At 31.8% G+C, this 72,089-nt stretch overlaps 2 protein-coding genes, 1 long non-coding RNA gene and 1 pseudogene across 6 annotated transcripts in view; 1 reads left to right on the top strand and 3 right to left on the bottom strand.

Moving 5' to 3' along the window:
- Nucleotides 1-15,312: 15,312 nt before the first annotated feature.
- Nucleotides 15,313-44,426, bottom strand: LOC121129321 (uncharacterized). Of its 2 annotated transcripts, XM_040725030.2 has the most exons (4): nucleotides 42,425-44,423; nucleotides 26,319-26,657; nucleotides 18,270-18,321; nucleotides 15,313-16,430 (listed from the first exon to the last, which is right to left on the bottom strand). In XM_040725030.2, exons 1-4 carry the CDS (start codon nucleotides 43,780-43,782, stop codon nucleotides 16,122-16,124), a joined length of 2,058 nt encoding a protein of 685 aa, XP_040580964.1. In that variant the 5' UTR covers nucleotides 43,783-44,423; the 3' UTR covers nucleotides 15,313-16,121. The 2 variants fall into 2 exon arrangements, with proteins under 2 accessions (XP_040580964.1, XP_040580966.1); XM_040725032.2 differs by lacking the exon at nucleotides 26,319-26,657 and having other exon boundaries at nucleotides 42,425-44,426.
- Nucleotides 44,427-45,954: 1,528 nt separating this feature from the next.
- LOC139907163 (uncharacterized) lies at nucleotides 45,955-55,973 on the top strand. Of its 2 annotated transcripts, XR_011783581.1 has the most exons (3): nucleotides 45,955-48,204; nucleotides 48,262-48,770; nucleotides 55,476-55,973. It is a non-coding gene; the product is annotated as an uncharacterized lncRNA (long non-coding RNA). The 2 variants fall into 2 exon arrangements; XR_011783580.1 differs by having other exon boundaries at nucleotides 45,955-48,770.
- On the bottom strand, nucleotides 51,341-54,179 carry LOC121128822 (probable cytochrome P450 9f2; annotated as a pseudogene).
- Nucleotides 55,974-61,257: 5,284 nt separating the features above from the next.
- Nucleotides 61,258-72,089, bottom strand: part of LOC121129426 (neuropeptide receptor 22) — a 17,527-nt gene continuing 6,695 nt past the window's right edge. For both annotated transcript variants that reach the window (XM_040725148.2, XM_040725149.2), the window contains exons 2-3: nucleotides 62,460-63,026; nucleotides 61,258-62,391 (exon numbers count right to left, since the gene is read on the bottom strand). In XM_040725148.2, the coding sequence (XP_040581082.1) occupies nucleotides 61,732-62,391; nucleotides 62,460-63,026 (1,227 nt within the window). In that variant the 3' untranslated portion in view covers nucleotides 61,258-61,731. The remainder of the gene's footprint in view (nucleotides 62,392-62,459; nucleotides 63,027-72,089) is intronic.

Below are 72,089 nucleotides of genomic sequence, written 5' to 3'. Positions count from 1 at the left end.
TGCCGATGACCCTATTTGTTGAAGCAAACTCAGATAGGAAATGCATTGGTGGGGGAATAACTTTGTTGTCCACTATAATTCCTAAAATGTATCGAAAAGTATTTAATGATATAACTCATAAACAGGATATTGAATGGAGAGCAATTGTCTCAAATACTGCTCTTAACACATTCTTTATGATGGGAACTATTCTATCTAGTGATCTATTAGAAAAATATCCTGATCATGGGACCCTGCTCATCGTATCCTTTGGTCTGGAACACCTATACATATATGAGTCCAATACAACAATTGACATCGTTCATCAGAACGCATCAAAAAAAATATTTCTTGCAAAATACAGAGGGACCCCGTTTCCTGGAGGATTTAGCCTTACGCGATGATATTATAACAGTTTATGATCTGCATAAACAACCCTCCTTAGTATTTGTACGAGTTAAATTTAGTTTTACTCTGAAAAGATTTGCAAAGTACCATATTTCTCTGTCTCCCTGGCATTTGAAAATTTGTTATGAGCTACAGTTAGGTAGTAGTATTAATAAGCTATGCTACTATTTTATTAATCTTTTAGACTTACCGAAACCATGGCACAAGAAAATTCAAGGCTTGATGATCCACATTAACAATGACAAGGGGTTCACAGCCCCACTTCAAATATCGGCAAATCTTATTTTGCAAAGACTGTGGTTGAACTTTTAATTCTACTATTCATGCCTTTATTGATTGTCTTCATCTTCAGATTTTAAGGGAGCCATATCATTGAATGTTAACGGGTTAGAAAACATAGAATCTAATTGAACAAAAGCGATGATATTGTTTGGAGTATCAAATAGTAGAACTTATAATATTAAGGGATTGGATTTTCCTTTGTCTAATGCTAAAGCCCTTATTGCGAACAAGTTATGCACCTATCAACCACTGAAAGTGGAAGAATTAAGAACAATTTTTATATTTGCTGCTGCGCGATACTCAGCCTTCTCATTGAGGAGTCCAAATGTGTGGGGTAATAAATGGCAATATGGAGCGGATTTTGGTAAGATACCATCCAAAAATATCAACAAGATATTTCAACACTTTGAAAAAAACTAATAGATCTTATTAAACTTTTAGGAAGTAATTTGTCTTTAATGGGAATTTTATACTCTTGACTCGGTTATTTTTTAATGTTTTATTATTTATGCACGTTTTAGTTGTCATATTCTATTTTTATTTGCTTTACTACATCTAATTATGTTTTATTAATTGCCCAATTTTTTTTATTGCCGTGTATCAGTACGTACTTGAAGTTTTTTCGGGAGGGGAATAATTTTAAACTAAAATTTTTATTTAAGTTATATATATCTCAATTCCTCTACCTATATATTTTATATTATAATATAAGTGTTTATGAGCCTATATAAAATAAAAATGTAGACAAGTGGCTCTCAATCTGTGCTAAGCGAGCTTCCACTAATGCTACTTGGAGGAACGTTATACATTGCCTCCACAGTCCCTCATGATCAGTGATGCTAATCGTTAGCAATTCAAATAATATTATGGGTGAAAAAGTTTTAAAAATAAACGTGGTCACTCTGACAATTGGAAGAATGTTTGGAAGGAGAGTAGCTTAGCTGTCATGACGTTTCATTTCGTGTTTGCAGTAATTATTATATTGTAATTTCAACAATGTCGATCCTAAATTCTACTCCGAGTCCGATTATTACTTATAACTCTACAAGAAATCCTCAGAGTGATTCGTCGTTTTATACGCACTAGGAATTATTTTATACTGATTTTTCTCTCTTCAAGAATAATAATGACAGCTTTGATAAAGAAAAAACTATGATCAGGTAGCTATTAAAAACAAAGTACGGTTTTTTTTTTTTTTCACCTTTGCCAATCGTATGTATTTTTATCTTCCCCGTTTTTTTAGAATTGGCAACCTGAAAAGTGTTTTTTTTTCTTTTCCTAATCTGTTATCATTATTATTTAACTGCTGAGGAGTGAACTTCCTTTTCTACTACATACAACTGAATCCATATCATAGATTATTATTCAATAATTATTACTAGATTAAAAATTTGAGTGTGCTTAAAAGTAACTCTGAGGATTTATTGCGAAGGTATAATTGTAAGTCCTTTTTTAAGATGCTTTTACTTGAAGATTTTGATATTTTCTCAAGGAGTACATAATGAAAAACGTTTGACTGACTGATTAAGACTGTTCAAAACAAATGTGTGCAACTTTTTTCCCACAGGACTAGTAGTCAAGACACTGTTGTATAATAAGCCTTAGGCCGTTTTCTCAAACATTTTACAGTGTGTACTACCTGATAAATTATTTCAATATTTTTAGTAAAAATTGTTATATATAAAGCTATCGAGACCAGGCGGCATATTGCACACCCTTTGTTTAAAGTATGTATATAAAATATATATTTCTACAAATTACTTTTACATGGCCAATAGAATATTTCGCTTTTGTTTAAAATTGAGGAAGTTTTTATTTTATTTTCAAGGTAAAATTTCGAAATGATCTTCATATTTATTTTGTTCATAAATATATTATTCAAGGTGAAAATGCACTCGAGTTGAACATTGTTATGTACATATATACAAACCTAAATAGAAACATTTAAGCTTGAATACTCGAATAAATATGCGTTCATCAAAATCAACTTAATGATTTATTTTTATACGTTTTAAATCCTTATATAGAAAACTGGACTTTTCAAGATTTTCCTATTAATATTTTCATAAATAACTAGTAATCGCTAATAATTATCAGTGAATAAAATACTCCAAATAAGTAGCACAGTCAAATAGATGATATAAACAAATTCGTCAATTTTATGAATGACCTTCCATAGAAGCAACCTTTTTCTCTTTTTCCATTAATTTTCCTTCAAGTCTTTCTTTCTTTCTTTTTTCTTCTTTCTCGATTACTAGTAATACAATAAAACTTTTATCAATTCATACGACTGTTTTTCATCATGAGTGATAAGAGTTTGAGAGAAAAAAAAGTAATATGTTTAGATGATGGATGAGTACTTTCGTCTTATAAGTGCTTACTAATTTAAACAAACAAAATTCATTTTAACATCCTGGTGTTTATATTTTATTCAAATCTTAGCACATACCATACAAAATATTGTATAAATTATGATATACATAAGAGACAAAAACAAACAAAAATAGTGTTCTTGTAAAACATTCACGCTTGCAATATTTCATTAGTTCGACTTCATTATTATTTCTTTTTTCAAAAATATTTATATGATTTACAATATTTTCCCTACACTAATGCAATTTTATATGTTAAAGATTCTCCTCTCTGTACCAGTAATACATGTTCTCCCTCAAAAATTATAGACAACTAATTTAACAAGGTTTTAATTCAGTAATACTAAATGATTTGCTTTCAGAAATGTCCACTCCTTCATATTTATAGGAATGCCATTTTTGTAATGAAAAAACTATGTTTAGAAATTAGAAAAGAAAAAAAAGGTTGATGAGTGTGTAATTTCTTCTTTTTTGTTCATTATTTAATAACTGTGGGAGGGTTAACATCTCCCTCTAAAAGAAGAATTCTCTCCTATCTTTGGTGTAAATTGATTCAAAAAATGCATAATAAAATAACTATATTTGTATGAATTTAAATCAAATTATAATGTTTTCGCTACACTGATACAATTATATTAGAACGTAGAATGTTATCCTCTTTCAAGCAGTAATTTTCTTAAATCCCCTCCCAATAAAAAATAGTGATAATCATATAATTGGTAGCTAATAGTATCAAGGATTTTTAATATTATATGTCTCGCTCCAGCCTTCTCCTTGCCATCATTTTTTATTTACACAAATGACATACATACATATCAATTAAATATAATCCCTTCACTACGAGCTTCCGAGTATCGAACCCATTTACATTGGGTTCAAGAGAATAATTTCTCCCATGGGCGTAGTCCATTGAGCTACGTCCTCCATTAAGCAACTTTTTATTTAATAGCATACATTTTTTTAAAAAGACATCTACAAAGAAAATTCCACAAATCTACTGAAAAAGTATTGAAAAATATTTTTTTCAACATTTTTCCATCCTATATTTTCTCAGTACTAGCGAGCAATATTGATATTGAAATAAGGATATCCCTACCGAGGGTAATGAAGCAATATCGATGTTGAGAATAAAGCGATGTGCTACAGATATACTGGGACGGTGGTACATAAATTAGAGTACTATTAACTTTAACGTATTTAAATTAAGAGTAATTGTTACCCAAGTCAGATGTTATGTCTGAGATCGTATAGACATTCCCTCCCTAAACTGCAAATGAAGTGCCAAGACCCTTTCCCCTAGCTCTTAAACCCATTGACTTTTTAATTCAGGGTATGGTCAAGGAGAAGGTTCATGCAGCTTTCAGGCTTGATATAGACTGCCTGATGATAGCCGCGGAGGCTGCATTGACAAAATATTCAGAAAGACGTAATGTCTATTTGCTGCAACTCAGTGAGTGTGCATCTCCGCCAAGTAATGCAAGACAAGGACATACACATTGAATGTTATATTGGACAATTGTAGAACAAATATTAAACCTGTCAAAAAGTATTAATTTAACACATGGGCTGAAAAGTCCCGGCTTTATACATTGGCATATCTATTTTTATATTATTATGATTATTCAGCTCATTTTGTGTTAATATTATCCTTCAAAAGACAGCTGTCAAAATTTCATGACTATCTTTACTTAAGTTTGTAAGTTATTGTGCTAAATGTCACTGTGCTTCTGTGTGTCATTATGTTCTAAGCAATGGATCAAAAACAACTACGTGTTTTAATTTTACACTGACTCTTTACGGGGGGAAAAGTTTTATGGGTATTCCACTCCATACAATAAAACTAATAATAACCTTAAAAAAGTCAATTTTGGAACAAAAAACCTGTTTTCTTTTCAGTCCCGATCATTGGATTATCCAATATTTTTTTAGCATGCTGGTACAAATGCTCACAACGTTAGAATTGTTAGTTGTTGTTAGATGTCTTTGGGTATGCTCAATGATTTTTCTATTTTGAAAAAATGGAAAGAAAAAATCCATTTAAGGGCAAATTCTTTAAAATCTTTTGAAAGATTATTTATTCTTCAAAATTTAGTATTTTTATAAAAGTAATAATTTTAGAGAGTGATTATTTACATAACAAAATATTTATTTCACGATTTGCCAGCGATTATACATAAAAGCTTTAGAATGCTAAAAACTAAATGGTTTTCAATTCAAAACAATTTCAATCATTCGAAGTCTTCTGGTTTAAAAAAAATGAAATTCACGCTTAATGATTGTAGATGAATGATGTATCTGTAAGAAAAATTTTAATCCGATATTGATCTTATAAATTGCATATTTTTGAGTATTTAATTATTCAAATATGTGGTGAGTTAACACAAAAAGGAGAAATGCTCAATTCATTTTTGCATCATATACTGTGGAGGAAATTAGTATTTGATCCCTTGCCAATTTTGTTAGTTTCCCCATTGACAAAGAAAAAAACTTTTTACAATTTTAATAGTAGGTTTATTTTAACAGCAAGATACCTTTTATGAACAAAAAAGTGTTTGTAGGAAGAAAATGCTGAGTTTACCCCAAGAAACATTATTTTTTGGCGGATGTGTCGCTGCTAATGGGAAACAACGACTTCACCCGGATCGAAGAGAAGATGGACAGGACTATGCAACGGGAAATCTTGGGCGACAATCTCCTTCACTCAGGCCAGGGCAATAAGTATGCTTGTGGATGTGTCTTTCAGCACGATAATGGCCAAAGCAACAAAGGAGTGTTTCAAGAAGAAGCACACTTAACTTACAAAATCGGCGAGGGATTAAATACTTGTTTATATTATTTCATAGATATATTTCTATATTAAGAAGCATTGTATTCAAATTTTGGGATGAGTTGATAGGCACCTGAATATTAAATATAGATTGGAAACATCATTTGCACACCTAAGCAAGTGGAAGGACATAAGATCAACGTGCAATGTCTGTATGGAAAAATTGTAAAGTGCAGACTATCTCATCAATAGATGCCCGCCCTATCTTACGAGAGACATCAAGGAATGAATGAGGAAAACGAAGACATTTGTATTTTAAAATTTATGAAATGTAAAAAAATAAAAAATATTATTGAACAAAATTTTTTTGTAAACTAGGTTTTAGAATCTGCTGTAGTTTCACAAATACCCCGTTTTGTGGTGGTGTTTTTTTTTTTGCTTTATATTATTATGTACGTCAAGCAGTAATAAATATTTGACTCACTTACTAGACTCATCATTTAATTTATCAAACTTAATTTGGCCCCTTTCAAATAAAATCTATCAATTTCTAAGTATATTTTTGTGGTGTCTCTAATCAGAATAATTTTTTGTTAAAATTGACGATAACAATTTGTCGAAGAAATCAAATGTAATCCAGACTCAATTTAAAAAAATCTTTATGGCCTTGCTTTTGTGTTACAGGTCACATTAATACAAATAACTCATACACACAAAAAAAAACACTTTCAAAAATACCTTTATAAAAGTGAAAGAGTATTGTACTGCGCATTTGTAAAAAGTGTTTATCATAACTAACTTTATAAAAAGTATGACTCATCTCAAAAAAGAAAGACATACACTAATTATTATTTAATTTTATAATATAACAACAATGCATTCATTTAGCAATGTATATCGGTACGCTCTCTTTATTAATACATTCTAATAGGTAAACTATTAAAGTAAACATCTTACATGCGCATCTTTTATATAATATTATAGGTATTTTTAGTCTTAGATTTGACACAAATGTCTATGTTAATTTAAATAGTTCTTGGGTGTGGAGTCCTTGAAATACATTGTACATACTTAATTATATGCATATTTTGTAAACGTAAAGTACAAGCGACTTAATCAATCATGGCTAGAGTGATATGTTTGATATAGTACGCAATTATTAGTGTTGAGACTCGGTTCAGTACCGTATTTTTGTTTTGTTTTTTATTTTATTTTTTTTTTGGGTTTGGTTTTAAGTGATTTTTTCATATCTGGACTTATTTTTCGGTCTCACTTTATGGACTGATATTTTTAAGTCTCCTATACAAGGGGAAAACGAATTTCTTTTTTTTCTTTTCTAGATCAAAGGTAGATAGTGCAAAACTACTTGGGATTACAATTTTGAGGGAAGGATCTGTAGTGGGGATCTCTGGAAAAGCAAAGCGAATACTTTGCAATATGACCATCTTTTTATTAAAATATTGAACAAAATAAGAATTTTGAATAAATTAGTAATTCCCCGTATGGTTCATTTATTCAAATATATATACTCCACTTTACGGCCCGATATTTTTTAGTCTCATGAAAGACCGATTTTTTTTTTTCTAGTTCAACCGTCATTAATGTTTTCATTATATTAAACAAAGCTCTTGCATAGATTATAAATGTTTTGATTACCTTGAAAGTCTAAGAAGTAGACAATATTTCTAGAACAAATACTGTGTATATATATATATAATTCATAATAATTCAGAATCTATCCGTCCATATATCAAAATTTGAAATTATAATCATAAAACATAAATAATATAACAATTTTAAATTTACATATGTGTTTAACTTGACAATTGCTAAGGCCTATGATGATTCTTAATTCATTAAGAACGGATTAAGTGGACCTCTGTGTTCTCCAAGAATTAGACCCAAAGGAGGATAAAGGGAGTCAAAGGAATATACTTTTAACTTGATCATCCATCTCAAGAGATGTTCGAATTGGGAGGTCCGTATTCCAGGAAGGACAACGGGATGGAAAGCCTTCCGAGTTATCTCTGTTTAAACATCGTATGCCACCATTGTACAGTGTTGACATTTTCAAAACATATAAGACTCATAAACAATTTTTAAATCAAATCGGTCTAGACCGAATTTTAAATGAGACCGATTTTTGGAATAAACTAGACCGATTTTTTTCTTAAGACGGATTTTAAAAGGACCGAATTAGTTCGGTCCAACAAAAATCATCACGGTCTTAGACCGATCTAGGATTTCCAGACCGAAACAGAATACAAGTAATTATGTATGTTGACTAACAACTTCGAGATCGCAGTCAGACCGTTGTGAATTGAAAGCTAAACATGGACTTTGTAACCAAGGCTTTTACGATAATTGTATATTTCTTGATCTAATAGCTCAAAGATTTTGGGAAAAAATAATTTAAAGTCTTGAGCCATTGGTTCTTTGGGAGATTTTGATACCTTATGTACTTTTGGCTCTGCAGCACCAACCCTTAAGGCTTCCCTAAAATACGCATCTACAGCATAGTTGGCCTTTCATTCTCTTTTAGGAGAAGCAATCCAATTCATTCCGATTATATATCTCTGCTGAGATTTTAAACTTTTTTCTTCAAAATTATAAATAGTACCTGATTCTTCTTAAGTATCCAATGTAAAAACACGTAAAGATGACTCTCCCATTTGAGTCAACTTCTAATTCTCTTCTTCTGTTTTATTCTCTCCTCTATCCAATATTTGATCAATTTTCTACACCAGTGATGCCATTATCTGTCTTACTAAATACTTGCTTAGCTCCGTGGTGAATATTTATTATTTAATAAAATAATATTTTGTTTTTGATTAGATTACATCCTTGAGTGATAATCATGCGATCCAATCGAAGTTGAATAGCGGCCCTCTCAACAATTTTTTCATCTACAGTATTTTCGATTCCTAGTCAAAAGACTTTGACCTGGACCGTGGATTTAAGTTTAATTGTTTTCAAATTACAGTAATTTCCAGCTTAATTATTGTTTTAGTTATTTCTTTTGGGATAAATTACTTAGGCTTACAATCTCTGGTCCAGAAAAGAATTAAACTTTTATATCAAGATATAACTGCACATTATTTCATCTCTGGATATACTGTTGTGTTATAATTTCTATGTTAGCTAAAGGAAACAAGTTGTTGGTTAACTTTTTATCATACCACTAGAGTTGAATATCACTTCTCTAGTTGGAATTGCTAAAATCGTAACTTTATCTGTAATCCTGCTTTGAAAATAAAAAAATAACGTTTTGTATGACCTAGACTTTTCACAATTTAATAGGGTTGTACTGTTAACATATATAAACTCCCTAGTTTTGACTAAATCTATCCGCAACTTTTGCAAAAAATCGAGGTGAAAACATAACTTAGTTTGCGGATGTAAATATAGTCACCTTCAGTGCATACTAATCCAAAACACCTATATAGTTATTGGAGAGTATTTTAATAAACCTTGTTAGTAGAAAAACTGATTGAATGTCTATATATTATAGGGGGGGGTGTAACTCGAGCCACTCAAAAGCTTCTCTGTGGCCCTTTCTCCTAAAAATAAAAAAGCTGTGCTTTTTTGTCGTTGTTAGTAATATGAAATGCTAAGGTCGTGTGACCCCCCATTACCAACATTGTCGTAATTAAAGGTTCTTTTGGAAATAGTTGCACAACCTTGGTATAAAACAGTGGTTCTTAACTGGGGACTCGTATTAAACTACTTCTATATAAAAAAAAAGACTTCCTTTCTCCTTTTTTTTTAAAAAGAATAACAAAAGTAAATAAAAAATTTGGAATCATACATTTTTTTAAGTGATTAAAAAAATCTAGGGAGGAAGGTGTAATGGCTTTTTTGAGATTCTGAAATTGAGGAATGTCCAAAACCCTCATTTCGTCTTCAAAATAACTTAATAATGTATGTAGCCGATTTTTTTTGATTGTATTAGCTTTTGAACAAGCTGAAATTACAGGACGAGTCTGAGTCGGACTATAAATCAAGTTCAGAGTAGAACAGTAATTTCAAGTCCAAGTCCTGAATCTGGCAAGTTAGACACTTTGATACATATATGGATACGTATATTACAATCTGTCTATCAATCTTGATTAATACTACGATAAGAAGATGAGAAAATACTCTCATGCTCTGCAAAGCTGTCCATACACAAAAGTATATATGAGTAATAGAAATTTAAGTAATATACATAGTTTTGATTTTCATAAAAAAAGAAGGTAATCATTATCTTTAAAGCGTAACATTTTCTTTTCGACTATGTAAATATTTTGACAAATACTAAATAAAAGAAAACAACAAAGGAATGACTACATATCCCAGTTTGCTATTAAAAAAGGACTTCATTAAGAAGATCCTCCTCTGGTCCCTTAGAATGAATTTCATAGCTAAGAACAATCGTTTGACACTCACTTACGACAATGATATCGGCAATAAAGTGTGTGCAAGGGCACGGAATACGTTGAATTCAATGAAGGATATTTTGCTGTATTTTCTCGGAGTTGAAGTCCGTTCTCGAAATTGAGGATTCCATTCTTCAATGCTATTTTTCTTGAGCTAGGTCTGACATTTTTGGCGAGTTCTCTTACGCCAGATCGAGGGAGATTTAATAATATTTTATGAATAATACCCAAAAAAAAAGAAAAAAGGAAGGACTTGGGAATCGCACTAAATCCAGAGGAATCAAAGTCCTAAGAACCCCAGTAAACCCTCAAGTTAGAGTCCAGAGCTCTGGATTTCAGAAACACTAAAAATTGCATCATAATGGAAAGAGACACCATCTTGGAGGCTCAAAGTGGATATTTGTACTAAATAAAATGAACAAATTTTCAATGAATTTTGATTAAACTTCCTCAAATGACTTTATGTATAAAAAAAACTAACAACTGCATTGAATACTACTTTATACCAATGATAAACAGTAACATTTGAATATAACTTAAAATCCCTATAAAAGGTCTAATTTTGTTCTTTAATTTTTTGATTGATTAAGGCACAAAAAAAAGTATGATAATAAGAGAAAATTTACCATTCTTTCTATTGAAATTGTTAATATATTGTAATTCTTTACACTAGGCAAATAAAATTGTAGTTATAACGATTTATTAACATATTGTTATAGATTTTAAGGTAAGATATTTAATAAAACTAAGAAATACCATAGAGTGATATATTTTTGATAGACTGTAAAGTTAAAGTCATTATATTTGGTGGTCTCATCTTGACATTCAATATTTCACTATTCATATATATATATTAAGGAAAAAGGATTTTCATTCTTATAAAACTTGGCAGTTTAATGCCTCAAAATGGCCAACATCACCCATTCTGACGTCACATTGAAATGTTATATTACTCTCTGTATAATAGGAAACAAGGAAATACTCTTCCATGAATTTTGTTTCACAAATATATAAAGTATGTAAGTAAGTGAAAAAATGAGTCACATTTTTTTAAGTAAAACGCTTAGTTAGTTGTTTTACAGCCATCGTCGGTAAATACACACAAATAATACGCAATATATACAAACAGTTGCAAATTCAACTTTGGTCCTTTTATGGACTGTGAGAAATAATAGCTTTCATTATAACCTTACGTTTGCCATAGTATAAGAAACATTAAAATAGAGTTTTTCGCTGGAAAAAGATATAGTTTATGGCATGAGTCATATGTATTGTACATACTCTCACCCTTTCATTGTAATGCATGTAGGATGAACGGGCTTTCATGTTGGAATTCTTGATCCTTTTTCCTTATTCTACAAAGAAGCTTTCTTTTCTTTGCGAAATATACAATAAATATGATAATCCTTCGTTTACCCTTACCTACTTACTTAATATCCACGTTGGGGAACAATCTTGCATTTGTATGACTAGGCCAAGGACACTTCAAGTATTAGTAAGGAGGTATTCTGCATGAATATCTTCCCCATTGCATTATATTATATAAACTGCATATGTCTGTATTTGGGATTGTAGATAGAAACAGAACTATTTCACTTTCTTGCCTTACCTATTAGACTCCCAATCTATTGGCTGTCCATGCTATATACCAGGACAGCCAACTTTTTACGCCGCTGCTTTCAAGTCATAGTAAAATTAATGTCCTTTATATACAAACATACCAAAGCTTGTAGCATGAATAAATACTACATATCGCGTGTAAATTTAATTCTTACACACTTTAAAAAAATGATTTTATTTAGAGGTATGATGTATTGCAATCCATAAGTTTCAAAAATAATAATTATTCAGCTATTACTGTTTTACGAATAAAAAGAAGTTTTCAAATATTTTAATGATTTTTCAAGATACCAATTATCCGATTTGCAATCAGATACAAATGCCAAAGTGTGCGAAACTTGTAGGGGATTAAACGTATCAAGGTCAACGGAACATCAAATAAAACGATGTCTTATGGAAGAAGTGGATCTTGGCCATATTACTAAAATCACTTGGAATTTTTTTATGATATTTAAATCAATGGGCGAAGCACTTTTGGTCTCTATCCTCCCCTGGCCTCAACCTCTTTGATTACAACATATGAGTACGTAATGAAGCTCGGATATATACTAAACTGGCAACAAATTTGAGTGTCACCAAGGAACAAATAACTGAGGAATTGAAAAAAACTTTAGCGGGGTTATGTTATAAAGATCTATTTGTCCCTTTGAGGTCAGTTGTAGCGCGTTAATGGGGCCAAAGGGATTCATACTGAACGAAATATGAGTTTTATGCTCTTTGTAGGATATTAAACACTTTAAATCATAAGCATTTTCAGTATGTAAAAAACAACGAAAATTGACATGGTAACCCTGACAATGTGAATATTCTTAGGAGGGAAAAAGTTTAGCTGCTATATATATATAATCTTCGTTAGATCAAAATCGATTTGTTACTTTTGCCGTAATCCTGATGACTAACAATCAAACAGCGGCAAAAAAACATAACCTCTGTTTAACTTCGTTGGCAGAGATAACTAGCATGGGCACTCGGTAGAGTGCAAGACCTCCACCAAAAATCATATTGAGTTATGTATCTCAATTTTTTCTAAAGTTGTGTTTGATTATGCATTTTTTACGTTTTGTGTTACCTTGACCTCTCATTTATAATCTTCTTACCAAGTCAAATAAAAATCCATTTGTAACTTTTGTCAAAAACCTGGGAAGATGATTATAGTATCTATGAATTTTGTATACAATTGTTTGTCTCTCTACTCATAAGTTGTGATCCATACTATCCTTAATTTCTTTAATTAAGGATAGAATAGGCAACGTAACAGATTTTTATCTGATTCATAAATGAAATCAAATACGTATTGTATGTACATAGATTGATAAGAACCCAATTTAAGGAAATTAAAGACACAGTGTCATGAGCCAGCACCTGATTCTACAAATGAAATATATCTGGCAATGTGCCACAGATCCATCTTTTCTATTAGCTGAATTGAATCTTGAGTATTCATTCATACATACGGATTATCTACGGGGTACATCAACATAAACACAATCTTGAATAAAAATCAAGGAACTGAGAACCAGTGGAAAGGGAGTGTTCAGTTAATTCAAGACGGAAACTCTCATGGTATAATTTTCAAGGTCATTAAAGTAAACAAAGTCGCTATCGGGAGGAACTGGGCGAAGCACAAACACGAGTTTGAAAACGACCCAGCAAGATGAACCACCCTCACACCCCACCAAGTTCATGCTGGAATGGTTAACAGCGAATTTTCTAAGCTTTTTGACAAAGGAAGAATATCCTCCAAGTTCCCCAGATTTAAATCTTATATACTACTCTTTGTGTTTGATTCTTGAAGCAAAGGCATGTTGCATCCCCCTTAAATTTTTATGAGAGCCTGAAGGCTTCTCTGGATATGGTATGGGACCGAATCGGTCATTAGGTTATTCGTGTCACCGTCTGACGACAAATGTGAAGGTAGCCATTTGAAAAGATTTTTTTATGTTACAGAAAATTAAATTAAAGTTATATGTACCAAGTGTAAACGTCGTAAATTATAAAATAAACTTGCTATCACTGTTTTTTCTGAATTACTCTAATTTCCGTACACCCTGATTACATACAGCCCAGTATTATCCAAATTACTGGAATGAGTGTAGACACCTAAGAATTTTAAATATAGTTTAGAAACTTACGGGGAATCCAATGGGTTAATATGAATAATTTGCTGATAGAAATGGATGATAATTCGTGACAATATACAAATGTAATCCACACTCAATTTTGAGGAAACTCATTCCAGCTTAGTTTTGTGTTGACAGGCAACATATTAGGTATGAATTCATGATTATTTTATTTATCCTTCCTTCATCAGGATGAAAGAAGGAGAAAGTTGTAACTAAAAGTGTTGAGACTCGGTCCCAGACCGTTTTTTTCGGTTCTGGGATTTTTTCTATACCGATTTCCACCAAGTTAAAGTCCGGATCGTAGACAAAATCTATTCGTTTTCAAATGACCAATTTTTCGATCTCAATCTCTGAACCAATTTTTCCCACTCTAGATTCATGAGTTGTCCAAATTTGATTTATGCAATATAGCAACATATTTAACTTCATATTATGTTATTGGTGGTCGATGTTACCAGTTTTGAAACGCAGCTGATGTCATCAACAATTTATTTTTATAGTCAGTCTAGAGCAATTAATTTTTTAGACCGATCCGGACCGAACTCCAAGACTAGTAACTACACGTTTTACTGATAAATATATCAAAATAATTGGTGAATGTATGCATTTAAACACATTTAAAATTTAAGAACGGCAATTAAAAAAAAGACCCTGTATCATATTTCATCTTCAAATAGTTATTGTAATGTATGTAGGCGTAAAACGTGTCTACATAATATTATGCCTTACACACATAAGTATAGACTAAAGGACTTGAACAAGTACCCCACATTGCCTGGAGTATTTCGAAGTCGGATAAAACACAAATTTTGCTTTAATGGTAAAGAAGATAACTCCCAAAGAAATTTTCAGTCTACCTCTCCATTTTTCATGAGCATACGAAACTACTAAATACTTGATTCCATTCATATGTATTCTCGCCTCCAGAAAGAAAGAATAGAATTTGAGGGACACTCATTAAAAAAAACAAAGAAAGCATTTTGTTCACCACATGCCTTAGAATACAAAGCGCATGTGAGAGTTAATTCATTTTTACATCCCAACGTTTATATTTTATTCAAATCTTAAAATATATTGAAGTAAAAATGTTTGTGAAGTATGATTTGAGTTGAAATCGTTCTAAGGAAAAAAAGAGCACGAGAGCGGGAGTGGATCATAGGGTACACCTGAATTAAAAAACTTGTTCATATCAGTTATGATTTTGAGTGGGGAAATGAATTACAGCTAAAAAAAGGAAAGATAGACGCACTTTGTTTTATTAGAATATATTCCTGTATTTAAGAATGAACCGAACACAAATCGGCTTTGCGCCGAGTCATAAAATAAGTAAAATTAACAAAATATTATTTTATTCTTATTAAAAAATTTATTTCTACTATATTTTATTTAATCATATCACATTTAGCAATGAAGACATACAGAAATCCGAAATGCTCAACCTATACAATGTTCCTATTTTTTATATCAAAGAAAAAGGCTACACTTTTAAGGCTTTTCGAATGATAAAATAGTAATTGCTTTGTTTTTGTCTTAAATATAAATTATGAATACAATATATGTGTTATATTTATATATATGTATGTATGTCTGCGTTACAAAATACATAAATGAGGAAATGAAATCCCAAATAAAAGAATGCATTTATTATCAAGAAAAAAAAATCCTCCAGAATTTTTTTCAAAAATAATTAATGGGTAGGTATTTCATTTCCCTTTATAGATTCAGCTGATAATAAATACAACTATCTATCATACTTATACATCAAAATAATGGTGAATCCATAAAGATGTATTCCACAAATAATGATGAAGATAGAGCTACTCTTGTCGTTTGCGTTCATATACAAGCAGACGAAAGATTTCCATAGTTAAACAATTTGAAGTCCATCATGAATGTCCAATAGAATTTCAACACTTTTTATCTTCTTTTTTTTTAAGTTTTTCATTTATCATTCGATTATTATTCTTTTTGCGGGGGGTGGATTTAGTATTAAATAATGATATATATATATATATAATATAAATATTTGTTTGTTTGAAGGTATATTATTAGAGATAAAGATAGGGTTTCGAATAATATGATATATGTAGGTTAATAAGAGTTTCTGACGTATTATGGTTTCTTAAAAGAGTTATATGCGTGTGATATTAACTTATAATTGTTGCTGATGCTGCGTCGTTACAACAAGAGGTGATGAAGTAGGGCTTAATCCTCCCTGAGGATTGTTGCCTGGCGTATGTCCCGAGATGGATTGTGGAACTTGAGGTCCTTGTTGCAATATTTGATGATGCGATGATGTAGGGGGTGGCAGTTGTGTAAGGACTTCTTGTGATACGTTAGCCTTTAAGAAATCATTTTCAGTTTGCAAATGAGATATTACATCTTCAAGTTTAACAATACGTTCCTTAAGCTCCTCTACTTCAGACCTAACTGCGTTCATTAAATGTGACTTTACTAAGTCCTGAAAAAAAAAAAAAAAATATACATATATATATAAATGGTGAATAAGCTTGTGTGAGAGAAATTAATATTTATCATTAGGAGGAGGTATATTATATATAAGTAACTACTAGGTATGTTAACAACATAAGGGGTGCTTGAAATATGTTTATCTGCTCAAAAAAATGGAAGTATTTTCTATTAATTACTAAGATTGAAAAAATAGGTGGTATAAATTGCTATAATTTTTAAGAGTATTTTATTTAGTAATTTTCTCACATACTAAAATATTTCAACTATTATTTGATAGAATTTCATGGAGCTGACATGAAACATATATGTGATATTGTATGTTCAAAAATTCAAATTACTTCATCGCTGTCGAATATATGTATATAGGATATATTGGCATCACTGAAATCAGAAGAAAAGGCTCCAACAAATAACATTGGTTATTGCCTTCAAATTTTTCTTTTTCAATTGATAACATACCTAGTTAATACAATCTTATACATAGCTAATTAATTGTTATGACTTTAATAGATGGCAAAAATAGTAATATATTGTTAATCATATTGCTATTGTGGCAAAAAGTAATTGAAAATCGTAAAAATAAAGAGGACAATCAATTTACATTATTTTTCGGAAATACAAAAATGAATTTGATTTTGCTACTGATATTATTGAGGAGTGTGTCTATTCAAGGCGTAGAACAAAAAGAAAAGTGTGAAACACACGGATCTCTAAATGGAAGTATCAAAGTTCCCTTCGAGGAATTGAGATCCTTTTCACCACTGATATCAGATGATCTAGGAATACCAGCGCATAGAGAACTTTTGGAGAACACATTTACTTTCAAAGTTAAGTGTGACAAAGAAGTCATTGTTCAATTGGCACAAAATGCATATCCTAACAGTCCATACGAAATGGAAAAAAGGGATACACAAATTGATCCAAGTGTATTATCGGCTCTCAAAAGAGAAAGAAGAGGGAATTGTAGAATCTGTGACAAATTGCCAAGTTTATTCAATTGCTTTGAACTAGAAGTACATGGGACTAGAAAGAGAACGATATGCCACGATTTCATGATTATACAATTACACATATTTCCTCTTCCTCATAACAGAGCTCAAATAAACATATCCTCAGTACAACACAGAGTATTACTTCGGTCATGCAATGACAATGATAAGAAAGAAGCAATTAAGTGTTTACATTTAGAAGAAGCGCAAGAAAGCAAAATCAAAGTATTTCATTATAAATTTAATAAGGCCCTTGATTTACCCAAAGTTGGACAAGATGGATACTTTTCTTTTCGAGTCCAATGGAAAGAAAGGGACCAATATGATAACAAAGGACCAACACTTGTGTTTGGAGGAGAATTGAGCTCCGATCCTAAAATGAGCTTCGATTTCAGTAAAATATCAATTAATGAAGAAGATGATGACAAAAATGGGTGGAAAGGACTGTCATCAGACGTAACCAAAGTTTCACTGCAAGAATTATTCAAGCCTATTTATTGGGCTTTGGAATCATCACATGGTGTTCAAAATTTAGATTATAAAATTCATTGTCCTCTTCCAAAGTTTCAGAATTTGCAAGCCAACGACATCCCAGGGGATGAATTAGGATCCTCAAGAATTCTAAATACGTTTATTTTAATTGATATATTACTGGGCTTTATTCTTTTATTCATGATAGTGTTTGGCTTCGTTTATCCCATGAGATTATCAAGTGATAAATACGAATAAAGCCTGTCTTTGAGTTATAAGTACGTTTTACTTTTCAAAATATTTTGTATTATTGTTAATGAAAGACAACTTTATTGTTTTGTGAATAGATAAACTTTTTTTAAACTTACCATTGCTTGTTCGATACGGTTATCAATAGCCCCTTGATTTGTTCCAGAGGCACTGTAAAAAAGAAAAGACAATGTTATTAACTATTTTGAAAATGTCATTAGAAAAAATGAAACAATTATAGCATTTTAGAAAAAAGGATTATATCAAACGTTTGCTAAAAGTAAACGGTCTATAATAGAATGATTCACATAGTAACACACGAACCTTCACAGAAAGCAACCCTTTCTGGAATTGCTCCTTTCTGCAGAAACACAAAAGACCCTTATAAAAAATCGATAGCAAATGAGGGGGGAAGGAAATAAAAATAAAATCTTTGGGCATGGAATGTAATTATTTTGATAAACTCAAAAACTGAAAATGATGAACAATGTGTACTCACATTTTTTTCAAACTCTTAGTTTGAACCCTCATAACAGCTAATGAAGAGGGATGACGCGTCGTCTTATAACTCTTTTTCGAATTCGAAAACAAAAAAAGGGACGAAGTCTGTAATATGTCACTCTCCTCACTCTTACGGAAATCTCCATATTTCTCAACATGAAGGATCTGTCTTAGTTTTTCCTCAATGCTTCTAGGATGAGTCGTTGATTTAAGCATAGTGATCCTTAATAATATGTAGTAGCTAGTTAGTTTGATGTGATCCTTAATAATATATGTTATGTAGTAGCTAGTTAGTTTGCTTCCTTATTGAGACTGTCAATGAATATAAACAAATATGAACTTTTATAAGAAAGGTTTTGACGCTGTTGTTATTGTTACTTTAGTAGAGTATCAATTCACACAACATTCAAATAAATTGTCAATAATGAGCACAAACGTCAATATCATGAATATTTGTCTATTTATCCTTGGATTTTCTCTTACACACTCAATAGCGAATCACACTAGACTGAGCATAATCTAAGACATTTCATAAATATATAAACATGAAAACCGGTTATCAGTAGCTGGGAATTCGCACAAGTGATCATCAAAGCACTCCTTTTTATTTGATTTTTTTTAGATGTTATAAAAGTTCATCATCATATGGATAAACGCAATAAAAGTATTGAAATTTGATCAATGCACACATACAAATTAGTAATTGTACGTGTAATATTTAAACTTCCAGTAAAAAAAAATATATATATATATATCAATTAAGAATAAAAAATAAATAGCAACTAAGTAATTTTCAATCAAACCGATTTAAATACTTCATCTATTCATTACTCACATAGATAAATAATACTTAATACATGTATATTTAAATTCAAATCCTTCAAAAATTATTATAATAAGTATTAATATCTTCCTCATATTGCTTTATACAAAAAAATGATTTCGGGAGGAGTCCATGAATCAGTTTAAAACTTAAAAATATAAACAAGAAGTTTAATTAATCATGTCATTTTTATAGGATCAATGAAAACAGTTTTCCATAAGTTATGCTTAGGAAACAAAGCGATAGGACACGCGTGTCTAGTTTCTTTATTTGTGAAGCACTGCCTCAAAATCTCTCCTTCCTTCCTCTTTGCAATTTAGGAAATTCAATAGTATTTATCCTTTTTACGTATGTGTCAAATGTCTCCATAATAATTGCCTACACATTACAACTAATAATGATTAATCAATTAATTAATTGATGGATGTATGGAAAACACACATATCAAAAGTAATTCTTACTTTCTAGGAAAAGATTTAATAAAACAGGAATTCAAGGCAGATATAAATTCTTTTTTTGAAAGTCCTCTTGCCATTGGATTTAGTCGACCCATGTTGTAGTCAATTTCACAAACACACAACGACATTCATAAATGTATGAATAAATAAATAAAATATAAATGCAATTAGTATTGTATTTCCTTTCCTGCTTTAATTTGCACTACTTCAAAAAGAAGGGGGAAACATCTTTTTAATAAACTTTTATTTAATTTAGAAAGCGCAAATTCTTTCTTTATTGTGTGGACTTTGAAATAGTAAGTAGTGTAAAGAAGAAAAAAAAGGATAGTACGCCTTAATTTGAATAACTTCCAAAACCAAACACAGAAAGTTTAGGGCTCATAATGTGTCAAATTGCAAAGTTATACTAGCGTCATAGACAAAAAATTGAAAACAAATCTTTGATTAAAAATTTGAAGAAGAAAAAACAACAACTAAAAAATAGGATTATTCCAGTTTTAATTTTTGGACTTTTTTTTTTTTTGCAAACATTGCAGTTAGTACATAAATAGCAGATGAGAACTGAAAAAAAGTCAATAAATGGACGGATGACTCAAATTCAAATAGAGATGTTGAGTTTGGATCTGGAAATCTTAGTGCAGTCCGTTATAAATTATCATTATTGTAAGACCGAACTAATAGAAAAAGAAATTTATATCTACGGTTTACGACCCTGGTCTGGAACGATATATAGGTCCGGACTAGTCTTGACAGAATAACACAAGACTAAACCAAAATATATGACGCATAAAAAAAGTTTATCAAAATGTCAAGTCATTAGATCTGTAATTAATTTGTAGGAGACCACAGGTATGTTGTATTAAAATTTAATATGCATAAATATGAGATGGAACAACATAAAAACAATCTTGAAGATAAATTAATAACAGAAGCAAATCTCAACTTATTTTCATACTTCATATTTGCAAACAGCCCAATATCTGATCTACTTATTTGAGCCAATTATAGGAGTATTATTCAAATTATTGGAGCAAGTGTAGATACCCTAGAATTTTAGATATGGTTTAGAACCTTTAATTGGTTAAAGAGACTTAAATTGGTCATTTGTATGTCCCTTTAAAAAAGATATATCTATTTGTTATTTTATTATAATGACGATGAATTTAAACTACTTTAGGTGGGGTTTGCAGCAATCCCAAAGTGTTAATAAGAATAATTTGTTGATAGAAATTTACCATAATTCATCAAAGAGTACAAATTGAGGGTTGAGGGCCAAATTGTTGTTATTAAAAATTAAAAATGTATGGGTTATTGCCTATATATCATCCTAGAAGTCTAATATTTAATGCTTGACGTTAAAAAAAATCATACTGTTGCAATGAATTTCTCTGATTCATTTTATTGTAAAAAATTGGAAAACATCATTATTCATAATGAAGAATAGTGTTTCACGGTTTTATTCTGTAAAGTATATATTTGAGTTATGACAATTTGTATCTCACCCCACGAAATGTGAGCAATACTCAATTTTGAGCTTGCTTTTGAGTTAACAGGGGCCTCACATGTGTTTTGAAATGTTCTTCGTTCAAATGATATTGAGAGATTGGTTGAGTATGTTTCTTTACATATAAATAGTATACATATACTTTGACCCTGACCCAAATAACCGATAGTAAATTAGGGGGAAGGGAAAGATTCAGAGACGAAAGGTGGGGTTCAGCATATACATTTACATAAGAGGATCTCCTTCCGTCTAGTAATGTACTATGTAGAAGTTAGATATTTATTCCTTAAATATAGTCATTATTAAGATGCTGCACAAAAGATATTAGTGGAATAATAAGAGTATCCTTCACTTTTGATGGAAAAAGAAGCTTCAGGTCAAGAGATAAATAATAGAAAAACATATTTAATAAATGAATATTTACCCGAGAAAGGATTTGAGAAATCCATAGATGGAAATAGTAAGAGAGTCATAATCATTTGAAAATAAAAATCGATTGCCTTTCCAGTTAGGAACAGAGAAAATGGATCCATGCACGTATTGGGAATAGGTAACTACATCCGGGGATTTGCCCGAACCCCCTTTACTTGAAGCGTTTTCTTCAATTAGCAACATATTTTAGTGTCTATCTTTATAGTCTAACCCTAGCAATTTTCTTCTCTTCACTGAATTAAAGGCCTTTTATTAGTCTGTGAATATTGTATAACACAGCGTCTTTCTTTCCCTTTTACATATACAATACTCGGAGAGGATGGCAAAGGGAAAATTAGAAAGCTCTCTTTCTCTCACTCTTAGTCTTTCCTTTTTTCTTTTCTCTCTATTGAGAACTTTCTATGTCTGATAAATATTGTGTTGTTCTTCGTTTCTGTACATGTGAATCGAAAAAGGTACTTTGGACAATCTAGATGAGGGAAGACGACTTATGTGTGGAGTTCCAAAAAAAAAATTTATATAGATATATACTTATAAAAAACAGTAGTTTCAAATGTAAGAAACAAAATTATTATACTTTGAGAAGTACGAACACTATGTAGATGATGAAAACAAACCAAGGAAAAATTAAATACGGACACATAACAGCGTACAAACAAAATGCACAGTTAAAGGATGTAGCTTTTTTTACAATTAAAAGTATAATACTTATTTTTGGCTTGAATTTCATAAAAAGAAGGAGAAAAAAGAGAGAGAGGATTGTAAGGCGTGTAACGCCACCCTAAATCAGCTGAAAACGCACGCAATTTCTAACCATTCTCTACTAATAATAAAGAGTTAAAAGCAGGAGCAGCAGCCAAGGCGTGCCACTTCACTCTATAACATACTACATACAGTGGAGAATTGTCTATGACTGAAGGAATATTAAGATCGTTCTTCCTTCAGGCTTCGTCTTCTCAAGAAAAATATAATTAACACAATTATTATAGACAGAGATATGGCGTGATCCATAGAACAACAACAGCCAACCAATCGAATGCCAACTTACCTATGTATCTCTTTTTCCGTTAAATAAAAGGTTACTATGTACTACATATTTGACGCAACCTGACGCATCATATCCCTTTCTACTAGACTTACTGTCTTTTCCCTTTTATCCTCTCAGTGGATTTGTGAAGACATATTATTTTTGCATTTATACAAAATTTGCAAATACATAGTATTCATATAGACAGCTTAACCCAGATGTGGGCCACTATATATACAAATTGTACATGTATAGGGATGTGAAAATTATCCTTATCCTTTGTAGTGTAAATTGATAGAGAGCATATCTGCCGACAGAGATCACTACAAAATCTGAGGACTGTTTAACGTTCGGCATGACCTGTCTGCAGATGACCGGCGATAAAAAATCAAAAAGATTTCTAAGGATAATTAACTGAAAACATTAAAAAATGAAACACATCAAGCTCAAAGCAAAATGTATATCACAAGAAAATGACACCGCGGAGTCATTTGAATTTTTACAGGGAAATTATACTTCCTCTTAGTGTTTAAAATGGGGCCCTAGTGGATATTCTTGTACATCAAACAGCCCTTATAGTGCTCCATGCTCACTAATACGTTTAAATGTTCAAAATAGGGATATATAATTAATAAGAGAACCAACATTTAGAAAAATTTCACATACCCATCAATGTCATAGCATATCTGTTCTGTATATCTTTTAAGTAGATAAATAAAAGCGTCAATTCTAAATGATAGACGACAACAGAGACCAGATCAAGATGTATTGTTGTTATAATATTACACTTAGAGGTATATTCAAGGAGGGAATTCTACTTAACAAGGAAGGCGTCGAGTTGACTAGCAATTCAGGCAGCTCCTAACATAAATATTATCATTTAATAGATGTGCTGGGAGCACACATAATGTTTAATACTACAAGAGATATGAAATGAAATAATGTGTGTGTGTGTGTGTGTGTTAGGAGAAGGAAGAGGCAGCTATGTGGGTAAAATGATCAAATATGTACTCATACAAGGCGTAATAATACGTGCTCATAATATATATATATATATACCCTCATCTTGTGTTACCAAGTGAATCATTCTATACTTAAAAAAAGCAAAAAAAAAAAAATATATATATTTTAGAAGGGAAAAAAAAAAAAGTCTCCCTTTCGGGCGGAAAAACTTTACAATTATTACTCTCTCCCACCAAAACGTGGTGATGGTACTATATATGTACATACCTGAAAAGTACAAAGGAAAAAATTGTGTTAAGAGATTATGCTTATTTATAGAATGTTGCATAATATTATCATCATAATCATTGTTTCATGAGCACACAAATAATATGAATTGAGTTATAATAAAAACCCTCTGAATGTAATAATAATTATGTAAACAATAATGGCAGATTAATTAATTATAGTTAATAAGACGCTGATTCATGATGACGACTACATACGTTACTACATAAACCGAGTTTCAAAATAAGTCCCATCAAGTGCATATCGGCTATATGACCAATAAGTCATTGTTATTAGTTAATGTACGCTAATTTGTTGTTGTTAGTAAGGACAAATGACACGTGGAAAAATATATTCAATAATATGCTTATTCATAGATATGATGTCATGTCTTTGCTGTCGGTTCATTGATGATAAGAGGTATCTACAAACATGATAGTATATCATGTATAAATATTGAGAGTTCGAAATTACGTCAAATAAAAAAAAATATTTTTTAGAATTAAAAATTGCAAATGTATTAACATAGAATCAATGCTCTGTGTGTAATATCAGGTTCTATACCCATACACTACAACTAAGATTAAGACAAAAAATTAGAACAAGGAATAAAGGATGTGGATCTAAAGATAAACAAACAACTAACACACAAGAAAAATAAAAGATATTTGAAGTCAAATATGTTAATGCTTTCTATCCAGTCTTGAATTGCCAACACTCTAAAAGTGAACTTCCTTACTGACAATAATAATGCATTAATACTATTATTGGGTGGGGAGGGGGGGCGAATACGAGAATTGCAAATGCATAGTGATAGTCTATATATATTATGGACTATGATGTTGTAATAAGAGTATTGTATTTTCTTTTTAATGACACAAAGAACTTTGAACCCCTCCCCATGCCCTTTGACGAACAATTAAAAGGCAAATCCCGTATATTTTGGGGCCTATTGCCACGTTGTTTAGGAAGATAAAGATACATACATATAATATGCCGTGTACAAGAAAAGTTTACTTATTCAAGTAACAACAAAAGTTGTTACTTGAATAAGTAAATTATTTTAAACCAAAGAATGAGATGAATAATTTAGAGTACTTGAATAAAGCAATAGGTGAGTATTCCATGAAGGGCTGATCAATTAATAGTCTAATTTTTAACTTTTGATTATAAATAATTACTAGTTGTTCTTTGGAACATTAGTAAGTCCAAATGCACAAATTTACAATATTTTAAAACAACAAGTAAATGAAAATATAGCCTCTATTAATTATTAGTAATTAAAATGACTGTTCATGTTGTTATTAAATTAAGCGGTATGAAACATAGAAATTGTAACTTGTACAATCTGTTTATACAAGTTACAACTTGTACACAACATATATATATGACTAATATTTTGGAGTGAATGATGATGAAAAAATAAAGATGCTGGCGCCAATGAATGTACTCGTACATAATATACAAAGTAGAGTAGGGATTATGATTATATATTGGAGGAAATAAGTATTTGATTCCTTGCACACTGATACAGATTTTCTATGGGATTGAGGTCCGGAGACTGGCTAGCCAACTCCATGACATTAATGTACTTCTTCTTGAGCCACTCCTTTGTTGTATTGGTCATTGTCGTGCTGGAAGACACATCCACAAGCCATTTTCAGTGCTCTGCCCCAAGGGAAGGAGGTTTTCGTCCAATATTTCCCGGTACATGGGACCGTTTGATGCGGTAGCAGAGAAACACCCCCTAACAGAATGTTTTTACCCAATGCTTGACGGTGGGGATGATGTTCTTGCAGGCTTTAAAATCAGTATTTTTCTTCTCCCAAACACTTTTTGTTTCATTCATACAGCGTTTATCCCTTTTGAGATAAACCTACCATTAAAATTATAGATCATTATTTTCTTTGTCAGCAGGCAAACTTAGAAAATTGCCAACGGATAAAATACTTATTTCCTTCACTGTCTATATATATATTGGTTACAAATATGATTGAAAAATAAGGGTTAATATAAGTATATGTATACTTGATTGATCAAACTCCAAAAAAGGAAAGAAGGGAAAACCAAAAAAAAATTAAAAAAATGATGTAATACAAAATACATGATTAGGTAATTAAACAGTGTTGTTAGTGGTACGAAGAAGGAATTGAAATAGTACAAAGTTACACTCTCTCTTAGATGCAACTTTACCTGTAGAAAGACGCAAACAAAGAATGATTTGTTCCATCAGTGGTGTTGGTAGAGGGCTGTGCTGGTGGCCTTTCCTTTACTGGACTAACACCCCGAGAAGTGTAGCGCGATAAACCAGAGGAAGAAGGCGGATAATTATTGATATTATTATTATAAGGTCCAGTGCTTTCCGGACGTGATAAATAACGACTCCCTTGCGGATATTGTTGATGATGATTGTATTGGAAATTTCCTTGCTGCTGAATTTGGGTTTGCTGCTGATGGTACATGTTCCCAAATTGGTTATTGTTGCTGTTGGTGGTGTAACCACGATTTCCATAACTATTTTGGATTTCACAGCTACATACATGATGAATAACATATACATATATATCCGTTGAAACATTTACATATTAATATGTAATATAAATACATCTTTTTTATATAAAATAACAAATACATCAACTACGAGGAGCCTCATTAATAATTAAATATCCAGGCCCGTAATCACAACAGTGGTTTCAGTTGTATTTATCGACCCAAATAATTGGGAGTCGTGTGGGTAAAGTGATCAGATACTGATGGTAATATATTCATATTTTGTAATTTGTTGGATTTAAGTACGACACGAACTCTGAGGGAAAAAACTGGACTTTCCTAAGCCACATCATTTTCTGAGATTTACTCCATTTCACCCCTAATATATATATAAAATATTTTTAATCAAAAGTTCGACTTTACTTGAACTCGAACCATTCGATGAATGATAAGTGAAAAAGACAGTAAAAAACAACAACAAAAGCTCATTTCTTATTAAAAGCAGAGATATTCTATTAAAACATATCTAGGCTTGAGAGCTAATTGGTTATAAATACACAATACATGTTCAAGACCAGAATAAATGCAAATTATGCTTCTTTTTTTTTAAAATCCGTCTTGTCATCACTGATCTGGGCTGAGTGCCAAATTGTATAAATACTGCACTTATACATAAGTATAACAGTTAGTAACAAATGGTTGCAGTTATAACCATTTGACTCTCAACGCTGGATATGTGGAAATGTTCACAACTCAAACATTTAAGAATAGCTAAAATATTAATAAAAACCCGAACGGAATTGAATCAACAATAAATTATAATTAAATTAATCATATACTTTCTGTGTGACTTGCAGAAGGCATAAAATTAATTTAGGTGCACTAGTTAATGTATATGATATCTTTCTCATACATGTGGTGCATCAACAAAAATTAAGAAAAGAAAAAAAATTCCAACGTATTTTTACTTCATATTCGCATACAGTCCAATATTTAATAGATATATTGGAGTCCCTTAAATGCATATTATTCAAATTACTTGTATGATTATAGATCCCCAAGAATTATAGCTCTTGTTGAGAACCTTTATTTGATTTAAGAGACTTCGATTGTCCCCGATATGGCATAAAATCTGTCAACTTCTCATTTTTTTATTGTGACGATCAATTTATACTACTTTAATTGTAATTTGTGTGAACTTGAAAGGGTTATTAACAATAACTTGTTGATAGAAAATGACAATAATTCTTTGAAGAAAACAAATGAATTGGACTAATACCCTTCTAGCTTGCTTTTGTATTGACGGACCACACATGTATAATATGAATCTCCTACATTTCTAAAGGGGGAGAGTGTGAATTGTGGTGGCCTATTTGATGATGATGCCTCCTAATACTACAGAGATCATTTTCAAATTCAAATAAAGAACCGGTTATGTATATATGTATGTATCTGCGTGTATAAAAACTAAAGTTTTTTTTACTATCACGTAGAAAAAAAAAGTATATATATATATGTATTACACATGCAAAGAGCAAAAAATAAATGTATTAATAATAAGAGATGAAAAGCCTTCCTTCCTTCCTTCTTCCCAGACTGCGTGGCTCCACTTTTTATTATTGGATAAAAAGACCTTGACGGCAGCGCCAAATATTATTATGTTCATATGTCACTCATTATTACTTTTAAGTAAATAGCTGCTATGTGTATATAGACCGTAGAATTACTACTTATTCTGTAGATAACATAAGCTACATACAGGAATCACACCCAGAAATAAGTAAGAATGTGTTATTTGCAAAAAAACAAAAAAAAAACAACTGCGTAGTAAATTTTTTAGAAACAAAAATTAGGTCAACTGATAAATAAAAGTAAGTATAGATTGGGAAAAAATAGGAATATATAAATCGCAAGCTTTCATTTTTTCACTTTTTCTTAAGGAGATTTACTGCTTCTATCTTGGAAGACCACTTCAGTTTACAGCAGGAACCAATTATGAATAAATATAAAGTTTGAATACAACATGTTCAAAAGTGAATAACAACATTACATCATTGATAAATGATTTTTGTAGTGAATAGGACTATTATAAATATGACATGTCAACATAAAAACAATCTTCAACAAAAATAAAGAAAGGAGTATTTCATATTTGACATGTTTGAATCAACTATAAGAGTATTATTCAAATTACTGGGATGAGTGTAGATAGACTAGAATTTTAGCAATGATTTAGAATTTTTTTGATTGAAAAAACTTATATTGCACTCGATTTGACAATTTTTAAATAAAATATGTCAACTGCTCATTCTTATATTGTTACAATCAATTTTGACTGCATTGTGTGCAATGTGCAATACACCAAAAGGGTTAATAAGTATAATTGTTGATAAAAAAGGACGATAATTCGTGGAAGAATATGAATGTAATCCACACTTAAAGCTTTTGTGAAAACGGGCTACATATGTTAGGATGGGATATATAATATGATTCAGTGTTTACTATATCGACATATAGGTGGAGACACTTTACGCGTTCATCAACCTCCTCATCAAATATAGATATTTAAGCGCCCTCTATAGTAACTAATTATATCATCAAAGATATAAATAATGGGAGGAATTCAAATGATAATATGTAAAATAGTTGACATTTTAAAAATTCATTAATTATTATTATAATGCATTCGGTGGATTCCAGTAGTAAATTAGTTGCAATTAACATACTCAAATTTATAAATAATAGTAATTATGTACAAAAGATTATTCTTTGTTTCCCATCACAGCGACAAAGAAGGAAGAGAGAGGAAAGGTTGAGATACTAAAATAAAAATATTTGTTGCGTGAATTTACACAAGAATTACTTTGAACAAAAAATATGATATATTCTATACTTTTTGTCACATACAAAATATTGCTCTTAATCATGCACGTGAAATGCAGTAGACTTTCAGTAGTAGTATTTCAAAATAACTATGTGAAGGAAGGAAGGCAGGAACAATACTAAAATAATAATCATTAATTAGTCTATTAAAATATGAGATCTACATTAATATTATATTATATTATTAGTACAGTAGATCGTTGAAAAGTGAGCTGGAACAACTCAAATTAGCTCATTCATTCAATTTATTATTTGTTCCAGTTGAAGATATTACTATTTGATTCATCATATTACATGCCCTAGTAATGTTTAAATATAGTATATATATTTTATTTTAGTTGTACCTTTCTTGCCGATTGCAAGGTGAAAAGTACACAGTAGTTTCTGTAATTAAAAAAACTTTACATCTTATGCTTATGCCTTTAGCTATGAAGTCAAGAAACGAGCTATAAAGGAAGATCTATTTATTTTTTATTTAATTTTTTGTATTTTAATTCAGAAAAATATTGTTTAACCTAACCTCAGATAATGTTGGGGAAATAAAGAGTATTTAAGAACGACCTCCACAATCAAATGTGTGAACGTACGTATATTAGATTACAGATGTTATAACATACCTATTGAGGAAGTATTTTTCAAATTAATAAGTTTTATATTGTATAATAAAGCTTGAAATAAAACCAAAATCAAAAATGAAGGGGGGGGGGTCCGTAGTAATTGTAGACCCTGCTCACTCGCAGCATTTAAATAGTGTTGCTTACCCATTTACATAAACCGATGAGTCCGATGGTTTAGCACTACCAACCGCACAAAAATTGGGATTGTTAAGTATGGAGGCTGTCATAGATAAATTTGAAGGGTTCAAACAGGAGTTGCATGTTGTATCTTGCGCTGTAGATCCGTTTTGCACGATACGAGGCTTGTTTAACAGAAAGCACATTTGGCAAAACCCAGGGGAACTACTTGTATTTTTAATTTGAAGATCTAGGTCTGATATGTTGTTCTTGGAAATGCAATTGTTGTTATTGCTATCATTGTTGTTGGCATCCAAAATAAAGTTATTGGATTTGTTGATCTCATTTGGTGGTTGAACGAGAGTTGAAGGAATGGCATCAGTCATCGGAAGAAGAACAGAATTGGATGCTAGACTTGGCCAGGCCGCTGACTCAAGATTAATGAGGGAGTTCCTAAGTGAAGCAGAAATACTGCCTCCTCCTAGACTACGAATAGGACTAGTGTCTCGTGAAACACCAGTTGTTCTTGGTGGCGAATAAATCGGTGGAGATTGAGAGTAGAATTTGCTCAAGTCAGGTTGTGATACAGAGAGACTGTGTTTTTTCTTGGGATAAACTACATTATATGGAAGGAATTGCAGAGTATATGTGACTTGCGGTCCACTACCAGAAGTGGGAGGCGACATATTGTTTGAAGTGGTTGCAGCCCTTGAAATAGGTGGTGGTTGGCTTGAGGATCTATTGGAAGAACTAGCACGAGCAGAAGAGTGAAGAGTTCTTGAACGGACAAGCTGCTTCAAAAGAGGCTCTTCGCGAACAACCAACGAAGCCATCTTATTATAATTTTCAAAATATTGACCAGCTTATAATGTTATGTAAAGGTCCCTAAACACACAACATTATGTAGAAAAAGTTATTTAATAAATATTTATAAAAATATAATCTCAGGCACCACAATAAGGCCAAATGTTCCAAGAATATATTTTTATAGGTTTTGTAATCTTTAATGCTGAGTATAACACACCAAATATGGGGAAAAGAAGATCAATCCTCTCTTCGTGGTTGTATTTGAATAAATGGATTCATTCAATGAGAATTGCACATGTTACGTAGACACTATTTTTCGCAAACACACATATCACTTGACTATGGGTTTTTTTTCTTTGCTTTTTTTTTTTGGTTGCTATTACATGTATCGTGTGTTCTTTTTTTTTCTCCAAAAACCACTTAAATTACAAATAGGCCCCAAAATACTAAGTCTTTCAGGAAACAAAATAAAAGGAGGGAGGCCTCAACGAAGAAATATAAAGGAATACTATGAATATAACCCCCAAACTTTATAGGAAGTTTAAACAGCAACTAAACTCTAATATTTCTTTTTTTGCCATACAAAAGTAGAAAAAAATGACTGGCGAAGAGAAGGAGAATACTCCATGTACATTACATTCGCGAAACGTAGTCCTAGATACAATATGTAGAATAAAAAAGCGCACGCATGGATCCGCGATAAACAATTAAGATATGTAGTATGTACTTATAGTAAATGTCTGAGTTGAATGTTTTAAAAGTGTACCGAGAGATGGATGTACATAGATCAAGATGCACATCCATGGTAATAAAGCACTATCAGTTTAAACCTAATAATATGTATGTATGTTGATATAAACAATAATTAAGCCTATTTTTATTGTGTATACACCACTTGAACGTGATTTAACTTTCTTTGCCGGCACATAAATGTGTATCTAGAAAAGGGCTGGCGTATCCGGAACACACATTAAGTACTGTAGTCATTTTGTCTAGAAGCAAAGCAAAAAAGACAAAAATAAAAGCAGTATAAACATGTCCTCAGCCTGAACGTTAATTTAATTTATTACCATACAGCATAGGCGTTATATGTAGAATATATAATATGATTAGTTTATTACATATTACATTTAACTAACTGAGAATATGACATAGATAGTCATTTATTCATTCCATTAATAGCAGTAGTGCTCTCAAATTTGTTTTTGCCATTAATTTCTTAATAAATCATATGTTTGACCTTTGAATGGCACATACGATCATAATTGAAATAGAGAGTTCTTCTTGCCATTTATAAGTGCAGGCAAAATAAACCAAGCAGTACTGAAGTTGATCAATTGAACCAACCAGAAACCGTTATGTGTATATAGTGTTGATAAATAATTATTTATTCGACAAATACTACCGCTTAGCAAGGAAGGTAATACAACTACTTAATAATCAAATGACTAATAGCAAAGATGAATTTCAGTTATTCATATTCAAAATAAAGGAGCAATTTATTTTCCAATCCAATCTAAACTATGTAAGTGTCTAAACAAACTTACGTCATGTCCATGAGTGTATTTAATTGAACACTTGAACATTTGCTTAATGTCATTTAGCAGTAATCACGTTAGATGTATGAAACATTCAACTAGCAAAATTGTTCTCATATTACTCTGTAGCTAAAAGGAAAGATACGCCTACTTATTCAAAATGTTGGGGCACACATCATCAGCAATATCGTCATCTCCTTTTGAAGAAACAACTAAACAATGTTACAAATAGTACTAGAGCAAGTGATTACACAAACACACTAAACATAATAAGTAGGTCACTAATAAGAAAGACAAAAGCAAGAATTCCCAGTCATCTACATACAACATATATCTTAGAAATTGAATAATATGAATTGAGGCTTTTTTCAGACACTTCATTCTATGTACCTAGTACAAGACTTTTGCCAAAAATTATCTTACTTGAGTGGATATTTAATAAATTACAAGATAATCTATTAATATAATTGCATTTAGAACAAAATTTAACACACTATCAACCTTCAAAAAATAATATAACCTATTTTGGGCTTATGTACAATAATCGATGAAGCGTGAATATAGAATATACAAATATATAATTCTTTGGAATGTAAGAAATTAAAAGGTTAGAATACTAAGAGTTACGTTGCTCTAAGTATGTTATACATTATATCATGTGTGCGCACTTGTATATGAAATATATCCATGACTTTAAATAATATATTCAGCGGTTTTATCGTTTTACACACTTCTAAAAATGATAGTTGCGAAGTTTGCGTGATTTGCTTCTGGATTTTCCGTTATATTAATTAAAAAAGAGACATATAAGCAAATATATACCGGTAGTTGCATAAATACACGGACTAATTTTTAAAGGCTTATATCTCGAGGTTCCGTGACCGAAAATAAAAAATTCCACCACAAGTAACTCGATAAATCTTTTGGCTTTGTTTTTGTTTTTCTTACTTGCATCAAACAAAGTCGTTTACGATGAATGACGAGGCCAAACGTCATATGGTTGCCACTCTCCTCCGCGCCTATAGGTCTGTCAAGGAGATAATCAAGGACACTGTGTTCAAGGTCCAGAAGCTTGTCAAGGAGGGAAAAGATCTGAAAGACCTGCCCATACGTCTGGAATGACTCATGCCATTTTTGGAACAAAAACATTTGGCCACCTCAATCCTCTGATTTGAATCTCCTTTGACTACAGTGTGTGGTGGCAGATTGAGAAGAAGGCCTGTGCTACCCGCCACCCGAATTTGGACTCATTGAAGGCCAGCGTCAATGAGCAGCCATGGAAGACCATTACATCATCAATGTGTGCAAGGCCTTCCGCGGGCGCTTGGAGGGTCTCATAGCAGCAGATGGCGGTTATATTCAGTAATTATATTAAATTTTATACCATAATAAATTATCTATTATATAATTCTCCAAAAAAATACGTCATACGAATTTTATTACACATTTAATCATTGGCCACAAATAGGCAACTACCGGTATATTTTTTTTTAATAAGTCAATTCGCATAGAAACATTTTTCAATGGGTGAACTACTCCTTTAAAGATTCCCTGGTGTTTAGGAACAAAATGAAAGACAATTTAATGAGGATAAAAGCCGATGAAAGCAAAATAGACATCCTGGCTCAGGCCTGAATTGCACCCCATACTTTTTTGAATCCCACTTCACCGAAGAGTATGAGAAACCATGCAGATGAATTCAACATTTTGAAGTTGCCAATATCAAGGAGGATAAAAAAATCAAGAGGGAAATCCCCTTTTAGGTTTGATTTGAGAGACCAACATTAACACAAAAAAATAAATTTGTACACCTGCAACGTCACTTTTACGTGACACCAGATTTAATTGCGATATCTTCTTTTCAGTTGAGAAGACTTGGACTGTCGATCCAGTCCAAAAAAGGAGGAAAAACCGTTGCATGGCATTTAATTGACAAACAGACGAGTTTATAAGTTCCTTATCAACAACAAAACATACAGCTAGTGTAATGAGTCTCGAGTTTGTTACCTCCAACGGAATAACTATGTCATTGATTTAGATTAAAATTGGATGTCGCCAGAGCTGGACTGATTAAAAGAAGATCCTCAAAGAAAAATTCATCCCATGGGTACGCCAGACTATCCCCGATGGAAAATATGTATAATAGCAGGATAATGCCCTATTTCACACCTCCAATGTTGCCCAGAAGTTATTGGAGGACAATGTGACATTTTGGAGCAAGTTAATGTTGCCCTATAGCCTGAATTATAGATATAATAACCTTCTTATACCTTCTTGAAGCCGTAAAATCAGAAAAAAACACGTAGACTTCGCCACCTCCCCAAATATTGATGCCCTGAAGGCCACCGTCCATAAAAATTGGATTGGGCCATTATGCCCGTAGTTTATATCAAGACTGTCTGCAAGGACTTCAGAAAGAGATTTGAGGCTGTCCCTGCATCCAATGTAGACTATAATGAGTAAATAATGTTCCTGCTTGTACTGACATTAAAATATATTCATATAAAAATATCTATTCCAATGGATTGATTTGCTACGGCTTGTTGTTCATGATAAAGACAAAGTATGTAAATTTTTCCTTTACATCCGGTAGATAGATATGATTTTGAGGGGGGGGGGGATGGGTTTGTTGAAAAACAAATATTTGATAAAAAAAGCAAATAGTCTCAATAGGAACTTTAAAAAAATATATTCCTGTAAGAATTACAATTAGAACGTACTTTGTAAATTATTCCAACTTGTATTATTGAACTTTAAAACAGGAATCTTTAATGTAGAAAAAAAGGTAAAGATACAATTAACATGCCTACATGAATGAATAAATCAGACTATTATTATGTATTAAAATATGGAATGGAATGGATTGGTTGTAACATTCGTTTCAAAGTAACGGGGTTTAAATGCAATAACAATAAAATAATGATTCATTTATAGCAGTGATTACCGACCGGGGGCTCCGTGAGATTATCAAGAAATGTATTTTCTATACTTAAAAACAAATTCTTAAAAACTTACCAAGAAATGTCCATCCTATATACGTATATGTATATATAAATATATAGCTTTAACTTGTATAAGCAAATTATACAAGTTGCAACCCAAAATTGAGATGAATAATTTAGAATAATTTTGATGAGAATAATGCTGTAATATCCTTTTTGAATATTGGGATGCAAATCTCTGATGGCACATTATAAAGTTCAAATGCCTAGTTATATTTCATGTAAATACATATTAACTATATAGTTTCATTAAATAAAAATTAAATGATAGCATCAATGGATAGTTGGTAATTAAAATGACTGATGTTGTAATTGAATAATGCTAATTCTTAGTCAGATGATTAGTTTAAGACTCGAAATTAGAATAAATCAACTTTTGTGGAATGGTGACATCACTTTGCAAGATTATATGTGATATAGGAATAAATACGTTGTGAATGTGATAAATTGATGAAGAAATTCCCAGATCAAACCAAAATGTAGAAAAATCTACTGAAATTTACGGAGGAGATACATCGAAGTTTAAAGACAGAAGAAGGTTTTGAAAATTACTGATTTATACAAACCTTTACTTCACGGGAAGAGGGAAGTTTTTACTGTATTTTCAAAAAATACTACCAATATTCTTCAACTACACATAAAAGTTCCTCATTTGTAAATGGTTTGACATAAAAAAAATTGTCCTTGCCCTAATCTACAGTCATGCCATTTTTGAGTGAATCTTAGGACTACGTAGATACTTGATCTCAGAAATGAACATCCAATCAAGTGTGTGCGTCATATCAAAAAAGAAAAGAGAGTATATTTATAGTTTAGTTTTGGACACGTCTAAAAAAATGAAAAGGCTGCAGTCCTATCCTGATTAATTTTGTTAGTCCTTGGACAAGTCCTTATCGGTATTTTATGGTCAATAACAATGCTAAAGTGACATAGCTAGTAACTACGTCATTTCAGCTGTTGAAGTATTATCATAACCTCTTTCAAAGAGACGAGATACCTGAAGTTTAAAGTAGGTGTGGCATGAACAATAATAATACTCCAGTATTATCATTGTTCTAGCCATCATTGATTTTTTTCTTCTTTATTTTCTTCGATACTAACTAGGAGAGAAGAAAATAAAAATATAGCTAGGACCGACTAATTAGTCCTTAGAACTGATGAATGGTAAAAAAGACTGAATGGGGAGGAAAAGAAAAAAGACTGATTAGAAATTGAGACCTGGGACCGATCAAACACTAATAGAGTTGTATAAAAACATTATGTAAAAATGAATGAAATCTCAGTGGCGTTACGGTCAACTTATATATTTTACAATTCTATACTATAAGTATGAGTTGTGTGTAGCTAAAGCACATTAAAAAAATAAAATTAAAGGGAAATACATTCTATAAAATAATACTTTGAATGAGGTTTAGCAACGATAGTGTTTGTTTAAAGTTCAGCCAGGGAATACTTTATTCCCTGGCTCATCATGGTGTTAAAAGAAAAATATCAAGATGTTATTATTTATTAAGTCTTGAGGAGAGAACACCTAAGTATTGAGTAACTACGTGTGATGACAAAATGAGAATAAAACGGAGGATTTCTTAGGGAGTTATCTTCTATATTATTAAAAGAGAGTTGGTCAGTTCATCGACCCCTAATAACTAAGGACAACTCCCCTTCCCCAAAGAAGCCCTGTGATAAAAAGGTTGGGAATCACTTATTTATAAAAAAAAACACATAATTTATAAATAATATGATATTCCCCATTGTATATACATAACCATGTTATAATTATACATGTATATATATTCAGGGTGCGTAATTGAAAACTAGACATTTTTAATCTGACATTTTAACAAGTTTAATTTCGGAAACTAGCGGACCTACATTAACTAAGCTTTGTTAAGATGTTGAGACATTGCTGCCATTTATAATCTTCAATTTAGCCTCCATCTACTTAAATAATAGCATTGATGCACCCTTGGAAGCTAAAACAGTATGAAATAATGTAATTAAGCTTCATGGAGTTCCAATGCTCATCTACAGAAGCTTCTAGATTTGCTGCCCCTACCTGAGAGGCCTGGTCTCGACATGCAGCCCGAAACAAATTTGATTGGGTTAGTATTTGGCGAGTATGGTGGCCACATTTTATTAGGCGAGAATGGAATGTTAGCCTCCGAAAAGGACTATGTAAACTTTGTGGTGTATGCCGGAGCTCGTCTCGATGCTAATACCATAATTAATGGCCTCCTTGACGTTGAAAGTCTGCCTGCTTGTCTTAGTCAAGTTTGGGAACTCTGTTGGTGTGTGTTCCCCACGAAGTAGAGAAGCAATTTCAATTCTTTTGACTCTTTATGAGGCTAATTTTCGTTTGATCGTGTAATTTTTTTGTAGGAGAATGTCAATACAGAAGTTTCCCATCTGGTGGGAGGAATTATCAATTCTTCTCATGTATTTTTCTTATTTATTTCTTTAATAAGTGTCCAGATTTCAACTACGCACTCGGTGGTATCAAATAATATTAGTAGGTAGGTAGGTACTTGCGAACCTTTTTGAGTATATTTATAATAGACTACTATAGAAATATGTATTCATTATGTATGTACCTTCCGGGTACCTTGGTTCCATATTTTAATAAATGTTAAAATATTTTGGTTTAAAAAAAAAAATAAAAAAAAATGCAAATCACATTACTAAAATGATGCAAAATATAAATATTTGAACATATTAATCAATGTACCCATATATTAAATATAATACCTACAACATGCTTTATTTCAATATTGCAGTAAAATTATTATAATATGTAGGCAATAGGAATACAGGGCACGGAAACAAATTTTTCCGGTCACCAAAAACAAAATTTTAAGGATAAAAACTCAAAATTTAATTAACTGATTTGAAAAAAATATATTTACAAAAATTGTGGGCAAATCAAAGAGGCTGCCTCTTATTCGATAGGGCATCCAATGGAAGTAATGACAGTCTCAATACGGTGCCTGAAGCTGCTACATAATTTGACAATTTTGTCCTCACAGTAGTTGGCCCAGTCCTTGGGAATGGAGAACTTCAGTTCTCTCACATTTTGTTGGCATTTGTGATCCCCTCTATGGCGCCGACCCAAAAATAATAAGGGAGTTTAAGTCGGGATGACGGAGGCCACGTTTTTGTGCGCAGAACTTTACTTCCACAAAAATGTTACGATCAACGAAGTATTTATTCCACAAACGTGGAAAAGGCAGAGTGTCTGAAGATGATTATGTACAATGATGAAGATCCAATGTAGAATTGACATGTTAAAAACAAAAACAAAAACTGAAATTCAACATGGTAACCCTGACAATTTGAAGAATGTTTTGGAGAGAAAGAATAATGTACATGACGTTTCATTAGATCAGCTGCAATCAGCTGAGAGAGAGGAAGGAGAAAAAGATATAAACAAGGACATTCCATAGAATTACTCCGATGTCGATCCTCAATTCTACTCTGAGTCCAACAAGTACTAACAATTATAACTCTGCAAAAAATCCTCAGGTTCAGTGTCTTTTATGAACACATACGAACGTTCAAACAGGTTTTGAATATAATTTAATCTATTTAGGAGAGGATGTTCACTACTCAGGAATTAAATAACATGATAGGTACTAAGGTAAAGAAAATTCTTTCCTTAATAAACTATCAAATACAAATTAACTGGCCAGCTAAAAAACACAAGGAATTTACATCATCGATTATGAAATAACAACAAAGCGTGCTAACGCCATGATGATGTCAGACTGCCACAGGGATCAAGATTTCATTGAAATACCCGCAAAAATTCATTGATTTTGAGCTAAGCAAATCGATGTGGGCCATTGCCAGAGATCTCAACTGCTCTGAAAGGTGCATCAGGAAGTGTATGGAAGATTATTTGCGATTCAAATCAAATAAGATGCAAAGAGCTTAGCTTCTGACAGAAAAGACAAACGTAGAACTGGGTATTTTTTGTTCTTGGACCCAATTTTTGGCCTCTGAACTTACCAAATCTCAACCCAATGGACTAGTTTTTGTTGGACGTATTACATTATAATATGTTAACAAACAACAAGTTTTCACAAATTAGCCCTAAATATTGACTACACCTAACCCAATATAAAATTCACCATTTCCCCCTAGAAAAACTAATTGATTAATGAAAATAAGAAAATCATTGCCCAAAAACATGTACACAGACGCTAATGAATTTGTAGAAAATAGGCTATCAAATAACATCCAATAATATTGTGAATACAATTTATGAACACTCGATCTTATAATAAGGAGTCAAGATGACACTTTATATTAGTTAAACATCTGTATTTGTAACGTGGGTAGTACCACATCATAAGGGATTTAGATTCGCTGAAGTGAGTAACGTGAAATCCAATTAAATTAATCAAACATTTTTCTTTCAAAAAAAAAAAAAAAAAAAAAAAAAAAAATCGTCATTATAGAGATATGTATATATTTATATACGTTCTATATATAATAAACAAAACATGTATTCCTAAAAAATGACTTATTTGCCAAGTGTGTGCAAGGATATATGTGTACAACACATTATTGGATGACATATTTATGTACCGTTTTCATGGGAAGTTAAATACACAGAACTGACTATAAATACCTATGTATACATTTAAGTTTAGTTGCCAATACGTCTAAAAAGAATTTACAGCTTAAAATTAAGAAACGATTTCATTGCTTGTTAATGTATGATGCTTCAAGGAACACTACAAAATTTCTAGGAAATAGTAGTAGCAGTTATTTTAACTGTATCAGCAGACATTGCGAAAATATATTTAACTAAAAAATAACCAAACAATATTTGTTAGGTTACAGTCTTTCGTATATATGTACAGGGTGGGGATTTTATATCCAGGAAATTTAAATACATATACTACAATATATATTTCCCACAATTAATTCAGGGATTCACAAATCTTTTGCTCTACATAGGTTCGTAGTGAAGTTAATGCCTCAAATCAGCATCCAACCTGGCCCTGGGATAGGCCTTGACGGGGAACTCCTTCTCCATATTTGTCATTGCATCGAGAATGGAAGCCAGTATTATGTGCACGTTTATTGGACTATCTTTCTAAGACGCCCCACACATAGTTGTCCAGGGGGTTCAGATCCAGAGAGCCCCATTTCCTTTGCCCAAATAATAAACGTATTGTGATTTTCCGTTATAAATCCGGTTCCAATTACCAGTTTTGGACAATTTAAAATTCCAGCATGACTCTAGACCTGTTAACATGAATTTAAGCTCTCAACATAATTAAATATGGAGTTATTTGCGTCCTTTGGTGTTTGCCCGGTAAAGAAGCACACAATAGTGGCCCCACAGCACTCGTATTCGGAGGACATCTCAAGGATTTTATATATATTGTTACACAGTTTTGTCAGCTGAATCTTTCATAAACATGGATCTCGGGGTTGCCAAGCTCTAAACTTGTTCCAAGTTTAAAATCCCCAACCTGTATGTATAGTAAGCCTCGCCTAGTATATTTAATAACTGTAGGTACATCCCTCTATTGTTTTGTTTTGAAACTAATGGATGACTCTACCACATATTCATTCATTATGACATTATCGGTAAATATATAGTATATTATGTAGAGCCCTGAGGTCATTAATATACCACAAGTAACAGTATTTAGATATGAAGTAAAAGCACACAACAGGCCTACGAAATGTGCCGTAAGATTACAATTGACTCATCCTACAAAGCTACACTATTTTAATAATAAATTATATAAGTATCAATGTAGAAGACTATATCTTTCAAAATAAAGAACGTGTGCTTAATTTTCTTTAAGTTAAGAGATAGCAGTCATAGTATTTCTTATGATCAATTTATTTTATTTCAATTTTTAGACGCCCTTCTCATTTTTAAAACATAAAATTAGACGTTTAAGTGAAGAATTTAAGAGATAGTTATTTATTCGATTATATGTGCATATATTGTTTGCCATGAGAAGACAATAGCTCTCTTATTCTCAGAATTGAATGAAGAAGAAAAAAATAGTTTAAAATATCAATTATAATATTTTTTTTGTCGATCGGAAGATGTGTTTAAAAGTAAATTAGTAATGGGGTAGTAGAGGAAGGAGCCGAAAGAACGTACACTTTCTAGATGCAACTGTTTGTCTCTCTTAAATAATATATATATATATAAATGCAATTGAGGGAGTAGAAACCTTCCTCCCTCTATAGACATTATGTATGTATAATAATACTGTTATAAGCGAAAGTGCAACGTACATAAGAGAAAGGGAGAAATGCATGTGTCATCTTTCCTTTCGAAAACTACTTGATGTATGTGGGGTGTCGATATATATATATACAATTATTCATATAATATAATTTCATATACCCACCTACGTATGTGTTTCATTAAATTCAGTACGTCTCAAATACTAAAAATAATTCATTTCCCTCGAAAAAACTAAACCCCAACAAACCCCGACTTCTATGTAGAAAAGGCTTGCATAGTCAAATAACTGTGAATAAAGCTTTCTTTTATTGTTAAGAGCCCAGTAGAAAACGACGAAAACATAAGAAAAAAAAAAGTATTCTTCTTCTTCTTTCTTGTGTCTTATATTTTAAGGTGATTGAACAAATATATCCTATAATGATTTTGACCCTTACAACCTCATCCTTTACTGTAACTAAAGGGAGGGGTGGAGGGCAAAATCCACTAATTTTTGTACCTTAAACACAACATCACTTTAGGGCTATACACAAAAATAACGATAATGATAATAATAACTACAACAATAGTCCATGATTATATCTTCCTCTGAAATATAAAGAAAGAAGTAAGTTAGCAAGCTTACCTATTATCAATGTCCTCTTCAACAAATGGTGCATTTTGCTGAGTAGATATTTCTTCGAGTCTTTCAACTAGATGTTCGTTATCTATAGGGTGGTCAAAATGCGCAGGATAAAATGTAGTAGGGGGTAGAATATCCGTTTCAGCACGAGAAGGCGGAATAGAATTTACAGCACTTGATGTCGACATAAGTCCTCCAAAAGTGAGAGGTGTAATAAGGGATGATGAAATAGAGGCTCCCCCCTCTAATATAAGTTGTTGATGGTGCGTTGACATTTGAGGCGATGGGACGGGTTGTGTATGGTGCCCAGATCCTGAAGATGAGACTAGATTGGTGGATGTTTGTTGTTGCGGTAATAAGAGGGATTGCTGCTGTTGTTTGATCATGGACTGACAAGTGACAGGGGTAGCAGCAAATTGTATGACTTGTTGAGGATTAGGTTGCTTCTGTAAAAGCTGTTGAAACATTTGCTGTTGATGCTGAGAAGCTGACGTGGGATACGAAGGTGGTGCAGTTGAGGGACTTTGAACCACACTTGGAGTTTGCGGATTACTACTCATTCTGACAGGTTCTGCAATGGATGAAAAATTGGGAATGTGCTGAGACGAGGAGGAAGGCACTGTGGAAGATGTTGTGACGGAAGTATGGGGAGAAGGACGTTCTTCCTCATGTTCTCCATTGTCAGTAAGCTCGTTTTTATCCGACACAACGGTGCTATTAGAGGATATCGTTCTTTTATCTATATAATCAATACAAGTCCATCTCCCTCTCTTAAGAGGTATATTCGTCTCCATTCGAACCACTTTAAAACGATCACGAGGACCATGGCGAGCATCAATAGAATTATTTGGATGTGAGACCGCTAATACCGAGCTCACCCACTTAGCATTTTTAGAAAAAACGGGAACAGCTTCATTGAGCACACTCATTGCAGATGCAGGAAGTCCATTGGAAGATAAAATAGAGACGGCTGCTTCTTTGGATCCGCCTGCAGCAACAACTGCAGCAGCTGCAGAGGCAGCCGCATCAAATGAATTTCTACGCATGGTAGACATGAACTTTTTGGAAGGTTGAGCCGGAAGCTCAGGCCCATCCGAAATATCTTCTGTATGCGAATCATCCGGATCATCCTCGCCCGATTCTTCGGGGTCGTTGGAAGGTGGACGAGAGGGAAGGATGTTGGTGATCTTAAAGGAGGTATTCTTACGTTTACTTTGCAGCAAAGGATCGCTCACACTTGGGCCTACACTCAGCGGTGCATTACAAAGCAGTAAAGGATCCAGTGGAGGAGGAAGAGACGCTGCGTCTTCTCCGCCCACAGAGCCAACCCTACCGCTCCCCTTCATCCCGTCACTCCACATTCAATTCACGATAAACACACAATCTGGAATTGAGTCCTTCTGCAATGCCGATTATCCTAGCACACACTCATTTCTTCACTTCCATCCTCACACAAGAGCCCGACATGCAAAACAATCCAAAGCCACACCCACTTCGTCCAACCCTCAAGTCTTTCTCTACTCAAGAGGACCTACTACTACGTTTACTTTCTTCTTCTTCCTCCTCCTCCTTCTTCTTCTTTCTCTTCCTCTTCTAGCTTCTACTTCTACTTCTACTTCTCCTTCCTTCCTTCCTTCCTTCCCTCGACGTTGCCTCAATCCCAGACAGAGAGACTCTCACAGATCCGGCCCTTACTCCACTCCACAGTCTTGAGCTTCCCTTCCCTTCCCTTGTCCTCACTCCCTCACGCAGAAACGTCTTTCCACACCACTCCACAGATCCTCCAATAGATGGGGCAGACCAACTCCACTCTTCCCAGGAAGAGTCCTCGCTCTTCACAAGAACCAACGACACTCGTAGGAGGAACAACAACAGAGTCAGTCTTAAATGCTGTTATATAGAAAAATCCCACAAGATCCTGGTATAACAACAACAAGAACTAGAATAAAAAATATCCACTAATTCCCCTTTTTCTTCTTCTTCTTCATTCACATCTCATTCTTCTTCTTTTCTTTTTCTTTTTCACTCAAGCTGCTGCCGCTGTTGTAACACTACTCATTCCAGTCACTGCCCCCCTCCCCACTGCTGCTACTTATTAGTACATTTTATACACATATATGTGGCCCATCAAGATAAAAACAGTCTTACACAAAACAAATCAGGAAAAGGAGAAAATCATACTTTATTATGTACAAGTAAGGATGTCTGTTCGAGTTTTAATTACAACATAGGTCATTCAAATGACCAACTATAGATTGAAGCTATCATTACATTTTGATCTATACAAATTACATGGTTATAATGTATTTATTTGGTATAAAACTGTGGGGATTTGAACTTTTACAATGCTACAAAATTCTTAAATTTGAGTACTTCTTGGGATGAGATAAATCATGAATTGAATACTCAATTATTGATTTATCTCATCCCAAGAAGTACTGTCTCATTTTTTGGTTGCAACTTGAACAATTTTCTTGTACAAGCTGCAACTACAAAATGAAATGAATAATATTAAATGAAGTATTTTAAGTACTTAGGGGATGAAGATAATGCAATGATTGAATACTTAATATACAATCCATATATGCACAACGCCATTTTAACCTTTTTAGTACAAATTAATCAAATATAACCAATATGTGGCACGTTATAATGATCAAAGGACCACAGTTATAAAACTCGTAATTACACAGTATCAATCAATAGTTGGTAAATTGAATGAACAATTTTGTAATTAAATAAGACATTTAAGACGAAGAAATTGCAACCTGTACAAACATCGTAACTTGTACACAATATACCTATGTATATAATATACATAGTGCCCAATAATTTATAGAACTATTTGAGTCAATTCTATGTTTATTATTCAAATTACTGGGATGAGTGTAGATATTCAAGAATTGTGTCTATAGTTCAAACCTTTATTTGATTTAAAAGACTTAGATTGTACCCGATAAAGCCCCTTTTAACTATAAAATCTTATCAATTTCTCATTCTTTTACTTAGGAAATCAATTTTTTTCTACTTTTATTGCAATTTGTGGTGCACCACCCAAAGGGTTAAAAAGATTAATATGTTTAATAGAAGTTGATAATAATTCATTGAAGAATACAAATTATATTCAATTTTGAGAAAAGTCATTCTAGCTTGCTTTTGTGTTGACGGGTCTCATATTTTATTATTATTCCCTTTAATAAAACTTTGTAGTATCTTGGAGCTGCTGCTGCAGCTATTTTTGCTGTTTCCTCCTCCTTTTTCTTCTTTTTCTCTTTCTTTCTTTCTCTCTAGCTCTCTTGCCATTTCTCCCTTCTTGGGATCGAACACTTAATTCCTCTTCTGCAAAATCAAGTAATATTCCTCTACACCTACAGCGCCCTCTAACCATGACATATTCATTCCCGGTTTTATTATTAAACCTCCTTCATTGCATCTTCAAATGCATTTCATTTGATACAACAATGCTAACTCTATTCACTAAATGTATAAGATGATCATAGAAAGCGGCACTTTTTTAAGGCGAATCAATCAATGAAAACACAGCATGTCATTTTAAGATGGCGCTGCAATCATTTCGATCTCTATCATAAACTTCTTTTTTTATGGCTAAGGCCCATTTTGCATGATATTTATAATGATTAAACAGGGCATTGCTATTCATGATGTGGATTGGTGTTTTGTGTAATACATAAATATGTTTATCTTTTTACATAATGTACAGGTTTTATTGATTAAAAGTGATGATTATGAACCGCGAGTCCATCAGCAATTTATCGTACAATATATTAGTTATATTTTGTTACTTGTTTTAGAGAAAATCATTATGTTATTTAAAGTGCTATTGAATTAAATAAGTAATAATGGACCCATAATAATTTATTAAAAGTATGTTAGTGATGTCGTTACATCGTTCATAATTTGTATAATTATAATTCAATCCTATTTGAATACATATGTTTAAGCCTATCGGAACAGTTTCTGGCTTTGAGGTAGAATGAATTATGTAACGATTCAAAGTTCCAACACCACTTGTGAACATGAAGTTAAATTATACAATAGTAAACGAATACATTCAATATTTCCGTCTGTAAGAATGACTCTTACTAAGGGTCATATCACCATATTATATTTCTATGACTTTAGATTTCCGTATATGTACATATTTTTATCAAGAGTTGTCCTTGATTTGTATAAATATTCTTTTATTTTCTATAGAATTAGTTCCGGATGAATGTGTGTCGCCCGACAATTCTCTTCAATCATTCATACCTATCGTATTGATAATAAATCTTCACTTACTAGCATATTGGAAAAACATTTATTCAGACAATGCCAACTATAGAAATAAGATATCTTTAGTTGAAATTGTAGCAATTATGTACTACCTAATGTAAGTGAGATAAGTTGTTCAGACAATATAAATATGTAACTCAATATTTTTACAACCATAATGCAATTAATATATTTACGTATTTGTTATAAATATATTATTATTAAATGTTAAATTTTTAGAAATTGATTTGACCAGTTATTATTATATAATGATTATTAGGTTTCAGATAATATATAACTTGAATGTTTAATAAAACAAGACTTCTCTGTTTAAATTTGTAAAATATAGTTAGGTATATTTTAACTATATCAAATCAATTAAAATGAATGTTTAATTCGTCATTATTATTATTGAGGAATTAAAATGTTTCTTTAATTGGCCAGATGGAGTTAAGTATAATTAAACATTATTGTATTATAGTTACTCCAACTGAATTAGGAATGGTCTTTGAAGTCCACATAAATAATGCAGGAGCAACTTACTATCGAACCTATGCACATTGAGTTGAAGAGGATAATTCGTCATTATTAATATGATTTCATAACAACTGGTATACACTAGTCTAAAATAATCCAATAGTTTTAATAGTACATAAATATATAATTACAAGTTGAATACAAGGATACAATGACTAACAAATTATTGATATTATTTTCTTTTTTTTAAAGTGAAGTAAGTATAAAAACAAGGTCGTTTGTATATTATCTAAGGAAGTGAGTCTTACAGAGTGAATATATAAGTATGCAATATCCCTTAATCTTCTTAATGATTGTATTGCTTCATAAGAATCTTTTATATGTAAACTAGTAAGCACTATGTAGTCGAACATTTAAAAGTTTACTTAAAATACCAATTGGGCTCAATTATGACCTTTATATCTGCACCAAATATCATCAAATTGTTAACTTAATCTTAAGTTATGATTAAAATTTCAATATCTATAAATTACATAATGAAAGCCAGTACTGGAAATTATAGAAAAAACCCCGCATTTTCTCTTATTTTAAAAGTGAAATTGATGTAGTTAAAAGTTATCCTATCTTTATGAAAATTACATTTTTGAGATCTAAGAGAAAAAACACAGTAAAAAAAACACCACAGGTTTTTGATTTTCAAAAAAATGAAAATTACGACCCAGCCTAATGAATATCCTAATGTCGTAAACAAATATGCATTATATGGGAGTATGAGTGGATTCAGATCCATACATTCGGATATTCTATGAATAATAGCAATTAAAATTATTATCGTCAACTTCCACGCAAGTCTTCTGCAAGATTTTCCCTCTCCATAAATTGGCATTTTGTAACATACCTATAGCGTGAAGTCTATGCCTAATTTCATTTTTTTTTCTTCCTCTCTTAAGGTGAAATCATGAAGTGAATAAATCTTGACGTCATAGTTAATAAACAAGGCATATCATTGAATATATGGGAAACGTAGAAGAAGGGTTGGTATTTTCTATAAAAAACCCTGAAATTACTCTATTTTTCTCGAATCAATATAGGAAATATTGGCATAACTGAAAACTATAGAACAAAATACATTAACTATACTTAAATTTATCATACAAATTTATAATTTTTTTTGAAATCCTTTAACATACCTTGATTGATATATACATATATTGTTTGGCTTCATATTCATAAATAGTTGATGTTGCGTGATTTTCATAATAAACTTCCGTTTATGACGATATTTAAAGAAAATATTTATTTATTTAATTATTCTATTTGAGTATAGGCACAACAAATTAAATACACTAAATTTTATTATTAAAAAGTAATCTTTATTTTATAATCTTAAGTTAGTCGTACCAATATTTTTTTAAATGTAATTTTTTTACGACAATAATTGATCAAGAATATGCGGAGGCCTGGCACATTTATGATCAAATTGTAATACCCTTTCCAATTATATATATATAATATATCAATATATATTAATCAAGAATAAATGGATAACTTGCAAAATTCAAAGTCGTTTAGTTCAAGTACTAGTTCTCTGTTGTGACAGGTATGTCCCTACCAGTATGTAAATACTCTTTATGTTAAATTATATTCTTTGTAATATTGTTATTGGCATGTTAATAAAGAACCTGAATAAACTTTTGCACTCACTTGGCACTATCCTCTTGTCGAATCTAGTAGCAGATCCTGGTGACGAGCCTTAATATCTAATTACTCATCATATTAATAGGTGTCTATACATAACACCCTGGCATACGAGGATGGTGAAGCTACTTCCACGCCTTACTATTAATCACTTACGGGAGGAATGTTATAGAATGGAACTAGCTGAGTCTAAGGAAGAATTGCCGGGTCTACGTAAACCTCAACTTGTAGCCTTATTGAAAAGCATCTTGAAACATGTGGATGTGCTCCTAAAAACCTTCGACTTCGAGAAGCCTTCTCCTTCAACACCTGATACGGATCCATGTCGGGAATATGTAACTGTGGTGTTTTCCAAACGTCTCCTTAGGAAATGTCCTGGCCTAGAAGAGGCCATCGGTGGTCCACATGGAGTGATGAATTGTGGAACTACGTAGCACTCTATCCGGATCTGTCTGCAGAACGAAATGCGGCTCTCTTACTTCATTGCGCCGGCTCAAATGTCCAACAGTGGCATAAAACTCTCGATATGGAACCTCAGGTCAATGATGGTTCATGCACATCTCTCCTACGCGATATGGAGGAAACCTTTTCTCCAATAAAGTCTCTGTTAAATGAACGATTTTGCTTGACTGAGATTAAACATACTGTGGGAGAACCAATCGGTCACTTTGTAACCCGTCCAGGGAGTCAGGCACGGTTCTCTTATCTCTAATGTTTATCCTGTGATCCTCATTATGAAGATGATGTGCTATCATTAAGAATACGAACTTAAATAAACTTCGACAGACCGCTTTTGAAAAGAAGTTTGTGAAACTCGAAAAAGTCATTCAGATAGGTCATGCCATGTAATCAGAAGAAGCTCACTCTTAAGAAGTAGTAAATGGAAGATATGTCATGGTTTCTGAATATAAGGGCCCAAAGACACCCTTTGCCCCAAATGTGATTCCAGTCTGAAAATGCGCCCGTCCCTTGAACAAAACCTCAGAAAAAGAGTCTCAAATGTAAATTTTGTGCCACAATGCACACACTTCTTCGTTTTCTTTGTCCTGGCATTGGTAAAATCTGCTTCAAATGAAATGGTGCTGATAATTTCTCATCGTGCTGCAGATCTGGTCAAAGCAACCTGATTGAAGATAAACTCTCCAAGATTTGTTCTACGAATTCTTCCAAACGAGCATTTGTCAAGGTCTTAATACTAAACAAACCCGTTATATTCCTACTCGACTTAGGGGTTAATATAAATATTCTCCCTTGTCAACTTGTAAAAACGGAGTCTATCTCTATTCATATTAGTCACGTTACTGTTTTCGGTGGTAACAAAATTCCTACACAACACCTTCCTTTCTTCCTTGAAAAATCAAAGAAAGGTCCCTTAGATTTTTTTAATAACAAAAGTAAATCAACCAATCTTAGGATCTCAAGCCTGCTTAGATCTTGGTTTTGTTTCTCTTCACAAGCCTTCTTTCCTTCGTAGTTCTGTATACTCAATGGAGTATGATTTGGAATATCTCAAACCAAAATACAAATTCATACTCAAAAACTCGGGTAGCCATATCGCTAAGCCCGTACGGATAGCTATTCATATCATAGAAGGATCTCAACCACGCTATCTTCGAGCTTATCCTGTTCCTCTTGCACTTCGAGATAAAGTTACTGAGGAACTTAACGACATGATATATCGTGGTACCCTTTCAAAGTTTGATACTACAGATTGGGCTTCACCTATTGTAATTGTCTTTAAACCGGACGGGAAGGTTGCGTCTGTGCAGACTATACTCAAACGATATCTCCAGTAGTTAATAAGCTCCTTTACCCTCTCCCATATCCTGAAGAACTGTTCTCAGGGTTAGCAGGTTCACGTTTCTTCTCTAAACTTGATTTTTTTAGCCACTGTTATGAACAGTATGAACTGGAGGAGTTATCTAAGGAATTTTTGACAATCAATACCCCTCTGGGTCTCCTTTAGTATAATGTACTACGTTATAGCCTTTCTTCGGCTCCGGGTATTGTTCAAGCTGTACATGAAAAATTGTTCAAAGGTATCTCCATCTATATCGGTTACCTCCTCATTTACTCTCATTCGAGGTTGGATCACCTTTCTATTCTCCTACAAGTCTATTATAGTATCAAGTCTCCTGGAGGTTGCTTTAAAAAAAGTGAACGTGTGTTTATAAGCCATCAGTTAACATATTTTGGTTTTCAAGTTTCTGAAAATAGAAAGTGACCTGATCCTGAATAGGTTCGTCCAGTACTGGAATTTCCTACTCCTGAATCTATTCTCAAGTCAAGTAATTCGGGGGATTTGTTCAATTTTATGGGTGCTTAGTGGAGAACCTATGCTCAATAGGTTTTGTTCGGTCAAAACAGGATAATTTTATCTTTGTTCTGGTACTTGAGGGACTTCTACAATTCGGCTGCTTCTAGCCATCACGTCGGGGTCACCAGTTTGGCTGTTTCAATAAGAACTCTTACTTTCTTAGGTGCACAAAACAGAGTAACTTTATTCTAGTAAAATCTATAAACATCATTATTAAACGCCAAAGTCCTTAAAGGAGAATCGGTCATATTTACCGGTGTAGCTAATCGCTATATATATATACTTGATGTTGTATTTGGTACCTGTATCCATGTTCAAGTTTGTTCCTGGTATACGATAAGGTTTAGTACAAGATCACTCCAAATTAAGGAATGGAAAATGATGGAAAAACTTCGTAAACAAACATGTCAAAATATTTCATTCCCATAATTTCATTATAACTTAACATTTCCTCTTGATTGGTTTTATTCAGTATGGCTTGAGATATTTCCACAAAGAGTGTTTCTTCCATTTCTGGATAGTTGGTTACATAGACAAACTAGCAGTCATCATTGATGATGTCGTTTCAAAACCTGCAAGCAAGAGTATAAAAACGTTTGCAATCAACGAAGTATCTAATTCGTCTTTATCCAATGATTTCAAGTTCATTTTTGAATTTTGGCGTCCTTGTCAAATGGCGTTAGTTAATCTTCCATGTTATTTTTTTGTTCGATGCTTTCAATTTTGTTATATTCCTGTAACTGGAGATTCACAAAATCTCCACGAGCAATATGACTTTTTTTACGATGTTCAATTGAGTCTTTCATAATTCTTAGGAAAAAGTCCTGACTTATTGGGTTCAAGAGAAAAATTGGAAGAATGTTTGCCAACCAATTTGGAAAAAAGATGAAAACCATAAAAACCAATGTTTGTCTATATTTCCTGCCCTTTCTATTTCTTAAAATATCAACATGATTCATGAATGCCGATTTGTCAATTGTGTTGAAGCAGTTTTCTTCCACCCCAAAACCTGTTTTTGCTATACTTTGTGTAATATATCGACTAATTAAGTATCTTGAATTAATCATTTCTAAATCTATTTTTTCTTAAAATCCAACATATCATCTGCAGCCTTAGATCAAAATATTTCCTTAATAATTATAATATATTAAATGTATTTCAATTTATTAATTTACTTGATCTAAATGTGGAAGCATTGCTTTTAACTTTCGACTTGTTAAGACAGGGCTCATCATTGTTCGAATACTCTTCCATTTTCCTATATCTGAAAGTATAAACATCATATTGGTGAAATATTTATTGTTATGCCCGTACAACTTTGGGGTGGGTTTTCTGGTGGCGAAGTACTCAAAATCTTTAACAAATACGGATTTTGCTAATTCAACATCAAAAACTATAACTCTGAGTGCACCGAAGTCCCAATAAATAAAGAATTTGTCTATTTTTGTTTATATGAATCCACATAGTCTATAAAGTTCCTCCGTCTCAGATATAAATCCCAGAACATCTTTGATCTAAAAGGAAGGAAGCCTTCTCCTAAGAGAATCCTTTAGCCTTAAAAATACCATGATTCTTCGTTGTTTTATTGTAATATCATCCCAAAAGTATAAATAAGATGGATATTATGAGTGCAAAATGTGAAGAAATTATGTATTGTCAACTTGAATGGTATTTACGTACACCAACTTTTTCTTGTACAATTAAGTATTGCGGATAGCCATTGCTATTTCTATAATATTTCAAAGCTTCTATAGTAGAATCATGAAGAATTTCAATGATGAACTGAATGCAAGGAAGGAAAATCCGGGTATAAAGTTGGTAGAGCATCGTTTTTTTAATTTTCTCTGCACCATTTTGGAATTTTTCTTTCATTCTACATATATGTAATTGTGTCACATAGTTCTTCCTTGAAACATGAATCGACAAAATGCTTGTTGTATATTTTTTAATGTTGGCTGAGTTTCTGGTATTTTCATTGAATAATGCAGAACCATTTAGTTGCAAGGTTAGTATCTTTTGAAAAAGAATGAAAGGACATATTTTACTCCTCAGATTCAAGTTCGTGTGCACGAGATCTCGTTTGAATTTGGTGCTTGAAATCAGCGAGGACAGTAGTAATACATTTTGCAAGATCTAAAAAATAGATAGCAATATATATTGTAAATAATAAATTTATGGTTGTGGTGTCGGAGTTATAAAAGAATCCACAACCATGTAATAAATACTGAAGTGTGACTCATCAAAAATAGCTGTAATTGAAAATATTTGATAGTACTTCGTAAGTATATTTGTGTGATATATCATAAGAATAATTATTGTTATTATTTACATATGTATTGACACAATTAATATAGAGATGTGTCGCTCTATTTACAATTATCAAACATATAATAACTCCCCTTTAGATTTGATCAATATTTGGGTTTGAGTAACTTCTGATTTCTCAAATACATACGTCCACTTTCACTCTTAACAATATATCACAGATGATTTTCACAAATAGAATCTATAATCCCTATAGAATCCCATTCTCCCTTAATAGGATTTCGAACTCCAACTGTTGTCCAACTTTAAGCATTGGTAAATCCAGAGCACCCTGATAATTTCTATCTCTAATCTGCTTACGTTTTCTCTCTGCGATCTTAATTATAGAGTCAGATATTCATTGATATCCTGGTTCATGTAGATGAGTCATAGTTTGGAGTTTTCTTCCAAATAACCACTCTGATAGACCAACCCACTTTGGTGTAGTCCTCCACTGAGTATTGCTGAATTAAATTGATTTATGTCGACATTTCCATTTCTCCAGCATTTTTTTACGAGATCTTTCATTCCTTTAACAACTGCTTCAGCATGTCCGTTGCTTTGGGGATGGTGTGAACTTGATATTTCATGATTAATTTTGAAATGATTACAGAATTCTTTGAATTCTATAGATTTGTATTGAGGTATCCCATCGGTTCTCAAACGGTTTGGAATTCCAAATATCATCATGTTACCTTTTAACCCACTTTTGTATCTTATTTGAATTCAACCTCATCCCATTTTCTTCACATCTCTTTATAACTTTATACAAGAGGTTCTTGACTTCTTCCCATGTTTCTTCATATCCCAAAATATCATCAACTATTTTATGAATGTTTTTATACCAGTCATTTCAGAATCACCTCGCCGGCAATATTCATCTCCTGAAGCATTTAAATCCATTGGAGCTCTAGTGAATTGTTTTCTTCCCCCAACAAGTTAAGAATGTGGTTAAAGCTTTGTTTTCTTCATCCAAAGGAACTTGCCAGTAGCCATTTGTTGAATCCAGAGCGAAAAATAGCTTTGCATTTGGGGAAGGGTATTTGCTACTTGATTTGGTGTAGGAAAAGGGTGAATTAGCCTATCTACAAATCAATCCTCTATAATCTACCACAATTCTTACCTCACCCAGAGTCTTTTTTAGGAAAATATGGATAGGACTTGTCCATTCTGTTGGCTTCTTCACTAATTTAATTAGTCCTTGTATCTCCATTTTTCGTAGCTCAGTGTTTTAATAGGTTTATTTCTATATTCTTTTCTAAATATATATGCATTTTCTTGCCCTTCATTGGTGTTAAATTATCTTCTGTATTAAATACAAGTGGATATTTCTTTTTGATCTCTACAATATGGTTTTCAAAATCGCTTGTATTTATTGATTGCATTGAAAAAATACGATTATGAATTTATTTAATGCTATTGGGAAAATCCCCTGGTTCACAACTCAATAAATGCTATGAAAGTAACACTCCGTCAATATTAGGAGACCCAAATCCTTTAGTTTTTACCTTATGACCTTTAAAATTGACCATCATACTCACAGCCCCTTGACATTCAAGGCTTTGATCTCCTGCTGCTATAATCTTGACCATTTGACTTCTATCTATTTTCAGCTTGGTTACTTTTACAATACTTAATGGACTAACTTCTCCGTTGCTCCGGTATCGGGTATTGCATTTACTTCAAATTATTCACTCACAGTATTTTGCGTTGACCAATTTTTATTTTAATCATTGGAGTTGGATTCCTGAATTTTGTTTGCTTAATTACAATTGTTTGTATTTTAACAATCTCACTCCTTTTGTTTTTTGAAATCTGATTTTTTACATGCGTTAAATTTTTCTTATTTCTACATTCTGATCCAAAATGTCCTATTTTATTATATGAAAAACATTATTTATATTTTGCTGGACACACATTTTGACTATGTCTCTGACCTCCACATTATTGCACTAATGTTGAACAATATTTTTTATAACTTTTTAGACAAATTCCCAAAATGGTCTTCCATTGTGCAATTTTGAAGCTCTGTTTCCTGTGCTAGTGCTTTTGCTTGGTTAAAAAATGAAGCAAATTTTCCCCCATCGACTGGATACATGTATTGAAGTCAACTCTACGATTCAGGACGGAGTTTTACTGGTCATGCCCATTCAAAGCATCTAAACAAGCATCAATACTTTGAATGTCACCCATATCTAAGATCTGTTCGAGATTACCCTGACAAGACGAAGAAAGACAGTTATGTAGATATCCTCGCTTCTCATCCAACGGTAATTTTGACATTAAATTCGAAGAATAAAGTCTATGGAAAGCCTTCATCCAGTTTTTGAATTCTATAAGGGTATCGTTCACTTCTAGAGGTTTTAATGAAACCTCTATTTGGTTCTTCTACTCGACACTGTAGTAATATGTTGTAAATCATTTGTGCTATTTTTAATATGATGGTTGAATTCAAAAAATATATTCTATTGACATATCCTCCCATTCTGCATAATCCTCTTTGAGGTACTTGCATTTATTTAATTTAGAGTCATCTTCACTAAGTCCATTACTCATAAACACCAAATTTTAGATGAATACCCTAATCTATAATTCGGATACTTTTAACCTCACTACTGATTTTTTTAAGACTCGCTATGGACATTGTGATCCGATGACATCCTTTTCTAATCTTCCGATGAAGAGTCTTGATAGATTTGAACCTTTATTTAATTTATAATTAAGTAATAACACTAATTCTCAGAATTTTTATTAATAAGGTTTTCCTTTTCGGCTGCCCCATTGGATATATTATATGAACAATCATCGTTATTATTTACATATGTATTGACACAATTAATATAGAGATGTGTCGCTCTATTTATAATTATCAAACCAATAACAAGTAGTAAATAAAATCACAGCATGACATGGTCGGATGTATCATAATAACTTATAATGCTGAAATCAGATTAGCCTGCAATGCCCTTACAAAAAAAAGTGCTTATTATGTTCAGCATTTTCCAAACCTCACGCAGAGAAATTGCTCAAAACATCCATCATGCTTATCCCTCCTACACTATATGGGGATCCTGAATGCTATTGATCCGTCCCTTGAGCTTGGAGTTCACCAATTAACTTAGGCAAAATGAGCTTGGTTAAGATTTTAATTATTACATCATCTTGTTCAATTATAACAGAAACATATCAAGTAAAAACCCCTAATAACTGAATAAAAAGGAAAAACAACGTGGAACTAATATTGTAGCTAGCAAAAACAAGTACGATTTCCATCTCTCTAGAACTCCTTTGCCAGTCATTATTTATTGATCCAGTCCAGTCTTAGGAACGGTCCTATCAGTCTTTGGTACCGGTTCTTAAGACTGTCGATCATAGGTCTGTTAGTACTATAACTTATTAAAAAAAAGAAAAATAAATCTATTGAAGGACTGAACTGGACCGGACTGAGACTGAACTTGAACTCCTGCCTTAGTCCTAAAAATGACTTACACAATACTATCTACCTGAATATATGTTTTTTTAATTTTCCTAAGCTTTTATCAATATTCTTTTATTCTTTAAGAGATAACTTCTTTATGAATATAACAAACTTTATCTGTCTGTCTTTCTTTCTGAATGTACAGATACAGAGTTGATACTAATAAGAGTCTTAATTCAGGAGTACCGTATGTCTCATTTCCGACTTCTTCAAGCGCTCTAACACAACCATCCCTAATAGTAGGTAGCGCTCCAGAGACAAAAGTACAGCCTGGCTCATCAAGTAACATTACTTTTTTTTCTCCAGCTTTTATTATTATTTTTCAGATCATTGTATTGAGTAATTATGTGTAACTACCATTTGTCCTTCATAAAACTAGACATTTCATGAATTTATGTAAAAGTCTATGGACAGTACATAAAAAAAGGATATGTCTGGGAAAAGAAGGTTGATCAGCCGAGTATAATGATGTAATAACATATTTTAGTGATAATTTGCATGATGGAGAGTACTGCATTTCCAAGAAACATTAGAATCTCGCTTCTAGAATGAAACCACGCCCAATCCGAAACTACTACTTCTATTATAATGATTGTCACTCATTATAATATAGGCTATTATGTTGCTTCACCCATAAATATCAATAAAAACCTACAAAAATATTTAAAAGTATTTGTAAATAAAATTCCAGAAAGTATTGCCAATCTTAAAATCACTGTTCAAAATTCTCAATTTATTTAAAAGATACATACGGTTAATGATGTCCTTTCTAGGGGTTAACCAAATCGTGATTTGTCTATTATTTACTCTAATGTATTTTCAATAGTAAAACATTAATTAAAATTGAAAGTAAATTGAATTTTTAATTGATTTTGCTATTAGATATCTTCAATCTTTTTATATACAATTTTTTCTTGTTTTTGATGTACATAAATTTAATGTTATTGATAGATTACCCCTTTTATGATATTAGATGAAAATTTAGTCCCCATACGTCATCAGTATCTCAAAAACTATTTAACTTTAGACAAGTATTACTCTATCAAAAAACCAATTTATAGATTTTGATTTATAATTGGAACATGATGAGAGAGCTTTTTCTGAAAATATAACAAGTAGATTTAGTTAGAAATGAGAAAATATGCCTTAATTCTAGATTAATATTTTGAAAGACTCAGAAAGAACAACACAGAGGTTCTTGAACCAAAAATTAGAAAATTCTGATTGGTAGTTTAGAATATTTCATAGCTTTGAAAGGAGCTAATTTATAATATAATTAGAGGTATTACCCGCCATTGAAGCAATTAGGCTTAGACTTAAAGACCAGATTTGCTTCAATAACTTAGAAAATAACTCCCAAGAAATCCTCAGTGTTACTTTCAGTTTTTTTATGAGCACACTAACACGTCGTAGTTACTCAATACTTATGTATACGTTCTACCCTCAAGAATGAAAGAAAAAACAGATTGAGAAATAAATGTTATTAGGTCAATTTTTGTTGGAGAAAAGCAGAACTATGCCTTATTGCCCTATGGATCCTTCCCTATTGTCTAAATCATTTTTTCATGGACTTTGTGGAGTATAGTTTCATAGTTGTACATTGCCTCTTTGCCCTATACTGCACCAAATATCGACTTAAATACTTATAGCAAAAGAATACGGCAATTGGGAAGGGTCCATAAATAAATTAGGCATAGTGCTATTTTGGCCGTTGCTCCACCATAAATCAACCAAATATGATGTTATGAATAATGAGTGAGGGAGTAATTTAGCCTATAGAACTTTCAAAGTATTTTCTTGTGACGGATCTTGAAGCCGGATCTAAAGTACCCGGGTACGATATAAGTAAACTTGCATTATTTGAAAAGATCTAAGACCTAACCCAGCTTCAGGTATTCGAACATTTAAGGATAATTAAAAAGAGCAGATGGATTTTCCAGATCTTAAAAACTTATATTATTGCTTAACACTTAGTCTTACTCATAAAAAAAGATACTATCTATATCGAACGTAACATCTCTATTGATCTTAATTAGTGCTTGGAGCCAAATCTATATATGTAAACCGTTGTATCGCCTGGTTATCCAACACTTTAAGTATGTGGTCAAGGTATCACCATGACAACTTTATTGTGCCTAAATTTATTCATCTTCAAAATGTGATTCCTTTCTAAGGTGATCTTTCAAGTATGATTTTTGAAATTGAAAGTTTTTTGATTCACAAAAGACTATATAACTCCATAAAAAATGATGGTCTATCAGTTATTGATTTTATATGTCTATCGATAAGTGGGGGGAAAAAACCCGGGGGGAGGTAAAAAATATAACTGAGTAGCATCACTCAATATGTTTCTTTCAAATGTGTGCATTGGAACCATATTCAGTACAAAAAATAAAAGTTATTTTTTTTCTTGAAAAAAAAAAAGGAGATGGATTTTAGGCTGTATAAGGATTTTTTTGTGTTAAGACAAAAAAAATCCCTGGTTACATTTTTCTCAAGTCGGAGAAATTGGGTCCAAAAAGATATATCAAACTTTGGGTTTCAATTTCCATCTCAACATGTTTGGACACAGCCAGGGAATCAGCCTTGAAGAACACAGATAAAAAAACAATTGCTCTTATTGTAGACTCATGTGCAATCCTTCAGTTGTTATATTAAAAGTACAATAACAAATTACCACAAAATAGGAATCTGATAAAGACAACCCTCTAATAAAACACGGCTTCTCTCTTTTTCTATAAAATTTGAAGATTTATTGATTAATTATTAATATTTTTCAAATATTTATGGGGGTCTTTAAAAAAAAAATACCAAAAAACCAAAAAAAAAAAGAAAAAGAGTCTAATAATGTCAAAATTTACATTTGAATTATCAATAATTACTAATAATAAGTAATTCACTTATTGATATTTATTATCAAATGAAAAAGAAAACAGATTTGCAATTACTATCCGTAGCTTTTTAATTATTTTAACTTTTCAAAATTCCAGTTACTTTCAATGTTTTTCTACAAAGCACAGGTTATATATATAAATAAGAAATAGAAGGTGGATTATTTTACTCATAATATTTTAACTTATTATTTATAAGCAGCTATAAAGATACATAATTATAAAACATTTAATAACTTTAAGAAAAAAATGCAAAGATATTAATAAATCAAAAAACCTGGCAGTAAACGCTCTTTTTTGAATACTCATAATTATTAATTATAATAATAATTATACTATATTGTTTTTATTAGTAGTAATAATATAAGATTTGAGTCAACATACTCATTGGTAGTCTACACTTAAAATATACATTTGAGTTGACGAGAAATATTTATATATAATATAGATATATAAAGTACAGAAAACAATACCGAGAAATGTTCATTAAAAGTATCTAAATCATAGTTTATACAAAGACAGACAGACAGAGAGATTTACAGCGCAGATATATACAGTATATAAATTTATTAAGTAAATAAGCAATATTGTATATATAGAAGTTTGTACAAAGCAAAAGTTTGGCCAAAAAATTACTTTTTTTACAGAAAAAAAGATATAAAAAATCTACAATTTTTTTGTACTACACAAGAGGTTAGTAGAGGTTGGATATTTATGAATATAGTAATTGATTGGTACGTTTGATTTATTTATTTGAATTTTGTATTACACACAGTCAGCTATGAAAAATATAAAGGTAATTTTTTTTTTCAAAATTTTTAGAGAGTTTTTTTTTTGTATTTGCATAGAAAAAATATTTTACGTGTGTTTTGTTGTTTGAAGGTTTGTAAAGAGAACTAGGGAGATGGATAAAGAGAGATTGGGGGATTTGAGTTATAAAAGTATAAAGCTAATTGTGTAAATTGTTCCCTAATATGAAAACGGCCGGTAGGTGGTACCATGCAACAAAGGGGGTTCTACTCTTAAATACTAAAAGGAAGTCGTTTTGAAGCCATTGAATACCATATCTGCGTGTCATTCTCTTTGGTTCATCAGAATAAGATCTATACAAAATTGACTTACGATTGAGATCTATACAAAAAAAAAAAAAAAAAAAAAAAAAAAAAAATGTGAAATCCTAAAAAAATCGAGTATTTATTTGATTTCCATTTTTCTGACCAGAACAACAACATAAATGTGAGTTTAAGACAAAAGAAAAGGAATGTAATGTACAAGCCCCACACTGTTTTGGTTTTCAAAATTGAGATAAAGAGGGGTGAAAAAGAAATATAAAAAATGAATCATTTTTAAAACAAGGGGAAAAAATTAAAGCGTAGAATCCTATGGAATAATTTTTGGATTTTTATTTTGGAAAAAAAAGAAGAAAGGATTGAGTTAATGATTTATTTCTACGCAAGTTGAATAAATGCAAAAAGTATATTTATAGTCTATTTAAAAAAAACAAAAACCAGAAACACGGAAAAAGACTCTGAGCTTGGCTCTTTCTTTTTCCTTTCTTCTTGAAAGACATATGTGCATACATATGTTCCTATTAATGAATTAATTGTTTTTGTTGGTGGGTTGATGTAAAACTAGAAATTTCATTGCTTTATTTTTATTATATATATATTTTTGTAAAAATGACGTCGGTGATGTACCTACATAAAATGTAGGTAGCTAATTAAAAGACGAGATATCCAAAGTGATGAAACCTCGTATTCTTATGTTAAAATATAAATATAAAAAGGAATTGTTTTATTTTTGTGTTGTGTTGCTGTGGGTCAGGATTGACCCTTTAAATCCAATATGGGGAAGCTTGTACTTTTCTTTTGCCTCACATTTCATCTTCTTGTTTAGATTGAAGTGGGACAGCATCTGAGTCCGTGGTGCCAATGGTCTCTGTTGTAGTTGTAACAGTAGGAACCGTGTTCACTGTTGGGGTTGTGGGACCATTGTTTCCTGCTTTAGGACTATCCTCAGGTAGCATGCGTCCTTTCTCATCGTCAGAAGCGATTTCTCCATCCTCACTTCCACCAGATTTACTGCTGCTAGAGCAACAACAGGAACAGCATCTTGAGAAAAGTATGTAAGCTCCGTGACGCACTTCGGGACTAAATGCAAAGTAGATAAGAGGGTGAATTGCTGCAGGTGCGTAAATTGCCCATTTCATGAGAGCACGATAAATCTCTGTATTGACAGGGGGGAGAAAGGGAGTGAGCTTTGTGATTTCCCAACTCGTGAGGATATGATGAATATTGAAGAGTTTGAGTGGAGCTCGAGATATTTCCCAAAGAATAATGAGAAGAAGAGTAATGACTGAGAGCCATAGTTCACTCTTGTTGAGCTTACGAGTACAGCATGAGCAGATTTGAACAAGGAGAGCGAACCAGGGAACAACTAGAAGAACAACGGGAATACAAAAAGTAAGTTGAGAGCTTGCCATGTAAAAGAAATTGCTTCCATCATTCCAATTTCCACCTCGATGAAGGCATGCCTGTAAATTAGTAAATAAACCAGTGTTAGGAAGACACACATATTAATATATGTATAACTATTTCTTACCTTAGCCTCCGTGGGTCTACCACTAATGTCATTTCCATAGAAATCATCCGCCTCATCCCTCACCTCAGAGAAGAATGCAGTGGGAACAGCAAACAAGACTGAGAAGAACCAAATGAGGGTAATGTAAATGGAATGCGTCCACGGACGCGGTACATAGCCTTCCTCGCCAGCAAAGTTCCACTTGCAATTCTCAACAAAGAGATGGAAGGTGAGAAAAAGGATCGTGAGAGGGAGGAAAAAGAGGAAGCAGTAGTAAAAGAATCGAAAGCTAATACAATATTCCAAGCCAAAAATCCAATTCAAATGTATGATCTCATAATCCAGAGCAAAAGGCATACATAGTCCAGCAAGTAGTATATCTCGAATAGAGAGGTTGATGAGGAGGTAGTAGCCTGTGGATCTTACCCGGGTTGTGCAAGCAGCTGCAATCAGAAAAAGAAAATTCCCCAAAATGGCAAACACAATCGTTACGATATAAAGAGTTATCCATCCCCATTTGTTATCATCTCCCAAATGATATTCACCGATTGCTACGGAATTGGTACTCGTTGCACCCACATCAATGACCTGGAATGGCAAGGTTAACATCAATTATATTTAATATAACTTTTTAAGGAGTAAATTATATTTTTTTTCTGTAATAAAATGAAGAAAAAAAAATGTCTTGAACAGATGTTTTTTACATATTTTTTTTGTGACAGTCGTACAATATAAAACGTGTCGATAAGTATAAGAAAAAATATTTAGAAAATATTAAAAGAATAACAATAAAAGCCTCCTTAAATATCAACTCCTTCAATATATATGAATTTTTATTAATTCAAGAATGATAAAAAAATATCTTGACTCTAGAAATGAAGTTCAATGAACTTTCGGTGATACAGATATATAAATTTAAAAAAGGGCAAAGAATAATTTAATCGAATATAGTGTTGTCCATTAAATATTGAGTGCTTTTATTTTATTTTTATTTTAAAGAAAGCTTGCAAAAAAAAAAGAATCTTAAAGAAAACTGAGAGGAGTAGAACCCATATTTCAACAGGTTTGAAAAAGTAGCTGTAAAGTAAAATGAGACGATATAAAAGTAAAAAACCTTTCAAAACAAAAATTTGAAGGAGGGAAAAAAACTAAAAAAAGTCACAAATAATTTTTGTCACATTACTTCTATTATTTAAAACAGTTCAAATTTTGATCTACGTGTCTTCCTATCAAAAATAACTACAACTGATCGTGACTTACTATTGATTTCGAAACTATTCTAATAAACATGGCCATAAATGAAAATATTTCTATCCACGGGCTGCTTTAAAAACCCAAAAAATCAACTTGGTCACCCCGACAATTTGAAGAATATTTTGGAGGAAAGCAGATTAACTGTTATGACGTTTAATCAAATTATCTGTGAGCAGATACGAGATGACAAAAATAAACACAAAACTCACTCCAGATATAGCAACGAATATTGCGGAAATTACTTTGATATCGATCCTCAATTCTACTCCAATTCAAACAAGGACTTACATTTAGGCAGTTTTATTCTTTCAAGCACTTGTGATTACTCTATACTCATTGTCCTCTCTTTAAGAATAAAATAATAATGCTAACAACCATTCGGAAAATGAAAAAACAACTTTTCAGGTTGCAACCACAAAAAGGGACTCTTACATTAGCTTTTTTTATTTCTTGATATTATCTCAGTTTACATATATATTGCTTCATTCATCAATAATGTATATTTAATAATCCTACAAAAGTCTCCCTTGAAATGTAATGAAACTAAAATAGTTGAACTTATGAATTACATTCATTTTATTTCGTATAGCTAGAGTCATCAAAGTCTGTCCAATCTTTAAAATAGAGAGCATCATAAAATTTATTATAAACTATTTTGGAAGAAAATAAAATAATACCCAAGGTTAATAGAAATACAAGGTTAGACCATAATGTATTTGGGCTTGCTAGAATTTTCAATTTGATGTATCGTACCGACTGCTGGGTAAGAGACATAGATATAGACAAACACGCAACCAATCATATTCTATGACGTCACTATTTCTAGAATTTTCAATTAGATGTATCGTACCCACTGCTGGATAAGACAGTTATGTGTTGGAAAAAAAAACAAGACAGCCAATCCTATTCTGTGACGTCACTTTTACAAAGTATGGTGGAAGTCAAACATCAGTTGTCTATTAACCTTGATAATACCCAATATACATAGGTGTATAAAATATGTCCTAGAAAGCGGGAGCGGCTTTCTCTAGTTGACAATCTGAACCAGCTTTTTTACTTTCCAAGGCTGATATCAAAATTATTTTATTCTTGAGGAGGGAACATCTAAGTATAAAATAATAACTTTTTCGTGTACTCATGAAAAATGGAGTTGTGTTAGTCCTGTTTGGACTCGGATTATAACTGAGGATCTTATCGGTGTTTCTCCAGCCTATATATCCTTGCTATATAAGGAGTAGGATTTGTGTTTATTTCCTTTCTCTCACGGCAACTTGCAGATGATATAATAAAACGTCATAACAGCTTAGTCTTCCTCCTTCCAAAAATTCTTCAAGTTGTCAGGACTAACACGTTCATTTTCAGTTCTTTTTATTTCAAGTTGCATTTAAAAAGATCTGTCTTAATTTTTTTATTACAATTTAACAAAAGATGATTACTATTTAGATATAAATATATAGTACATACAAACTAACTATGAGGTAATTTGTCTTTTTGTAAGAACAATGAGGATGCTTTGAGTCATTTATTGAGAAATTGTTACTAACTACGTACAATTTACTCAATTATATATTTATATAGCGTCATTTAGATTTTTTGAAATGACATATTAATATGTAAATGACAGAAGAGTTCATCAATTAATTAATTTATTTACAGTGCAGATAATAAGTATTTGATCTCAGGCCAATTTTGTAGGTTTCTCACTGACAAAGAAAAGGACAATCTATAATTTTAATGATAGTTTTTTTTTAAACAGTGAGGGTTATTAGATAATTAAAGAAAATGCTTAGTATAACGTCTACGTTATAACCTGCTTTCTTTAAGCATTCGACCTTTGCAAAATCACCAAAAATTAATTATGGAATTAACAAATCATCCTCAATCATAAAATAAGATATACCATTAATTTAATTTTGAATTTTTTTGTACAAAAAAAAACAAACCTCTAGAACTTTTAAAAGTTATCTGATATGATTTTAAAACTGTGTATAAAACAAAATTTTCAATGTGTACCATCATTATGAAACAAAAAGATTTTTAAACTTGTTTTATTGCCTTTTGTTGTATGAACAAAAAAAAAAAAAAAAGAGTCTTTGAAGGAAGGAAAGTGCGGAGTATAAGGGGGCAAGAACACCATCACCACCGTCAAGCATGGCAGTGGAAACATTATGTCCTAGAAGTATTTCTTTGCTAAGGGTAAATACCAATTTTACCGTATCGAAGGGGTTATATATTCTGGAAATCTTGGGCAACAATCTCCTCTTCTCAGTGCACTAAAAATGGGATGTTTAATGGGTTATCCAGCAAAACGTCATGGAGTGGCCTAGCCTGTCTCCGTACTTCAACCCCATTTTTATTTATAATAGGCGGCTTAACTGAAACTATTTTAGCGAATTCTGCTCTTGATATAGCTTTAAATCATACTCATTATGTTCCTGCTCATTTCCACTTTAATAAGTGGGTTTATTCATTGATTCTCTTTATTAAGGGGCTTTACAATAAGTTCAATAATAATACAAGTACCTTTTATTTTAATATTTACGGGAGCAAATTAAACACTTTTTCCTTTATGTTTTTTTAGGAGGAATACCCTGCCACACATGCATAATTTTGATTTGAATTCTTTATGAAATCAACTAGGAAGATTTGTTTCATAATTCACATTATTTTCTGGGGTAATGTTCATAGATGAAAAGGATGTAGTTGCTACCTAAATATATGTTGTTGTTGTTTTCTGAGCCAGATCTCACTATTCTTTCCTTAAAAAGGAGATAATATATATACTAATAAAGTGTAACACGAATGTGTTTTCTTATTAATGACGGAAAGTAATGCTTAGGAGTTTAAAGTGTAGGTCCTTGTTGGACTCGGAGTAGAATTAAGGATCGAGCTTGGAGTTTTTTATGATTATAGAAGTATAATATTAAATATACATCTTTGATGATGAACTAAAATATAACATAATATTCAGAGATGAAAAAAATAAAATAATAATACTTTTTGTAATTACAACCTGAAAAGTTGTTTTTATTTTCCAAATATGTGTTATCATTACTTTTTTATTTTTCAGGAGAGAACAGTGAGTATAAAGTAATCACGTGTGCGTTAATGAATAAGAGTAAATGTAAGTCCTTGTGGATATGGAGTGGGGTTTGTGTTTATTTTCTTTATCTCCAAGCTGTTCCCAGCTAATTTGATGAAACGTCATGACAGTTAAGCTATTCTCCTCCCTAAGATTCTTCAAATTGTGAGGGTGACCACTTTAATTTTCGTTTCTTTTTTTTAGTCATATTATTATCAAATAAGGTAATATCTCTTTAATACAGTTATTTTTATATTTATCACATGAGGCAGAGTTATATATTTTCTAAGACTACAATAAAAACAATCTAACTTAGACATTAATAGAGAACAGAAAAGATTTGACGATTGTTTTTGAAAGTATGATTTTCCCCCTCCTTTGTATCTTACGGAGCTGTTTTTATTTTTGAGAGAAATCATTAGTTTTGATGATGAATTGCCATTTTTTTTTAAGGTTTTTCGGTAATTGATAATATCGATAATGCTTAAAAAATTATCGGGGAAATTATCGACATAAATAAGTTTTATATTTCAGTTTCAACATCCTTTAAATTGACATTTGTGCGTAATAATAGCATGGCATAAAGATTATGATCTCCTAGTCAATTTTGAAGCTTATTATAAAGATTCAAAGACTTAAAAAACTGTGTTCTAGTTTATTTAATATTTAAGAGTGCCTCATTTAAATGTTAATAAACTTTAGCTTAATTCAAGTCGCCATTTTGGTCATACAAAGCCATAGCCTTTTTAACAACCTTATCAGTGCAAAAGGAATTATACTTTACTTTAGCAGCAGTATTCTTAAGCTTCGCTCAATAAGTTTGCCCTTGTGAAGTTGAGGTTTGTTCTTCAACAACTACAATTTCCATTATTTTTTTACTATGAGACTCGTTTTCACTTGACTAAATGTCTTCTCACTGACTCAATCACAAGATTGATCACTTTTGTTTTATTAATGAGAACATTAAAATCATTTCTATTTTGAAGTTAAACATTCACAATCATGAAAATACTGAAAGGGGTGGCAAGGACTTTTTTAATAAAATTATCTCAAATTTTGGCTTATTTGCGTCTCTTCTTTAGGAAGTACATTTGTAGTATAAATAATCACTTGTTTACATGTGAAGAGATTGGAATCTCTTTCAGAAAAATTTAAAATAGCTTTTTCCACTAAAACCAAAGTTCTTCCAGTAGTCAAACTTTTTTTTCTTTTTCAATCATGCAATTTTTAAGAATTTTCTTACCTCCAGGAAGTTCGTTATCATTGCAACAGATAATTCCAAGGAATATTTTTATCTAAAAGAAGGTTGAGCCTCTTTTCATTCCTCAAAACTATTTGCTTTTGTAATTTTTTAAAGGGGTCTTGTGGAAAAGTTTGTAAACATCCGTTTGAAATTCAGAAATCTCGCTTTTTTAAATTTTGTTTTCGATCTAACTATTCAACTGTTTTTAATTGTCATCCTTTTCTTCTTCATCTTCTGAGTCTAAATTATCTTTCGCCTTATTTTCATCATCCTTGGAAAAATCACCTTCTTTGTCAGAATAACATAGAAAAAATTTGCATTTTTTATTTTTTTTCAAAAAGGACCTTGTAATAGCAAAATTAAGTCCATCATTAATAGATTTTATGGTTGTTGCAGTCTCAATAACAATTTTTCTCATTTCAGAATGGCACTTGTCTAGAATATAACCACCTTTCTTGAACAGTTAATTGTAAAGTTTCAGTAGAAGCAATACAATTGAATGACATGTTATCATGAGCACACATCTTTGCAATTTTTTCATGGAGATGTTTTTTAGGGTTTGTTATTTCCATGAAATATTTATGAATAACTTTTGTTTTGTTCTGAGATGTTTCGTGTTCATGTATGTTGAGTCCATGTTTTATCTTCACATTCACGAAGTCCAATTGTATATGAGCCTTTTACTACTAAAAGTTTGCCACAATAATTGCATTTGTCGTGCTATGTTTTTTTATTTTGAGTATAATGATCCCAAACTTTGCTACAATGAGTATTGCGCGCATCCCCAAGGCCCGACATGTTGTTTAGAACTTAGTGTCAATAGGATGAAAAATAATATTAGCAAGATTTAACTGGAGTAACTTGCATCTTGCCACTATGGTCATTAGATTATAATTAACTTGTAGAAACTTGTTAGTTATTACAGATTCAGTATAAGTACAATACTAGTGTCTATAAATTTCCCAAAAATTGCCAAAAAGTTATAGGGAATCTATAAAAGAAGTTTCTCAAAATTCCCTCGAATTATAGTTACAGATCTGTAATTGAATATCTTTGGTTCCAAATAAAAACTTATATTAAGCAAGTAATGTATGTTAGTACTATAATTTTATTCATAGTCGATATAGTTTCGAAGATAATTTATGATTACAAACTTATTTACATGATTACCAGAAGAAAAGTATTGATGTAGTAGTTGAGGGTTGGATTCTATTTTTGACAGGGGGGCTTACACAAATGAAAAGAGAAAGTCACATACTGACCTACTAACATAAAATAACTTCATTTGAAGGGATTCTCTGAAAGTTTCTTTTCTTTCTTACAAGGAAAGATCCAAGCAAAAGGGAATTTAATATTTGAGACAATTGAATAACTAAATACAACATACTGCGTGTGCTCTTGGAGTTACTTGGGAGTTATAAGTGTAAGTCCTTGTTGGACTCCGAGTAGAATTGAGGATCGACATAGGAATAATTCCTATCCATGACTTTGCTGTATATGGAGTGGATTTCCTGTTTATTTCCTTCACACCTTCTTGTAGGTCATCTAATAAAATGTCATGACTCCTAAACTGTTCTCCTTCCAAAAATTCTTCAAGTTGTCCGGATTACTACACTCATTTTCGATTAATCATTTTTAAATAGGAGGAGGACATGCTATATACACCACTACTCAGACTTGAGCTCCTCTCCTGCAAGAAATATCATAACCAAGAATCTGGATCTAATTTTTGAATGCAAGAAACATCTAGAAAACTCTTTTTTTCCATGTAAAAACTGTGAAGTACCTTCATTTTCAGTAGTTTTAATCATTATTACTTAATTTCTGAGAACATAACATCGAAGTATAAAGTAACCAATAATGCGTTGCTTCGAGAGAGTCAATTATGAGCTTTACATACAAAATTTTGAGGATAGATTAAGATATATCCAGGACTGTTAACTATAATTTTGAATCTTTATTTGATTTCTGACGCTGTATTGTTCTCCGATATGGAATTTTAAATACAAAACTATAGCTAAAATTATTGAGTATCCTAGTGCATCCCACAAATTAGAATACAAAGGCTATCATTACTCAGATATGTCAATCAAATAAGGGGCTGAAAAAAAACCTAACACTTTTTCCTTGTCTTTATTTTAGTTCAAGATTATTTTTATTTTGACGTAAAACATATAAGTTCTAGGGTAAAAGAAAACCAAACTAAAACTCAAGTTAAATGTAATATATATTCAAAAAACAAAAATTATTTGTTCTTTAAAGGCTTTGTATTACATATGATATATTATATATTTATAGGACACCCTTTAAGACCTTCCCCCCGTTATTATTATATAAGACATTTAAGACGTTTGCAACTTATTTGTTTTTTTAAGGGACTGAGGGTCAATAATAGATGTAGATCTTTTATATTTATTAAACATGATATGTGGTGCGTCAACCTAAAAAACAATATTGAAAAAAAAAATCCCAATATATTTATTAATTCAAATAAACAAGCAGTCCCATATTTCATAGATATATTTGAGTGAATTATTGCCTTATTACTCAAATTACTGGGATAAGCATAGATGCCACAGAACTTTGGCTGTAGTTTAGAATCTAAATTTTTTTAAAGAGCCATATATTTATACTGATATGGCCCTTCTCAAATAAAATATATCAATTACTCATTCTTTTATGTTGAAGATCATTTTTGGTTACTTCAAGTACAATTTGCGGGACATTCAAAGGATTAATAAAAATAATTTATTCATAGAAATTGAGAATAATTTGTCATAGAATACAAATATCAGAGAAAAATTTATTGATTGTACGTATTTATTGATTGGGAAACTTCATGCCTAGTTTTATCTTTTTAATAAAAAGTACAGGATTTAAATTAAAACGTTAGTTTGTACTGCGGCATATATAGTCCTTCATCACAAAAGTAAGCTTTGTTCCAAGAGTTTCGATTACATTTGTATTCTTCGGTGAATTATAGTTAATTTTTATTAACAAATTATGAGTACTAACTCTTGCACTTTGAGTAACCAAAATTGATGGTCAGCATAAAAATGAGAAGTTGACAAATTTGACTTGAATGGGGTCATATTGGGTCGAATATACATACGTCTTTTAAATAAAATAAAGTTTCTAAAAACCTTGCACATTGAGTAACCAAAATTGATGGTCAGCATAAAAATGAGAAGTTGACAAATTTGATTTGAATGGGGTCATATCGGGTCGAATATACATACGTCTTTTAAATAAAATAAAGTTTCTAAAAATAGCTAAAATCCTCGGGTATCTACACTTATCGCTGTAATTTGAATAATAAGATCCTATAATTTAGTCAAATATGCCGTTGAAATATTGGGATGTATGTACAATAAATATGGATTTTCTTCTTGATTTTTGTTCAAGATTGCTTTTATCTTGATGCACCTTTCTTAAATCGAATAAACGTTGATATCATTTAATAACCCCTCTTGATGTCTCTTAATAGTACATTTATATGTGTATATTGTGGAATAGAATATAAATAACTTCGATGAATTTATGTTTTTTTAATTTAATAAATAAATAAATGAACGCATCGCCTCCCCGCCCATTAATGGAATTAATTTTTCTCTCGTATGCTTGTTTATATACGTACTCCTATTTCTAAGCACAAGTACCCTCCTTATTGATTTCCCACTCATTATTGAGGGGTTCTTTCATATTTGAATTATTTATAACTACTAGTGGTAGTACAGGGAGTAATTCGGAGTCAACTAACAGACATACATAACCTGCATTAATATAGAAAATAATTCCCATACAACTCCTTCGTGTTAATTTTAGTTTTTTATGAGCATACTCACACATACTTACACAATACATAGATTTTATCTCCTCAAGAATTAAAGAAGAATATTAACAGATTGAGAAAACTATAAAAACATTATTCATGTTACAAAATAAATGTCACAAAATCTAACGCTAAAAAAGCTTAAGATTTACAACCCTAAATATGTACTCCCCCCCTTATATTCAAGTTTTTTTATATGACGCCCTGATCCTTAACTACACATGGTCGTTGCATAACCTC

The sequence above is a fragment of the Lepeophtheirus salmonis genome, chromosome 14 (assembly GCF_016086655.4).
Source record: "Lepeophtheirus salmonis chromosome 14, UVic_Lsal_1.4, whole genome shotgun sequence".
In the NCBI taxonomy this organism is placed as follows: domain Eukaryota; kingdom Metazoa; phylum Arthropoda; class Copepoda; order Siphonostomatoida; family Caligidae; genus Lepeophtheirus; species Lepeophtheirus salmonis.
Note: the sequence above shows the minus strand (reverse complement) of the source record. Positions and strands in the feature narration are given on the sequence as shown.

Excerpts from the sequence above, each read along its gene's own strand:
- LOC121129321 (XM_040725030.2), bottom strand. The coding sequence starts at position 43,782 with ATGTGGAGTGACGGGATGAAGGGGAGCGGTAGGGTTGGCTCTGTGGGC. Across the intron at positions 18,322-26,318 it reads TTGTTTGCGTCTTTCTACAG|TGCCTCTGGAACAAATCAAG; the intron begins GTAAAGTTGCAT and ends TCTTTTTTACAG. Across the intron at positions 16,431-18,269 it reads ACCGTATCGAACAAGCAATG|GACTTAGTAAAGTCACATTT; the intron begins GTAAGTTTAAAA and ends TTTTTTTTTCAG.